This window comes from Triticum aestivum, chromosome 3A (assembly GCF_018294505.1).
Source record: "Triticum aestivum cultivar Chinese Spring chromosome 3A, IWGSC CS RefSeq v2.1, whole genome shotgun sequence".
NCBI classification, from domain to species: domain Eukaryota; kingdom Viridiplantae; phylum Streptophyta; class Magnoliopsida; order Poales; family Poaceae; genus Triticum; species Triticum aestivum.
The window spans coordinates 597,098,742-597,169,721 of NC_057800.1; the positions used below are offsets into that span (position 1 = coordinate 597,098,742).

The following is a 70,980-nucleotide window of genomic DNA, read 5'->3' on the forward strand; positions in this document are numbered from 1 at the left end:
TAAGAACACTCTTCGCTGATTCGCTGACCTCAAGCATGAGGCGCTCGGCTAGGATATCGCTAAGCCATTGAAGGCTGGATTCATACGGGAACTTGAACACTCGGAGTGGGTGGCGAATCTTGTCCCCACGAAAAATGGAACTTGGCGCACCTTGTGTGGATTACAAGGACGTTAACCAAGTGTGTCCCAAGGACCACCTTCCCTGTCCACACTACTTGAGTGTGTCTCAAGGACTCAACCATCGGGTGCGAAAGGTTGTGCTTCTTGGACGCCTATTTCAGCTATCATCAGATTAAGCTGAAAGTGTCGAATTAGTTGAAGATTGCATTCATCACACCATTCGGTGTTCTCTGCTACATCACCATGCCATTTGTCTGAATAATGCTGGAGCCACATACCAGCATACCATCTAGACTTGCTTGCATAAGCAAATAGCACGCAATGTTAATGCCTATTTTGATGACATCATTGTTAAATGGGCCAAGGGATCTGATCTCCTACTGACCTTACTGAGACGTTCACTAACCTCGGAAGGTACAACATCCGACTGAATCCTAACAAGTGCATGTTTGGAGTGCCTGCGGCAATGCTCCTTGGTTTCCCTGTCTCCACACGGGGGATTGAGGAAAACACACAGAAGATCAACACAATCCTAAATATGAATAAGCTAAAGGAATTGAAGGGTGTCCAGGAACTGATCAGGTGCTTAGCTGTGCTCAGTCGGTTCATTTCTAGACACGGGGAGAAGACCCTTCCTCTCTACCGGTTGATGAAGAAATTAGACAATTTCAACTGGACCCTAGAGGCCCAGTCAACCTTTGATGATTTGAAGCGGTCGCTATCCATGCGGCCAATACTTGCATCTCTAAGGGAGTCGGAGCCCATGCTCCTCTACCTTGCAGCCACTAACCAAGTGGTTAGTGTGATCCTCACTAGTGAAAGAGAAGAAGAAGGCAAGGCCCAAAAGGTACATTGGCATGTATACCATCTCAGCGAGGTCCTCGCCGAGTCAAAAGAAAGGTACCCACACTACTAGAAGCTAATCTGCAGAGTCTTTTTGGCAGCACGGAAGTTGGCTCATTACTTCCAAGAACATCAGATCATGGTGGTCAGTGCAGCACCACTCTCGGACATCATTAACAATCGGAATGCCATCGACCGAGTTTCCAAGTGGGAAATTGAACTGCTAGCACATGAACTCAAGTATGAGCCAAGGAGGGCAATCAAGTTACAAGAACACGCTGATTTCATATCAGAATGGATAGAATCGCAAGATCCACCTAGTCAGCAACATTTAGACCATTGCAGTACGTACTTTGATGGATAAAAATGATGGTTAGAGCAGGAGCTGGAGTCGTCCTCATTTCCCCTAAGGGTGGCAAGCTAAGTTATGTCTTGCAGATCCATTTCGTGGCATCTAACAATCCAGGAGAGTATGAAGCAATACTACATGGACTCCGAATGGCAATCTCACTCGAAATTACCGCCTGCTGGTCCGCAGCGATTCGGATCTCGTTATCCAGCAAGTGATGAAGGAGTGGGATGTCAGGAGCGAATCACTGACTGCTTACTGCGTAGACGCCCAAAAGTTGGAAGGAAAATTTGAAGGGTTGGAGCTGGTGCACATCCGGATAGCAAAAAACGAGGTGGCCGACACATTGGCCAAATTTGGTTCCACTCGAAGTCTTCCTAGAACACCTGCATGAGCCGGCTGTGGTAGGAAAACCATATGTTGACCTGGATAACCTAGAGCAGTCGGCCATGGCAGAAAACGATGAAGCAATACATATACCGGAAGCATCGACCTGATTCGGGAAGTCCTAGTGATCAATCCCGATTGGACTATCCCATTCGTAGCATACCTTTTCTGGAAGGAGCTCCCAGAAGATGAGGTAGAAGTAGAGCAAATTGTTGGAAGATCAAAGGCGCGCATAGCCATTCAAGAAGAGATGTACAAGGTCAGTCCGGCTGGCATCAAACAGTGATGCATCTTTCTTGAGGAAGGACGGAAAATCCTGGTGGGTATTCACTCAGGCACCTCCACACATTATGCCTCTTCGAAGGCCTTGGTCGCTAAGGCATTTTGAGTCGGCTTCTTCCGGCCGACTGCTCATGCCGACGCCACTAAGCTTGTTCGCAAGTGTCTCCCCTGCCACATGTATGCCCGACAGCCGCACATGCCAGGCCATTCACGACTTGGGGTTTGGATATACTTGATCATTCCAAATGGCACCCAACAGCTTCACACATTTGCTGGTGGCAGTCAACAAGTTCACCAAGTGGATCGAAGCAAAGCCGGTGACCGAACTAGACTCGTCCACTGCAATCAACTTCAGGAGAGGGATTATCTTCCAATTCGGCATACCCCATGATATCATCATCGATAATGGGACAAACTTCGCGTCATGGGAGTTTAAGGAATTCTGCTGGACCCGAGGCATCCATGTGCACTTCGCTTCCGTAGCACATTCTCAATCAAATGGGCAGGTGGAGCGTTCCAATGGCTTGATCCTCCAGGGGTTACCACTGGGGATGCAGGCGAGCATCCCGCATAAGCCCGCATAAACATGAGATTAGTTCAAACTAAGTTAAATCTGGTCGGAGAAATTATAACTAAGCTCACATATTTTGACTTGGAAGCGGGGCAGATCGGGCGTCGCTCTACATCCCTAGTTACCACCATGCTTACTTGATACACTTGAGAGAGTATCCAAAGCTTGGGTCAAAGAAATCCCCTCGATGCAATGGAGCATGCGGACGACTCCATACAGATCCACTCAGTTCACACCTTTTTTCATGGTGTATGGAGCGGAAGAAATTATGCCGGCTGATGTGCTCCATGATTCATCCTGAGTGCTAGCGTATGATGTCTACTATGCAACTTTATTCTTGTAGACACGTGTTGGGCCTCCAAGCGCAGAGTTTTGTAGGACAGTAGCAATTTTTCCTCAAATGGATGACCTAAGGTTTATCAATCCGTGGGAGGTGTAGGATGAAGATGGTCTCTCTCAAACAACCCTGCAACCACATAATAAAAAGTCTCTTGTATCCCCAACACACCAAATACAATGGTAATTTGTATAGGTGCACTAGTTCGGCGAAGAGATGGTCATAAAAGTGTAATATTGATGGTAGAAATATATTTTTATAATCTGAATAAATAAAAACAGCAAGGTAGCAAATAAAAAAAGTGAGCACAAACGGTATTGCAGTGCTTGAAAATGAGGCCTAGGGTCCGTACTTTCACTCATGCAACCCCTCAACAATGCTAATATAATTGGTTCATATAACCACCCCTCAAAGTGCGATGAAGAACCACTCCAAAGTTCTATCTAGCGAAGAACATAAGAATAAATTGTTTGTAGGGTACGAAACCACCTCAAAGCTATTCTTTCCGTTCGATCTATTCAAGAGCTCGTACTAAAATAACACAAAGCTATTCTTTCCGTTCCATCTATCCTAGAGTTCATACTAAAATAACACCAAAGCAAATTCAGATTCAAAATACTCAATCCAACACAAGGAACTTCAAAGAGTGCCCCAAGATTTCTACCAGAGAAACAAAGACAAGAACATGCATCAACCCCTATGCGTAGATTACCCCAATGTCACCTCAGGAATCTGTGAGTTGAGTGCCAAAACATATATCAAGTGACTCAATACGATACCCCATTGTCACCACGAGTATTCAATTGCGAGACATATATCAAGTGTTCTCAAATCCATAAAAGTATTCAATCCGATAACAACAAAACTCAAAGGGAAAAACTCAATTCATCACAACAAGATAGAGAGGGGAAAACACCATATGATCCGACTATATTAACAAAGCCTGTGATACATCAAGATCATGACATCTCAAGAACATGAGAGAGAGAGAGAGAGAGAGATTAAACACATAGCTACTTGTACAAACCCTCAACCCCGAGGGTAGACTACTCCCTCCTCATCGTGGTGGCCGCCGAGATGATGAAGATGGCCACCAGAGATGATTCCCCCCTCCGGCAGGGTGCCGGAAAGGGTCTAGAATGGTTTTGGTGGCTACAGAGCCTTGTGACGGTGGAACTTCTGATCTAGGTTAACCCCGAGGGTTTCTGAAATTTTTGGGAATTTATAGGGTATAGAGGGGGTGCGGGAGGCCACCGAGGTGGGCACAACCCACCTAGGCCCCTCGGGGCACCCCCCAAGTGCTTCTCTGGCCCATCCTGGGTGTTCTGGTCCATAAAAAATCTCCAAAAAGTTTCACAGTGTTTCGACTCCATTTGATATTGATTTCCTGCGATGTAAAAAACAAGCAAAAGACAACAACTGGCACTGGGCACTGGGTCAATAGGTTAGTCCCAAAAAATGATATAAAGTTGCTATAAAATGATTGTAAAACATCCAAGAATGATAAAATAACAGCATGAATACTTCATAAATTATAGATACGTTGGAGACGTATCAGCATCCCCAAGCTTATTTCCTACTCGTCCTCGAGTAGGTAAATGATAAAAGAAATAATTTATGAAGTGTGAATGCTAGAAAAGTGCATAAGTTTGATCAATGAAAATTCCAATCACTTTTTCTAGCATCATGACAACAATTCTTTCTCATAAAATTTCTCATGTTAAAGTAGCAACCAATTCACATGTTAAGGTTCAAACAATGAATTCTCCTAAAACTCAACAACATATGTTCTCAGCCACCAAGCAATTGCAGTTCAACTTATTCAACAGAGTTTAAGTAAGAGCTCCGCATACTCAACCATCATATAGTCTTCTATGATTTCTAACACTCACCGCATACACACGAGCAAAACATTTCAACCGGACACATAGAAAGATAGGGGCTTATTGTTTAGCCTCCCAACGTATTCACCTCAAGGGTGATTTCAACAATAATAACTCATGCTACCCATATCCAACTGGATATATGTGCCCAGATCTTTCCTCACCACATGATGCTTGCCAAAAGAGAAAAATAAAAAGGAATAGAGAGAAAAACTTTGACTCTTGCATGAAAGTAAATACATAAAAGTAAAAGATAGGCCCTTCGCAGAGGGAAGCAGAGGTTGCCATGTGATTATTTGTTTGTATTCTCAACTCCTTAGTGCAAAAGAACGTCAAGTTATATTGCCCCTTATGATAGCAACCTTTATTATGCAGTCTGTCGCTTTTATTCTTTGCCATCACAAGTTCATACAACGCTCAATTTTCTCTTACACTAAATGATCTAACACTTTTAGAAGCAATTTTTATTGCCTTATTGCACCGATGACAACTTACTTGAAGGATCTTGCTCAATCCTTAGGTAGGTATGGTGGACTCTTGAAAATAAGATTTGGGTTTAAGGGTTTTTGGATGCACAAGTAGTATCTCTACTTGGTGCGGAATTTTTGGCTAGCAAAGATGGGGGGCAAGCACCACATGTTGAAGGATCTATGACAATATAACTTCTATGTGAATATGAACAAACATAAACCATTACGTTGTCTTCCTTGTCCAACGTCAACAATTTTGGCATATAATATTTTGATGGGGGCTCACAATCACAAAAGATTTCCAAGATAGTGTATTTGCATGTGAAAGTTCTCTTCCTTATACTAATTATTCGTGAATTGCTTGTATGACCAATATTGTGATTGTCAAGCCTCAAAAGATTTCACTTGCTAAACCCAATGCGAAGATACCACTAGGCATTATATGATTTCAACTTCATGACATTCAATTTATTCAACAATTTACTCATAGGATATAAGTGAAGCATAAGAGTAAATGACAAGCTACTCCAAAAAGATATAAATGAAGATCATGAGCATAATATTTCTTTCTGTAAAATTAATTTAAGTGAAGCAAGAGAGAATTTCTTCAAAAATACTAAATCACACCGTGCTCAAAAAGATATAAGTGAAGCACTAGAGCAATTCCATAGAAAATAGCTTCGTTGACGGGATGTGAATGCCGCTTACCTAGCCTCCATGGCAACTATTTGAGGACTCTATTTTATTTCAAAACTTTCAGATCTAAGCATTTTATTAAAACATCAAGCAAAATAAAATAAAATGACATTCCAAGAATAGCACACATCATGTGAAGAAGCAAAAACTTAGGCTCAACCTATACTAACCGATAATTGTTGAAGAAGAAAGGTGGGATGCCTACCGGGGCATCCCCAAGCTTAGATGCTTGAGACTTATTGAAATATTATCTTGGGATGCCTTGGGAACCCCCAAGCTTGAGCTTTTGTGTCTCCTTAATTCTTCTCATATCACGGTTTTCCTAAATCCCAAAAGCTTCATCCACACAAAACTCAACAAGGACACGTGAGATAAGTTAGTATAAACCAATGCAAAAACCTTATCATTCTCTATTGTAGCAAATCACTAAAATTATTATTCAACATTGCATACTAAATGCCTCTGCATATTTAATACTCCTATCCTCAAATGGAATCATTAAACAGGAAAACATATGCAAACAATGCAAACATAACAACAATCTGCCAAAACAATACAGTCCGTAAAGAATGCAAGAGTATCAATACTTCCCTAACTCCAAAAGTTATGAAAATTTTCCACACTGTAGAAAATTTATCATATCTCATTTTGCAAAAAAATTCAACATTTTATCACATTCTAACTTTTCTAGGGAATTTTTGCAACATCGATAAACTTTCTGTTTTGAAACAGCAACATGTAGACTTGCAAAATAAGCATGGCAAAGGCTATCATTGCCACTTTTATTGAAATAAAAGATGCAAAACATTATTATAAATAGCAGCAAGAAAATCCTAACAAAATAAAATGATGCTCCAATCAAAATACATATCATTTTACAAATGAAAACATAGCTCCAAGTGAGGTTACCGATAATGTTGGAGACGAAAGAGGGGACGCCTTCCAGGGCATCCCCAAGCTTAGTTGCTTGGATATTCCTTGAATATTACCTTGGTGTGCCTTGGGCATCCCCAAGCTTAGGGTATTTTCACTCCTTATTCTCCTCATATCGACATCTCACCCAATACTTGAAAACTTCAATCACACAAAACTTAACAGAACTTTATGAGATAGGTTAGTATGATAAAGAGCAAACCATTTCACTTTGGTACTGTCAAAGAGAAGATTCATAATTGTTTCCACACAATGCTTACTGTATCATATCATTTACATAGTTTATATTGAGCAATATAAGCCATGTAAATTAGAAAACAAGCAAACTACATTGAAAACATAATCTGACAAAAAACAGAACAGTCTGTAGTAATCTGTACTCCAACCATACTTCTGCTACTTCAAAAATTCTGAAAAATAGGAAACCTGGGTAATTTGTCTACTAATCTTCTACAAAAAGAATAAGCATTTTATCATGCTTCTGTTAAAAATGAGAATTATTTTCCTGAGCGCAAAAGTTTCTATTTTTCAGCAAGATCAAATCAACTATCACCATAAACCATCTCAAAGGTCTTACTTGGCACTTTATTAAAATGAAAGAAATAAAACATGATTACTACAATAGCCTAATCATGTGAACACACAAAAATAGTAGGGGTAAATGTTGGGTTGTCTCCCAACAAGCTCTTTTCTTTAATGCCTTTTAGCTAGGCATGATGATTTCAATGATGCTTGCATAGAAGATAAGAATTGAAACATAACAAGACCATCATGAAACACATGGCAAGCACATTTAAGCCTAACCCACTTCCTATGCATAGGGATTTTGTGAACAAACAACTTATGGGAACAAGAATCAACTAGCATAGGAAGGCAAAACAAGTGCAACTTCAAAACTTTCAACATAAAGAGAGGAAACTTGATATTATTGCAATATGTAAAAGCATAAGTTCCTCTCTCATAATAATTTTCAGTAGCATCATGAATGAATTCAACAAAATAATTATCACATAAAGCATTCTTTTCATGATCCACAAGCATATAATTTTTATTACTCTTCACGTAAGCAAATTTATTCTCATCAATAATGGTGGGAGCAAACTCAACAAAATAACTATCATGTGATTGAAAATTAAAATCATGATGACAAGTTTCATGGTTATGATTATTCAATAGAGCATACATGTCATCACCATAATCATCATAGATAGCAACCTTGTTCTCATAGTCAATTGAAGCCTCATCCAAAATGGTGGATTCATCATTAAATAAATTCATGACCTCTCTGAATCCACTTTCATCATTATAATCATCATAAATAAGAGGCATGCAATCATTATAAAAAATTGCACATCAAATCTTGGGGGACTAAAAATATCATCTTCAGCAAACATAGCATCCCCAAGCTTATGGCTTTGCATATCATTAGCATCATAGATTTCAAGGAATTCATACTAACAACATTGCAATCATGCTCATCATTTATGCCAAACAATTTATAGCATTCTTCTTCTAACAATTGGGCACAATTTTCCTTTCCATCATTTTCACGAAAGACATCATAAAGATGAATAATATGATGCAACCTCAATTCCATTTTTTTAGTTTTCTTTCATAAACCAAACTAGTGATAAAACAAGAAACTAAAATATTCGATTGCAAGATCTAAAGATATACCTTCATGCACTCACCTCCCCGGCAACGGCGCCAGAAAAGAGCTTGATGTCTACTACGCAACTTTATTCTTGTAGATACGTGTTGGGCCTCCAAGCGTAGAGTTTTGTAGGACAGTAGCAATTTCCCCTCAAGTGGATGACCTAAGGTTTATCAATCCGTGGGAGGTGTAGGATGAAGATGGTCTCTCTCAAACAACCATGCACCAATTAATAAAAAGTATCTTGTATCCCCAACACACCAAATACAATTGTAATTTGTATAGGTGCACTAGTTCAGCGAAGAGATGGTGATAAAAGTGTAATATTGATGGTAGAAATATATTTTTATAATCTAAATAAATAAAAACAGCAAGGTAGAAAATAACAAAAGTGAGCACAAACGGTATTGCAATGCTTGAAAGTGAGTCCTAGGGTCTGTACTTTCACTAGTGCAACCCCTCAACAATGTTAATATAATTGGGTCATATAACCACCCCTCAAAGTGCGATGAAGAACCACTCCAGAGTTCCTATCTAGCGGAGAACATAAGAATAAATTGTTTGTAGGGTACGAAACCACCTCAAAGCTATTCTTTCCGTTCGATCTATTCAAGAGCTCGTACTAAAATAACACAAAGCTATTCTTTTCGTTCAATCTATCCTAGAGTTTGTACTAAAATAACACCAAAGCAAATTCAGATTCAAAATACTCAATCCAACACAAGGAACTTCAAAGAGTGCCCCAAGATTTCTACCGGAGAAACAAAGACAAGAAAGTGCATCAACCCCTATGCATAGATTACCCTAATGTCACCTCGGGAATCCGCGAGTTTAGTGCCAAAACATATATCAAGTGAATCAATACGATACCCCATTGTCACCATGAGTATTCAATTGCAAGACATATATCAAGTGTTCTCAAATCCATAAAAGTATTCAATCCAATAACAACGAAATCTCAAAGGGAAGAACTCAATTCATCACAACAAGATAGAGAGGGGAAAACACCATATGATCCGACTATATTAACAAAGCTCGCGATACATCAAGATTGTGACATCTCAAGAACACGAGAGAGAGATTAAACACATAGCTACTAGTACAAACCCTCAGCCCCAAGGGTGGACTACTCTCTCCTCATCATGGTGGCCGCCGGGATGATGAAGATGGCCACCGAAGATGATTCCCCCTCCGGCAGGGTGTCGGAAAGGGTCTAGATTGGTTTTCGGTGGCTACAGAGCCTTGCGGCGGTGGAACTTTTGATCTAGGTTAACCCCGAGGGTTTCTGAATTTTTGAGAATTTATAGGGTACGGAGGGGGTGCGGGAGGCCACCGAGGTGGGCACAACCCACCTGGGCACGCCTGGGCCCCCAGACGCGCCCTGGTGGGTTGTGCCCCTCTCGAGGCACCCCCCAGCTGCTTCTCTAGCCCATCCTAGGTGTTCTGATCCATAAAAAATCTCCAAAAAGTTTCGCATTGTTTGGACTCTGTTTGATATTGATTTCTTGCAATGTAAAAAACAAGCAAAAAACAACAACTTGCACCGGGCACTGGGTCAATAGGTTAGTCCTAAAAAAGATATAAAGTTGCTATAAAATAATTGCAAAACATCCAAGAATAATAAAATAACAGCATGAATACTTCATAAATTATAGATACGTTGGAGACGTATCAGTGTACACAGAAGCCAAAGCAGAGGAAGCACGCCAAGATGTGCTCGATCTTCTAGAGGAAGACCGAGAGCTTGCTCCGCTGTTTATCAACAGACGCTGCGAAGGTAACACAATCGCCATGTGCGTGGATGAACTTTTGCAGTGAGAGACCTGGTACTCCGTCTGTGACAAAAGAAATCCCACAAGCTCACTCCGCCTTGGGAAGTGTGACACCCAGATAATTAAGCTACAGTGATCCCACGCTAATGGTGCCATGTCACCACGGTTACTGCTGCTAATCTATCGTTAGAACAAAATCGGTAAAAAATTTAAATTCAAAGTTTGGTAAATAATAAAAGTTTTCAAACATTAAAATAAAAATGTTCGGTTTGTACTAAATATTACATAGATAAATATGCTGTAGTAAACACATTTTCATAAAAGGCCTAAATAATTTAAAATGATTAAAAATAGGAAATAAAATAAACAAAAGAAAAAGAAAATACAAAACTAGAAAAAACAAAACTAGGAAAAAAAGGAAAAGGAGAAAGAGAACCCCCCCCCCCCACTGGACCCCTTGGCCCAACTGGGCCATGGTCCAGCCTGCCACCCCCTTGCCTATAGGCCACCCCCACCCCGACCGAAACCCTAACCTGTCCACCCTCACTACCCACTCCTCCCCCACTCGCGCCCCCACTCCCTCTCCCCCGACCCAATCGGGATCGGGCCCGACGCCGACGCCGGCCCTCCTGGACTCCTCCGTGCCCCACCACCACATCGATGCCGCCGCCACCGGAGCGCCCTTGCTTCCATTCGCCGGGTCAGCCGCCACCTCATCGGCGCTGCCTCCCCGCTGAACTGCGTCGTCCTCATCCCCCTCCTCGAGCTCGGGCCCGCTGTCAGTTCCCCACGAACGCCGGTGAGGCTCCGGCCTCCCTCCGTCTCTCCTGTCGTTCTGCATCGCCTGCGTGCGCCCTGGCCGTGCGCCCGCGTCGGCCTAGCATCCTCTTGCTCTCCACCGCACGCACTGGCCGCGTCCCGCAAGACCGCGCGCGCTCGCGCTGGCCGCGCGCCGCCCCCTGCTCACCGCGCCCACCGTGTTTTCATGCGTGCCACCTGCAAGTCATGGCCTCGCCCCTGCTAGCCCCGCTGTCGCGTGCTGTTGCTGCGGCTGCTGCGCGTCGATTGGTGCTGCTGCAGCTGAACACGTCTCGCCCGCCGCCCCGCATGCCTCCGTTCGCCGACCGCATTGCGCATCCACCCTTCCCCGCCCGGCGCTGCTCACCGGAGCTCCCCGCCGCTTGCCCCTGCGGCCTTCTCCTCGCGCCCGCGTCGACACCCAATGCCGCGGCCAACAGGCGCCATGGCCGTCGTCCCCGCCATTGGCCTCCCGCTCCCGATGCTGGCGCCCACCACCAGCGTCCCGCCACCGTTGGCCTGGGCAAGCGCCCAAGCAGGCTGGTGCCCGCGCGCCCGAGACCCGTGCCCATTTGCCCGCTATGGCCTTTGGCCCACTAACAAAGGGGCCCTAGCCCGAGAACGTTTAATAAAAAAGATAATAAAAATAAATAAATAAATAACACTAAATATTAATTAATCAATTAGTTAACTAAATAATTAACTCTCTTTAAACCAACTAATTAGATAATTAACCTAAATAACTCTGTCTAATTAAACTGCTAACTAAACAGTCTATGACCAGTGGGACCCACACGTTAGTGACCCAGTCAATGCCTCTGTTGACTGCTGACGTCATGATGATGTCAGCATGCACTGTTCTGGATAATGTCGAATTAAATTAAATAAATAAATGTAACATCCCAATTTTATTAATTTGGATGTTAATAGAATCATTCAATGCATATCATATTTCTTTGCATTTTTGGAGTTTTTGAAATATTCAAATAATATCTTTTCCACTAGAGAAAAACAAATGAGAGGGGATAAGATGACTTCCTCAAAATATCAAAGAGTGGGAAATTTTATTTTGAATATTATTTGAAGTTTTGGAGTTTATTGGTATTTTTTTATTTGCAAAAAGTGCATTAATTGCATTAGGAAAATATTTTCAAAATGTTCTGTGCTTAAGTTAATGTTCATTAGGCTCTAAATATTACAAAGTTATTTTAGAAATTATTGTGGTGTTTTTATAAATTCATTTGAATTGTTTAGGGACATTTTAGTCTTAGGTTAAAAAGAAAAAAAACACGCACTCACCCGTCTGGACCGAAACCAGTTCGGCCCAGGGACGCGCGCGCTCAGCCAGCCGCGCTAGGCCAGCCGGCCCAGCTGGCCATTTGGCCCAAGGCCAGCGCCCCAGCGCCCGAAAACCCCCGCATCGGTCGACCGCTCGCGCTCCCCTCTCGCTCACCTCCTCTCACTGCCGCTGCTAGGCGGGCCCCACCCGTCAGGCCATCCTCAACCTCCCGCACCACGCGGGATAGACACTCGCCACCGCGCTCCCGCAACCGCCGACCGCCTCCCTCGCGGATAATGCTTATCCATCGACCCCGAGCCCTCTGCCCTCGCCTATAAAACCCCCTCGACCCCCTCTGTCGACCTCGCCGTCCCGCTTCTCCCCACGCCGCTCAGAGCCGCCGCGCTGCCCGTTCGCATCTCGCCGGAGCCATGCACCTCGCCGGAGCAATTCGTCGCCCGTAGACCTCTCCGACCCTTCCTTTTTTCTGTAAAACTTCTTAGCCCGCCGAGGCGCATCCTTTTGACACTATTTTTGCCCCTAGATTCCGTCGGAGACGCCGCACCGTTGACGCCGGAGCCGCCGGAGCACCGAAGGCCGCTGTCTTTGCCCCGCCCCATTCGGCCGCCGCCGACGCACCCCGACGCCACCATCCGGACACCCTCGACGCGCCGCACCTCCCCGTCTTCTTCCCCGTCGACGAGGACCACCGCAGCCGCCGTCCCCTCCATCACCGAGCCGCCGCCGCCGTCCTCTACTCGTCACCGGCCACCATCACCCGCTGTAAGCCGCCGCCTCCCCTCGTTCGTTATATCGAAGATCCACGGCCTAGATTAGATTAGGTTAGATGTTTTATTTTGTTGAACCGGTACGCGGTTAACCGCGGTTTTTATTTAAAAACTACCGGTCGGTTTCTTTTAGACAGTGCGGTTTTATTTAAACCGAGCGTCGGTTTTATTTAGTTAGTCGTCGCCGCTATTTTTCTTATTTAGCGGCCGTTCGCCGTATAGCCTCCGTAGCGAATGCTGCTCGGCCAGCCAGGAGCCGCCACGTGGCCAGGGACATGTCTGCGATAGTTTCCTTCACTAATTAGTCCCTGTAAATAGCAGATTAGTCCCTGATCTTAGATTAGCCATAACTTTTTAATCGTAGATCCAAACTCGATGAAACCAGCGGCAAATTCTTCGTATTGTTTAGGTCTATCCAGTAGCATTGCTTTTTCAAACTTTTATTAGATTCAAATTTGAATTTATTCAGATTCAAATTCAACCTTCAAATAGCCATATCTCCCAAACCGTAGCTCCGATTAAGTTGATTCCTTTTGCATGCTGTCACCATAACTAAGCCCTATCACCTGGACCTTTGTCACAATAATTTTTTTTCACACACTAGGTTCTGCCCTTTACTATTTTTACTAGTATGCATAGTAAGCACTCTACTTCACATCACTCCTTGAACCATAGGACTATGTTGTTTTGCACCTAGAATATTTTTCATGCTAGTTAAGTGTGATGTTTGTTCATTTGGTTTTTCTGAGACTTTTGCTTTACCTGTTTCTTCTTGTTTCTCTGAAATGTTGCTTATGTTTGTTTTCTTATTTAATAGATTGTCCGGAGTGCGAAGCAGAATATTATCAGTCTTTAGAATTCAACCAGCAGTACCAAGGCAAGTTGCATCTTGATCATGTTTCATTACCTATGTTTTTATTATGCACTTAGTTCTTTGCGGTAGGACTGCATGGTAGGAAACTGGTGCCACATGACTTTGCTTACACCCAGTAGTTCATTGAAGTAGGTCTGAACCATATAACCTTGTCGCCATCGTTTTACTTTATGTTGCTATGCTAAGTAGACGTGGATTGGGGAGTGATCATTGTGAGAGATGAGTGACAGTGTAGTAAATAAGACCTAAGTTAAATAATGAACTACCCGGGCGGAAACTTGTGGGAATGGTGGCGAAGTACAGTGGGGCACACATGGGAAATCCATGGTGGTGCACCACTAGTGGACCGTCCGCTCAGGCTCAAAGAGATTACTCGTATTCTCATGTCTAGAAGCTTACGTGTGCGGCCACATGCCAATATGGGCTCTGGCTTAACTGAGTAGTTAGTGTGCCCCCTTCCGGGATGGGCTAGCAGATGTAGAATGATGTAGGTGTACCGGCCTATCCGTGGGTTAAGGGGGAACATTTTTGAAAGGCTATGTCTCGATCTTCCGATCATGGAGGTGGTCGAGTCTTGTGGGGAAAAGTGCACAACCTCTGCAGAGTTTTCAACCTAATCGATTAGCCGTGTCCCCGGTTACGTACAACTTGAGCATCTAGTAGTGGAAATGTCGGGAGATCTCCTCACCTTTAATTAAATAGTTAGGTTTTAAATGAAACTTGGGGACGGATGGAGTTGGATTTACCAACTCATCCTATGCAAATGTGTAGTAGTAGAATAACAAGCTTTTCTAATAGGGAAAAACTAGCTTTATGCAAACAACTAAACTTAGAGCTTTCCACCAGCCAAACTGCATGTAAAAGTAGGTTCATTACACTATGATGTGACTTGCTAGTACATTCAATGTACTGACCCATTTTGGCTGCAACTTATCACGTTGCAGATATATCCGACGAGGATTAAGGTGCGATAGGTCGATGTTCTACACTCAACCTTGCTCATGGAGTTGGACTCATTTACTTCTTTGCTTCCGCAGTATTTTCTTATTGGCTTTACGCCCTATTTTGTAATAAATATATTGCTCCTAGACTATCGATGTAATAAAGAGATGTGTGTTATTTCTGTTATTTCATCGAGTATTGTGTGTGCTAGCAAGTCGATCCAGGGACTAGCACGATAAGCACAGAGACTTCGACTCTTACCGAGTCGGGTCGCTACAAGATGGTATCAGAGCACACGTTGATTGTAGGACACGACCCATAGAAATGGAGAAAAGCCATAGGATAAAAACTATAGTTTTCATTTTCCATATATATCCTTTGGTCTCGTATCTTCTCTACTTCAATATTAATTTCTTCTCTTTTTCAAAATGTAGATGTAGTCCGCCCTTGTTGAGTTCGAGCAGCCCGATGAGACCATGCCCTTTGGAAGGCAGCTGGTGAAGATCATGAAGCACCTGAAGATTGGGCTTCCCACATTCACTGGAACCTTCATCGCCACCCTGCCCGAGGAGACACGTTGGAGGATCGATGCTCATATCCCCGGACGCATCCTCGAAAACCGCACCAAGCCCATTTATTTCCATGTGGATACCGCAACATGGGGCTTGGGCAGGGGTATCGCTGCTCACATTGCTCTCAGACGCATTCGGGAGGTGTATGACGAAGACCTCAAGAGGACCTCCTTCGTGATGTACGGATGCCACGACGCAAACGGAGATGTGGTGCGTACCCTGGAGGACGAGACGATAGCATCCCATATCCAGGACATGGAGGAGCACATTCGCATGATGGAGCTGGAGCTGTCCGACAACATGGTCGTCATCAAGAACCTCATGACCTGCAAGGCCGAGCTAGAGGAGGAGCTCCAGGACGCTCGCATCAAGCACGAAGGAGAGCTGGACACACTACAGGAGAAGATAGACGACCTGAAGCTTGAGCTCGAGGAGGCCGAGGAGAAGCTGGATGAGGGGGAGAACATCCAGGAGGATCACTTGTATGGTGCCTATGTCAGCCAGGAGAGAGACCAAAATGATGAGCTCGGAGATGACGACACGGAGAGCGATGCAAGGACACCCAATGTCAACATGGTTGACTGGTCCTCATCTGATGAGAGTTAGATTTTATACCACCATGAGAGTTTAAAAATTCGATTTCGTTATCCGATTAGTTTTATTTCATTTGTAAGACCTTGTCAAATCTTGTGACATGGCTTACCTTACGTTTGATTATTTATGTGAACCTCTTTGTTTGAAATTGAATTGGAGTGATTTGAAGTTTTATTGCTATCATGTGCATATGGGTAGTGTGATTTTACTCGCTAGGCCTTGTTATATTCTAACTCCTCATCCACTCTGAAACCCATCAGATGCCTCCAAGACGTGACCCCGGATTCAACTTTCCGCCGGAGCTTACGCAATTGATCCAACAATAGAATGCTCTTATGCAGATGCTCATTCAGAACCAGAACTAGAACAACAACAACAACAACAACCCATCGCTGCCACCCCCGGTTGACAGTCTTACCCGTTTTCTGAGGCTGAACCCACCCGTGTTCTCCAGCAGCAAGGAGCCGATCGTCGCAGATGACTGGCTCCGTAAGATAGGAAGGGAGCTGGCCACGGCAAGATGCAATGATGCGGAGAAGGTGAAGTTTGATGCCCACCAGCTGGATGGACCGACAGCTGCTTGGTGGGAAAACTACACCACCCCATACCCCATGGAGAATGTGACTTGGGATCAGTTCCAGCGGGCGTTTCGCACTGCTCATCTTTCAGCTGGAGCCATGATTCTGAAGAAGAAGGAGCTCCGCAGCTTGCGCCAGGGAGGACGCACGGTATCTCAGTATGTTGATGAGTTCAGTAAGTTGGCCCGTTACGCCCCAGAAGACGTGGCCACCGATGCAGCCAAGCAGGAGAAGTTTCTGGAGGGACTGAACGATGAGTTGGGAGTTCAGTTGACTGTGTCAACATTTTCGGACTATCAGAAGCTGGTTGATAAGGCTATCATTCTTGAAGGCAAGCACCAGTAGATGGAGAATCGTAAGAGGAAGTATGGTCACGGGAAGTATAACTCAGGAGTTCAACAGAAACCCCGCTACAGCCCGTACTCAGGGAGTTCTGGATCAGGCACTAGCAAGTTTGGAGGGAATCACCATAACCATGGGGGCCACAGTCATCATGGCGGGAATGGACACAACCACCATGGTCACAAGCAGGGCAATGGTAATGGAGGAAATGGCAATCAGCAGCATTTCAATTCTTCCACGCCGATGAAGAAGGACCTGAGTCACATCACCTCCTTCAAGTGCAAGAAGACAGGTCACTACTCCAATGAGTGCCCTAAGGCGCAGAATGGAAATGGAAATGGCAATGGGAATTCTGGAGGCAAGAAGCCCAATCCTTTCACTAAGGGACATGTGAATCATGTCAATGTGGAAGAGGTTTATGAGCAGCCTGACGCAGTCATTGGTAAGTTCTTGGTTAATTCATTTCCAGCACTCATTCTTTTTGACACTGGTGCATCGCATTCATTCATATCAAGGGGATTTGTGGATAAACATAAGTTGCCTACCATAGCTCTTAAGGCACCCATTCTAGTGAGTTCCCCAGGAGCCGAGTCTATGGCTAGTCAGGGATGTCTCCAATTGCCTTTGAACATAGGGGGACATGTTTTTCCCACAGATATGATTATACTAGAATCGCAAGGGTTGGATGTAATCCTAGGGATGGATTGGATGTCCAAGTATGAGGGAAACATTGATTGTGCTAGTAGATCAATTTTTCTCACCACCCCGGAGAAGAAGAGGATCAAGTACGTATCCAGGCTTAAGCCTAAGGGGACTCAGGTGAACTCTCTTACGGGAGTTGTCCAAGAAGAAGTACCAGTGGTGAAGGATTATCCCGATGTATTTCCGGATGAGTTACTGGGTATGCTGCCAGATCGAGAGATTGAGTTTTTGACTGAGTTGCTTCCAGGCACGGGGCCTATCTCCAAGAGGCCGTATCGAATGCCTGCTAATGATTTGGAGGAAATCAAGAAACAGATTAAGGAGTTACTAGAGAAAGGGTATATTCGCCCGAGTTCATCACCTTGGGGAGCCCCAGTACTTTTAGTGGAGAAGAAGGATGGAACCTTGAGGATGTGTGTGGATTACTGCTCTTTGAATGAGGTGACCATCAAGAACAAGTATCCCCTACCGATGATCAATGACTTGTTTGACCAGCTAGAAGGAGCTAGTGTTTTCTCCAAGATCGATCTTCGATCGGGTTATCATCAGTTGAAGATTCGTGAGAAGGATATACCCAAGACAGCTTTTACCACAAGGTATGGGCTTTATGAGTACACAGTCATGTCCTTTGGTTTGAGTAATGCCCCTGCCTATTTTATGAGCATGATGAACAAAGTATTCATGGAGTTTCTGGATAAGTTTGTTGTGGTATTCATTGATGACATATTGGTTTACTCCAAGAATGAGGAGGAACACACCGAACATCTTCGTTTAGTTTTGGAGAAGCTCAGAGAACATCAACTTTATGCCAAGTTCAGCAAGTGTGAATTTTGGCTGAAGGAAGTCGGATTCGTTGGGCATGTAGTGTCAGGTGAAGGGATCGCAGTGGACCCTACCAAGGTAGAGTCAGTCACGGAATGGAATGCACCCACCACAGTTGGCGAGATTCGTAGTTTTCTTGGGCTTGCAGGATATTACCGGAGATTTATTGAAATTTTCTCCAAGATTGCTAGGCCCATGACATCATTGTTGAAAAAGGACACCAAGTTCGTTTGGACTGAAGAGTGTGAAGCCAGCTTTCAAGAGTTGAAGAAGCGTTTGGTTACAGCCCCAGTGTTAGTCCTGCCTGACGTACACAAGGACTTTCAGGTGTATTGTGATGCTTCACGTCAGGGACTTGGAGGTGTTCTTATGCAAGAGGGGAAGGTTGTAGCTTATGCTTCACGACAGCTTCGACCTCATGAGTTGAACTATGCCACGCATGATTTGGAGTTGGCAGCCGTAGTGCATGCACTCAAGACATGGAGACACTATCTTATTGGGAATCGTTATGAGGTTTACACGGATCACAAGAGTTTGAAGTATATCTTCACGCAGAAAGAGTTGAATCTCAGGCAAAGGAGATGGTTGGAACTTATAAAGGATTATGACATGAGTCTGCATTATCACCCAGGAAAAGCCAACGTTCTGGCAGATGCCTTGAGCCGTAAGAGTTATGTTAATACCCTTACAGCAGGAGGTTTACCTCAGGAGTTATGTGATGAGCTTAGAGACCTTCAATTGGAAATAGTTCCAAGAGGTTATGTTGCCGCACTCGAGGTGCAGTCCACCTTGTTGGTAAGAATCAGAGAAGCCTAGAAGTTGGACCAAGGTATTGCTGAGATCAAAGAAATGATGAGCAAAGGGAAAGCAGAAGGATTCCGTGAGGATGAACATGGAACCATATGGTTTGAGCAACGGATTTGTGTACCCAATGACCCGGAGATCAGGAAGTTGATTCTTCAGGAGGCTCACGACTCACCATATTCGATACACCCAGGCAATACCAAGATGTATTTGGACTTGAAGGAAAGTTTTTGGTGGGCCGGTATGAAGCGAGAAATTGCCGAGTATGTGGCAATATGTGATGTATGTCAGAGAGTAAAGGCAGAACATCAGAAACCAACAGGATTACTTCAGCCGTTGCCGATACCTGATTGGAAATGGGATAAACTTGGTATGAACTTTATCATGGGGTTACCCAGGACCCGTTCAGGTTATGATTCCATTTGGGTGATAGTGGATCGTTTGACCAAGGTTGCTCACTTCATTCCAGTAAAGACCACCTATACAAGTGCTAAGCTGGCAAAGATATATATGACCAGGATCGTATGTCTGCATGGAGTTCCAAGGAGCATCGTATCGGATAGAGGAACACAGTTTACCTCAAAGTTTTGGAAACAATTACACGAAACTTTGGGTACCAGGCTAGAGTTCAGTACAGCCTTCCACCCACAGAGTGATGGGCAGACAGAGAGAGTCAATAAGATTCTAGAGGACATGTTGAGAGCGTGTGCGCTAGACTATGGGTCTAGTTGGGATGATAACTTACCCTACGCAGAGTTCTCATACAACAACAGCTACCAAGCCAGTTTGCAGATGACCCCTTTCGAGGCATTGTATGGAAGGAAATGCAGGACACCTTTGATGTGGGATGGATTTGGAGATCGCAAGTTGTTTGGACCTAACTTGATCAGGGATTCTGAGGAGAAGGGCAAATTGATTCGTGGCAGACTTAAGATAGCCCAGTCAAGGCAGAAAAGTTATGTCGATGCTAAACGCAAGGAAGTGATCTATGAAGTGGGAGATAGAGCATATCTTCGAGTGTCTCCACTTCGAGGTATTAAAAGATTTGGAGTCAAAGGGAAGTTAGCACCATGATTTGTGGGACCATACAAAGTTCTGGAACGTAGAGGAGAGGTTGCATACCAGTTGGAATTACCAGAGGCTTTGTCGGGAGTTCATGATGTGTTTCATGTTTCCCAGCTGAAGAAGTGTCATGCAGAGATGGCGGACATTCCCTTTGAGAGATACAGTGCCACTCGAGGCAATTCAGTTGGAGAATGATCTGACTTATGAGGAGAAGCCTATTAAGATTCTTGAGACTGCAGAGAGAATCACTCGTACCAAGATCATCAAGTTCTGCAAGGTTCAGTGGAGTCACCACACCGAGGAGGAAGCTACTTGGGAACGAGAGGAAGATCTTAGACAGGACCATCCACAACTTTTTGCTGGCCAACCCGAATCTCGAGGACGAGATTCATCTTAAGGGGGGTAGGTTTGTAACATCCCAATTTTATTAAATTTGGATGTTAATAGAATCATTCAATGCATATCATATTTCTTTGCATTTTGGAGTTTTTGAAATATTCAAATAATATTTTTCCACTCGAGAAAAACAAATGAGAGGGGATAAGATGACTTCCTCAAAATATAAAAAAAGAGTGGGAAATTTTATTTTGAATATTACTTGAAGTTTTGGAGTCTATTGGTATTTATTTTATTTGCAAAAAGTGCATTAATTGCATTAGGGAAAATATTTTCAAAATGTTCTGTGCTTAAGTTAATGTTCATTAGGCTCTAAATATTACATAGTTATTTTAGAAATTAATTGTGGTGTTTTTATTAATTCATTTGAATTGTTATGGGCCATTTTAGTCTCCTAGGTTAAAAAAAAAACACGCACTCACCCGCCTGGACCGAAACCAGTTCGGCCCAGGGACGCGCGCGCTCAGCCAGCCGCGCCAGGCCAACCGGCCCAGCTGGCCATTTGGCCCAAGGCCAGCGCCCCAGCGCCCGAAAACCCCCACATCGGTCGACCGCTCGCGCTCCCCTCTCGCTCACCTCCTCTCACTTCCGCTGCCAGGCGGGCCCCACCCGTCAGGCCATCCTCAACCTCCCGCACCGCGCGGGATAGACACTCGCCGCCGCGCTCCCGCAACCGCCGGCCGCCTCCCTCACGGATAATGCTTATCCGTCGACCCCGAGCCCTCTGCCCACGCCTATAAAACCCCCTCGACCCCCTTTGTCGACCTCACCGTCCCGCTTCTCCCCACGCCGCTCACAGCCACCGCGCTGCCCGTTTGCATCTCGCCGGAGCCACGCACCTCGCCGGAGCAATTCGTCGCCCGTAGACCTTTCCGACCCTTCCTTTTTCTGTAAAAATTCTTAGCCCGCCGAGGCGCATCCTTTTGACACTATTTTTGCCCCTAGATTCCGTCGGAGACGCCGCACCGTCGACGCCGGAGCCGCCGGAGCACCGAAGGCCGCTGTCTTTGCCCCGCCCCGTTCGGCCGCCACCGACGCACCCCGACGCCACCATCCGGACACCCTCGACGCGCCGCACCTCCCCGTCTTCTTCCCTGTCGAGAGGACCACCGCAGCCGCCGTCCCCTCCGTCACCGAGCCGCCGCCGCCGTCCTCTACTCGTCGCCAGCCACCATCACCCGCTGTAAGCCGCCGCCTCCCCTCGTTCGTTAGATCGAAAATCCACGGCCTAGATTAGATTTGGTTAGATGTTTTATTTTGTTGAACCGGTACGCGGTTAACCGCGGTTTTTATTTAAAAACTACCGGTCGGTTTCTTTTAGACAGTGCGGTTTTATTTAAACCGAGCATCGGTTTTATTTAGTTAGTCGTCGCCGCTGTTTTTCTTATTTAGCGGCCGTTCGCCGTATAGCCTCCGCAGCGGACGCTGCTCGGCCAGCCAGGAGCCGCCACGTGGCCAGGGACCTGTCTGCGATAGTTTCCTTCACTAATTAGTCCCTGTAAATAGCAGATTAGTCCCTAATCTTAGATTAGCCATAACTTTTTAACCGTAGATCCAAACTCGATGAAACCAGCGGCAAATTCTTTGTATTGTTTAGGTCTATCCAGTAGCATAGCTTTTTCAAACTTTTGTTAGATTCAAATTTGAATTTATTCATATTCGAATTCAACCTTCAAATAGCCATATCTCCCAAACCGTAGCTCCGATTAAGTTGATTCCTTTTGCATGCTGTCACCATAACTAAGCCCTATCACCTGGACCTTTGTCACAATAATTTTTTTCACACACTAGGTTCTGCCCTTTACTATTTTTACTAGTATGCATAGTAAGCACTATACTTCACATCACTCCTTGAACCATAGGACTATGTTGTTTTGCACCTAGAATATTTTTCATGCTAGTTAAGTGTGATGTTTGTTCATTTGGTTTTTCTGAGACTTTTGCTTTACCTGGTTCTTCTTGTTTCTCTGAAATGTCGCTTATGTTTGTTTTCTTATTTGCGATAGATTGTCCGGAGTGCGAAGTAGAATATTATCAGTCTTTAGAATTCAACCAGCAGTACCAAGGCAAGTTGCATCTTGATCATGTTTCATTACCTATGTTTTTATTATGCACTTAGTTCTTTGCGGTAGGACTGCATGGTAGGAAACTGGTGCCACATGACTTTGCTTTTCACCCAGTAGTTCATTAAAGTATGTCTGAACCATATAACTTTGTCGCCATCGTTTTACTTTATATTGCTATGCTAAGTAGACGTGGATTGGGGAGTGATCATTGTGAGAGATGAGTGACAGTGTAGCAAATAAGACCTAAGTTAAATAATGAACTACCTGGGCGGAAACTTGTGGGAATGGTGGCGAAGTACAGTGGGGCACACATGGGAAATCCATGGTGGTGCACCACTAGTGGACCGTCCGCTCAGGCTCAAAGAGATCACTCGTATTCTCATGTCTAGAAGCTTACGTGTGCAGCCACATGCCAATATGGGCTCTGGCTTAGCTGAGTAGTTAGTGTGCCCCCTCCGGGATGGGCTAGCAGATGTAGAATGATGTAGGTGTACCGGCCTATCCGTGGGTTAAGGGGGAACATTTTCGAAAGGCTATGTCTCGATCTTCCGATCATGGAGGTGGTCGAGTCTTGTGGGGAAAAGTGCACAACCTCTGCAGAGTTTCAACCTAATCGATTAGCCGTGTCCCCGGTTACGGACAACTTGAGCATCTAGTAGTGGAAATGTCGGGAGATCTCCTCACCTTTAATTAAATAGTTGGTTTTTAAATGAAACTTGGGGACGGATGGAGTTGGATTTGCCAACTCATCCTATGCAAATGTGTAGTAGTAGAATAACAATCTTTTCTAATAGGGAAAACTAGCTTTATGCAAAAAACTAAACTTAGAGCTTTCCACCAGCCAAACTGCATGTAAAAGTAGGTTCATTACACTATGATGTGACTTGCCAGTACATTCAATGTACTGACCCATTTGGCTGCAACTTATCACGTTGCAGATATATCCGATGAGGATTAAGGTGCGATAGGTCGATGTTCTACACTCAACCTTGCTCGTGGAGTTGGACTCATTTACTTCTTTGCTTCCGCAGTATTTGCTTATTGGCTTTATGCCCTATTTTGTAATAAATGTATTGCTCCTGGACTATCGATGTAATAAAGAGATGTGTGTTATTTCTGTTATTTCATCGAGTACTGTGTGTGCTAGGAAGTCAATCCAGGGACTAGCACGGTAAGCACAGAGACTTCGACTCTTACCGAGTCGGGTCGCTACAATAAATTCTAAAAATGATTTAAAACTTTAGAAAATCATATAAAATAAACCGTAGCTCAGATGAAAATACTTTGTACATGAAAGTTGCTCAGAACGACAAGAGGAATCCGGATACACAGCCTATTTATCCGCCACACATCCCTAGCATAGCAAACCTGCAACATTTCACCTCCGGTTCATTTGTCTGAAAACGCGAAACACCGGGAATACTTTCCCGGATGTCCCCCCTTCGCTGGTATCACCTATCCCTGCGTTAGATCACCTCTAGCACCGCGTATTGCCATGTTATACTTTGATTGCTCTATTATTTACTATGTTCCCCTCTGTTACTTCTTTCCGGTAGACCCCGAGACTGCCGGTGACCCCCCAGTTCGACTACGGTGTTGACAACACGTCCTCCTTGCCAGAGCAACCAGGCAAGCCTCCCCCCTTGATCACCAGATATTGCCTACTCTTCTCTGTACTGCTTGCATTAGAGTAGTGTAGCATGTTACTGCTTTCCATTAATCCTATCCTGATGCATAGCCTGTCCTTGCTACTACTATTGTTACCTTTACCTGCAATCCTAATGCTTAGTATAGGATGCTAGTTTATCATCAGTGGCCCTACATTCTTGTCCATCTGCCATGCTATACTATCGGGCCGTGATCACTCGGGAGGTCATCACGGGTATATACTATCTACTTTATACATGATGCATGTGATGACTAAAGACGGGTCGGCTCGAGGAGCACCCGCGGTTGATTCACGAATTGGGGGCTGGAAGGACATACTTTCCCGACAGCCCTCTGTGTCGATATTTGTGGCGAAGCAACAGGGCAGGTTGAGACCACCTGGGAGAGAGGTGGGCCTGGCCCTGGTCGGTGTTCGCGGTTATTTCAAGATAACACGTTTAACGAGATCTTGGTATTTGATCTAAGTCTGGCCACTGGCCTATACGCACTAACCATCTACGCGGGGACAGTTATGGGCACTCGACGTCGTGGTATCAGCCAAAGCCTTCGTGACGTCAGCGACTGAGCGGCGCATGCCGGATTGGACTGGAACTCCTGCTAGGCTAGGTCTGCTTCCGGTCGCCCTCGTAACGTGCAGGTGTGCAATGGGCGATGGGCCCAGACCCCTGCGCCATAGGATTTAGACCGGCATGCTGACCTCTCTGTTGTGCCTAGGTAGGGCTGCGACGTGTTGATCTTCCGAGGCCGGGCATGTCCCAGGAAAGTGTGTCCGGCCAAATGGGATCGAGCGTGTTGGGAAATGTGGTGCACCCCTGCAGGGAAGTTAATCTATTCGAATAGCCGTGATCTTCGGTAACAAGACGACTTGGAGTTGTAACTTGACCTTATGACAACTAGAACCGGATACTTAATAAAACACACCCTTCCAAGTGCCAGATACAACCGGTGATCGCTCTCTCATAGGGCGACGAGGGGAGGATCATCGGTTAGGATTATGCTATGCGATGTTACTTGGTGAACTTACCATCTACTCTCTTCTTCTGCTGCAAGATGGAGGTTACCAGAAGCGTAGTCTTCGATAGGACTAGCTATCCCCCTCTTATTCTGGCATTCTGCAGTTCAGTCCACATATGATACCCTTATTCCATTTGATACTAATGCATACATATGTAGTGTAGCTCCTTGCTTACGAGTACTTTAGATGAGTACTCACGGTTGCTTTGCTTCCTCTTTTCCCCCTTCCTATACCCGATTGTTGCGACCAGACGATGGAGCCCAGGAGCCAGACGCCACTGTCGATGATGACTACTACTACTCGAGAGGTGCCTACTACTACGTGCAGCCCGCTGACGACGACCAGGAGTAGTTTAGGTTGATCCCAGGCAGGAGGCCTGCGCCTCTTTCGATCTGTATCCCAGTTTGTGCTAGACTTCTTAAGGCAAACTTGTTTAACTTATGTCTGTACTCAGATATTGTTGCTTCCGCTGACTCGTCTATGATCGAGATCTTGTATTCGAGCCCTCGAGAGCCCCTGGCTTGTAATATGATGCTTGTATGACTTATTTTATTTGTAGAGTTGTGTTGTGATATTTTCCCGTGAGTCCCTGATGTTGATCGTACACGTTTGCGTGTATGATTAGTGTACAATTAAATCGGGGGCGTCACAGGAAGGACCATTCATAATCTCCCAAGTGTTGAGCAACAACACTTTCCGACATTATGACATCCTCAAAAGTGAAGAGACGAAGGCTACGGGGAACACAACACTCCTACGCCGATTTTACACATGAGTTTCCCTTACTCTTGTCATTACGTTTCTTCTTAGCTTTGTAGCATAATAACATTTCTGAGTCCGACTCGATGAAATAAAATTTGCATTCCCAATAACTACTTTGAGTGTTTCCGACTGTTCTAACTTGGCAGAAAGTTGTTGGCTTCATCACACTCGGGAGCTGGCCACGCTCGGAGGCTAGGCCACTAAAAGGGCTCAACCTAGCCAACAGTCTAATTTAGAACAAAGTCCACCCTTAAGGTGCAATCCTTGGAGAGTGTCCCTCGGCGGCTCGGCATGTTCTCTTTCTATCTTAGCAAAGAAATCAAAGGTAACTCGGAAGATTGTGGTAACCTCTTGTCACCAGCTAGCCGACAGTCCATCTGTCTAGTTGGCAAGAAAAAAGCGAAGGAAAACCGAGTGACAGGACGATCAATTGCGAAAGATTCAAAGGGAAAAGAGTCAGAAAAAGCAATTTCAAGTGCAGGAAAAGTAGTTAAGATATAAAGTTAAAACTATAGCATCACCATCACCGGCCGGGCTTAGGTTTTACACTTCCACTCGGCATACCAAGGCAAATATAACTGTTTTTCAAACTCACTCCTCAGACTCAAGGTCAACATCAGTTAGCTCCAGAAAGTCATCCAAGTCGACGAAGGACGTTACCCGGCTGGCGGCACAGTGAAACCTTGGGAAGATCTCATCAAGGTTCACCTCTTCTCCTTGCTCGTCGACGGGGTGCCGTTCTTTAAAAGTTTTCTCTTTCGTTGCAACACATGAATATACGTGCTAGGAAAAGGAAGAAAAGAAGCAGGAAGAAAAAATGTGTGAACGATATCTTGGGCTAGCTGGGATATCCCCACAAGGACACGCGGCAGTTGGAGGATGCGGCCGAAGCGCAGCAGCAATCAGCAGAGTTGGTGGTTTGTTAAAGTTCCCCTTCATTTAATCATCACTGGCGGAAAAGCGCGAGAAGGAGACCCACTGATTTCAGCGGAGACCTTACTTAAATCTACTCCGACGAACACAGGATCTTCTCTCTCTCAAGCAGCGGATAGAGATCCCCTGTTCCATTAATTCCCCCCCTCTCTCTCTCCCGGTCCCCCGGCTGGCCCGCGCGGGCGCCCGCCAGGTGTCGGCCATGCGGATTCCACGTGGACGCCGCCGCCCGCCGCCGAGTCTCCACCTCCTCCTCCTCTTCGCCGCCCTCTGTTTCGCTGCCCTGAAAACCGCCGCCGCCGCTCCCAGAACAGGAGGCACCGGAGAAGGAGGAGGCGGCCTCGCCAGCGTCACCGGCAGCATCATGGTACGCCGATTTCTTTAGCACTTCCATTCGATTCAGCAGCATAGTGGCGCAGCGTGGTGATTGAGTTGAGATTGAGACCAACCAAATGGTCTCGTCGTCAATTAAAAAAGAATCAGATGGCGAGCGCCGAGCGAGCCCATTGATAGACCAGCAAGTCGCCTTTCGTGAACGATGGTGATTGCTCAGCGATTTAGCGAATTGCGTACTAGGCTGCTGGCTTGGCCTCGTACTATGCTACTGTTCATGTCGTGACCTTGCCTGTCAAGGTTGGCAGTTGGCTGATGGCACTTGGCACTTGGCACCAGCGAACTGTCCGCTTCCTGGAGTGCCCTACTGCAGTTAAGCCGTCCAGGCCGGCTGCTATTTTTTCTTTCAGGTGGTGGACTGGTGGGGGTGCCAAATTGCCGATGAAGGATGAGATTGCGCGATAAGAACTCGCTTTTGTTGTAGTGTTTTTGACATTTCGCAGCTGATTCCTGCTTATCACTGCATTATGCAGGCACTTCAGTTTTTTTTCTTTAATAATATCCGTGGTTCTGTTGGAATGTGACAATGTGGGCAATAAATATAGCTGGGCCTACTATTGGATTTCTTCATTAGTTTAGTTGGAATGGTGTGCCCAAGTTTCTGACTACAGGTGTTCTCTTGAGGATAAAAAGTGATCTGGTTTAATGGTTGTACATGCTACATGCTGCATGACACTACTACTAGACGTTGCTCCCACACAGTCACATTTTTTCCAGATTGGTATTTTTTTTCTTCTAAATGTCTGGTGTCTGACCATAAGGTCAATGATTCATATGTAATTCGCTCTTAGGAAAGCTTTCTTATGGTTTATTATATTGTGGAAACAGACGTGGGCCGCGTGGCCACCAAAATGCGCATGGTTATCCTTGCCAACGAGTGGGAAGAGTCATTCATATACCCTTGTTTCCAAATACCACAAGATTTGGAAGGCATGGACTTCTCTACTGTTAAATTTAGCAATGTTCTTCTCAATTTTTTATTACTGGGCCTATCGATTTACCTCTATATTTTCAGGACACGAAGGATGCTATTCCTGCAAAAGATATTTCGAGAAAAGAACCAGTAGGCGGTGTGATTGCCTTGAAGGAGTCCATGAAGTACTTCGATGCTGATTTTTTCAATGATTCAAAAGTAATTACGAAGGGTTCCCTTAGTTTTCATGTCCTGATGTGCTAATATTTTTTCCAATAATTATGGTGTTAACATTGTTGTTTTATCCACCTATGCTCTGCTTGGTTCTGCCAGCTACGTGAGATGGAAAACGGCGCAAAAGAATTTAATGTGCCTGCATTTAGAGAAAATCGAAGGTTGGTGGCTATTAAGGATGGTGGATTGCATGACCCTTCTCTTCTAGTCTTCCAATCATCGTGGAGTAGCAAAAGCAAAGTCAAGGAGAGTGAAACGTTCGACTATCCTCAAGCCTCTATGATACAGCGTCCTAGCAATGATGAGGATATTGCCTTTATGTCGGTCAGTTTTATTAACCATTTTATCATACATTGGTTATGGACTTCAAATGAATATCTTTTGATTCAGTAATCTCCATGTCAGATAATTGAGCTTGGTGAGCTTATTAGGACAAAGAAAATAACATCACGTGAACTTACTGATGTATTTTTAAGGAGATTAAAAAGGTTTGGCTTTTTTTTTCTTCCTCACGTTTTTCACATGGACTTATATGAGTATAACATTAGACTGAGTATTGTTTGTTAATTATGTAGCATTTGATATTTTCATTAGGTATGGTGCTGTTCTTGAATCTGTTATTACATACACTGAAGATTTAGCATACAAACAAGCAAAAGAGGCAGATGACTTGCTGGAGCAAGGAAAATACCTTGGTATGTGACTATGTGAGAAATCTTCTGGGAATTATAAGATGGCTATTTGATTTTTCCTAAATCTTTTGTTTCATCGATAACATTTTTCGGCATACATAGCTTCCTGTTAAGATTGATTCTCACTTTATTGAGGAGGAGTGGAACAAAATGATGATCAGTAGCATCTTGCGCAACCTTCTACACGTGTTTTAAAACTCCGAAGGGGGGAGTCTCTTGATTATGTGAAATTAGTTGCAAGCAAGGCCATCCAGTGTCAGTACTATGCTAATGCATAAATGTTGTACTGACAACTTCTCATACTAGGTCCCCTGCATGGCATTCCATATGGCCTGAAAGATATAATTGCAGTACCACAGTACAATACAACTTGGGGCTCAAAGACATTCAAGAATCAAGTTATTGATATGGAAGCTTTTGTATACAAAAGGTCTGTTCATCTCTCCTGCAGCATAGTGTTTAACCAATGTTTGTTTTTGAAATAAAACTGCAAGGGAGACCCCTGCCCTACAGTATGAATAGGCGCCCAAATTGACGTCCTATGGTCACTTTCTGTGTTTAAGCAGTGTTCTGAGTTCCATGTGTATCATCCTTCTACAGATTGAAGTCTGCTGGGGCAGTCCTCGTAGCGAAGCTTGTGACAGGTTCACTCGCCTATGATGATATATGGTTTGGGGGAAGAACACGAAACCCATGGAACATTGAGGAATTTTCTACTGGTTCATCAGCAGGGCCGACAGCTAGCACCAGTGCAGGTTTACTTGTAAACATATTTGCACCTGTAACCAAACGAATAATATGTATACTAAATGAAACTTCTTTTCATTCTCCTAGGAATGGTTCCCTTTGCAATTGGTTCAGAAACGGCAGGATCCATAACATATCCTGCAGCTAGATGTGGAGTAACTGCTTTGCGCCCATCATTTGGAACAATTGCACGGACCGGCGTCATGAGCCTTTCTGAGAGTCTGGTACGTCCATGCAAATTATTCATTTTCCGTTCAGATTGGATTCAGCCTTGTGAATGATGAGTTTATTATCGTAAAATGGCAGGACAAACTCGGTCCTTTCTGCAGAAGCGCAACAGACTGTGCTATTGTATTAGATGCAATCCGTGGCGCGGATGCTGGTGATCCCTCGTCTCGTGAAATTGCTTTAGAGGACCCATTTCATGTTGACATCACAAAATTCACTGTTGGATATCTTGACAGCGCTGAGATGGAGGTAACTGGGACCCTAAATGTGTTCGGCAGTCTGGTTCATGTAATGAAATTGCTCGTTCCTGGTCTGATCCTCGGACAAACTCTGTTCTTGATTTCATAATACCAGGTTGTCAAGGTCCTCTCCGCCAAGGGTGCTAAGCTTGTGCCTTTCAAGTTGAACTACACCGTCGAATCGGTTCAGTCCATTCTAAACATCACGATGGACGTCGATATGCTTGCACATTTTGACAATTGGCAACGCGAAGGACACGACGATGAGTATGAAGCTCAAGACCAGTGGCCGGTGGAGCTTCGTCGCGCACGATTGGTCCCAGCAGTCGACTATGTACAGGTGATGTACCAACCATACCAAACACATTGACAATACTTATTCACTGGATCCGGTCTTATTTTTACTATTCCGATGAACAGGCACAGAGAGCGCGAGGTAGGCTGATCAGGGAGGTCCAGGAGAGCTTCACGGTTGACGCGTTCATCGGCAATGTGACCGACTGGGAGCTCGTTTGTCTGGGAAATCTCGTGGGGTTGCCCATCGTCGTGGTGCCTACGGGCTTCAAGAGCATCGAGCACCCACCAAAAGGCAACACGAGGAGACGAACCACAGTGACGACGGGCATATATGCTCCCCCTGACCATGACCACATTGTAAGCTTTCTTCTTGTCCCAGGACATCTTACTTACCTTGAGCAACGGCACCACTAGAGTTCACAGCAGGAAACTTGTTGACATGAGGAACGGTGATGATGCTGACCATGTTTGTGTGTTTTGGATTTGATCGCAGGCTCTGGCGCTGGCGATGGCGTACCAGTCCGTCACCGATCACCACAAACAACGGCCACCGATTGACGCAAATTAGAAAATGCTACACAAGTAATTAGCCGGCTGATGAGATGGTATTGAGAAGAAAACTCCGTGTGCTGTTTCCCTTGAGATAAATAAGATATTTCTACGGCGGCAGAGGGCCATAGATTGAGTTACATTGGGGGATGCATGAATCCTCGCTGGAGCGACACGCCACAAATTCTGCCACTGATTGGAGAGAAGTGCAAACTGGAGTGGGGGCAAATCAGTGGAGTGATGGTATTTCTTGTGTAGAAGTAGATTTGAAAAATGCAAGCAAACTCTTGTGAAACTTGTAAACTTTGGTGGGGGCCCTGGCCCTTGTTGAGCTCTATGCAGATCCGTCTCTGCAAAGACCAAGTTTTTAGTCATGGCCAAAATATTGGCAGGATATCTATTAGCCACAATTCATATACCATGTGCGACTTGCGGTAAACGTCTTAGTCTTCCTGGCCGACGTGTTGCATGTTAAATAGAAGGGTTGCGAGCCCAAATACGCGTACAGGTTGTTTAGATAGATACATCTTGTAAAGGAAGAAAACTAGGGATAAGAGTAGATAAAGATACAAAAGAGTTTAGCTAACTAACTACTCCTCCGGCGGTGTTGATCTCCCTTCATGTATACGCCTTGTACAAGTCTACACGCACGCAACCATATCATCACGTTTAACACCCTCCCTTAATCAAACTTTATCAAGTTGAGATTATGTTTGAAGTCTTCAAAACTTCTTGTGGGTAGAGCTTTGGTGAAACCATTTGCAACCTGGTCTTGAGAGTGAATAAACCGAATCTCCAAGAGTTTATTTGCAACTCTTTCTCGAACAAAGTGAAAGTCTATCTCAATGTGCTTAGTTCTAGCATGAAAGACTAGATTTGCTGATAAATAGGTAGCACCTAGATTGTCACACCATAAACATGGAGATCTAGTGCTTTCATACCTAGTTTCTTTAAAATTGACTGCACCCATATGATCTCTGCTGTTGCATTGGCTAATGCTTTGTATTCTGCTTCCGTACTGGACCTTGAAACTGTAGCTTGCTTCCTTGCACTCCAAGATATCAAATTAGGTCCAAAGAATACTGCAAAACCACAAGTTGAGCGTCTGTCATCTAGACACCCAGCCCAATATGAGTCAGAGAAGGCACTGATAAGTGTAGAGGATGACTTGCTGAAATTTAGACCAATGCTCAATGTATTTTTCACATATCTTACTATACGTTTTGCAGCAGTCATGTGAACAGTGGTAGGTGCATGAAGAAATTGACATACTTTGTTAACAGCAAAGGAAATGTCTGGCCTGGTCAGTGTTAAGTACTGAAGTGCACCTACCAGACTTCTGTATTTTGTACCATTTTCTGAACTCAGGAGGTCTCCTTCAGTAAGAGACAATTTTTCTGTACTAGATAAAGGAGTGGGTGCAACCTTACAGCTTTGCAAACCAGCCTTTTTTACTAAGTATGTTGCATACTTTTCTTGAGAGAGGTGAAGACCATCCTTGTGTTGCTTGACCTCAATACCAAGAAAATAATGTAGATCTCTTAGATCCTTGAGAGCAAATTCTGCACTCAAATCCTTCAACAGTGTTGTTATTGCTTCATCAGATGAACTTGTCACAATTATATCATCAACATATATGAGAACAAATATGGATATACTTGACTTGTTATAGATAAATAATGAGGTGTTAGACTTTGAAGGAACAAAGCCAAGTGCTTGCATCTTTTTACTGAGACGAGAATACCATGCTCTTGGGGCCTAGTTTAGTCCATACAATGCCTTGTCAAGCTTGCACACATGAAGTGGTGCACGTGCATTTGCAAACCCAGGTGGTTGTTTCATGTAAACCTCTTCTTCCAAAACACCATGGAGGAACGCGTTCTGAATGTCTAGCTGACATAAACTCCATCCCCTAGACACAGCAATAGACAAAACAAGACGAATAGTAACAGCTTTCACAACTGAACTAAATGTGTCCTCATAGTCAATGCCATACCGTTGTTTAAAGCCCTTTGCAACGAGTCTGGCCTTATAACGGTCAATGGTTCCATCAGCTTTCCTTTTTATCCTAAAAAACCACTTACAGTCAATGAGATTTTTACCTCGTTGTGGAGGAACCAAATGCCATGTTCTGTTTTTCCTAAGTGCCATGATTTCATCATTCATTGCTTTTCTCCAACGTGCATCACCCAAATCATCTTCAAGAGTATTGGGTTCTCCTGGTTCACCTGTTGAACACACTAGCCCATATTTTGTAACATGCTTATAATCAACAGGTTTAATTACCCCTTGTTGAAGTCGTGTTTGGCACGGAGTAGCAACAGGAGCCTCTGCAGAACACTCCAGCACAGAGGATCCAGGGTCTGGACTGGGCTGATCCTATCCTGATCCAAAGGAAGATCCATGCAGGGCTCCAGAATCCGCAGTGTGAGCAGGTGATGCCGGGTTCGGATTTTCTGCGGTCGTGGCGCGTGGTGCAAGCGACGAGTTGGCCACAGAGGATCTGGGCCGGGGCGCATCATCATGGCCCAATGATTGCTGCCTGGACCCTGGGCTGACAGAGCCTGCCCCCGCATCCGCCGAACCAGTAGTGGCGTGCCGCTTGTAGACGCCTAATTGGCCGTCCTGCTGGACCCGGCCCAGACTAGAGCCAGCCTGCCACCTGTCAGGCGATGGTTCACGCGCGCGAGAGGGGGCATTGCGGCCCGCCAGGCTCTGTTGCGTGGCTGACGCGGACTCGCCTGTATGTCCGCCTAAGGCGTCCGCACGCCCGCCTGCGTCTGTCGGGACTGACGCGGCAGATTCGCTGCCAGGCGCGGATCCCGGGGAAGATCGGCTGCGCGTCTGCAGCTCTTGCTCCGATCCCGAGGAGGATCTGTCCCCTGAACCAGGACACATGAAATAAGGACCAGTTGGTCCGTTTTCGTCACCATTTTCTGCGATTTTTGCACCACTATTTTCTGCATCATCACAAGGCTCATGGAGACTATTAGTAGGGTTAGTCAACATATGATCATCACAATTTGTAATACCCCCTTGATCATAGCCAGAAAGATGAGAAGGTAGGAGCAAAATTTCTTTGCGGAGGAGTGTGCCGGCGTTAGGGTGTAGATCCGCAAAGGGGAACTTGGTCTCATCAAAGACAACATCGCGAGAGATGTAAACCCTACCAGTGGAGATGTCAAGACACTTTACACCTTTGTGTTGGGCACTATAACCAAGGAAAGCACACTGTTTTGATCTAAACATGAGCTTGCGTTTGTTATAACCGAAGATTTGGCCAACAAGCATAGCCAAAAACACGGAGAGAGGTGTAGTCTGGTTTTGTGTGGAGGAGACGTTCCATGGGTGTTTCATTGTTAATAACACGGCTAGGTAACATGTTGATAATATGAACAGCTGTCAGAAAAGCCTCATCCCAGAACTTAAGGGGCATGGATGCTCCGGCTAGGAGGGGCAAGCTAACCTCAACAATGTGCCTATGCTTGCGTTCGGCCGACCCGTTTTGTCGGTGAGCGTGCGGGCATGATACATGGTGAGATATGCCTATGCTTTGGAAGAAAGAATTGAGTTTCTCGTATTCCCCTCCCCAATCAGACTGGACAACAAGAATCTTACTGTCAAACTTTCTTTCAACAAGTGCTTGAAAGTTGTGAAAAACTTGGAATACATCTGATCTTCTCTTGAGGAGATAGATCCATGAAAATTTGCTATAGTCATTGATGAAACTCACATAATACGTGTGTCTACCAACAGAGGAGGGGGCAGGCCCCCACACATCAGAAAAGATCAACTGCAAAGGTTTGGTGGAGACACTAGTAGATATAGGGTACGGTAACTGATGACTTTTAGCACACTGACATGAATTACAAATAGTTTCAATGTTTCGCCCACCAACAAACGGGAGCTTATTTTTCCTAAGTAATTTTTCAACCAAAGAGAAAGAGGCATGCCCTAAACGATCGTGCCATCGTGTGGACGAAAGCTTGATAGCACCACAAGCTTGTTTATTGAATCTTCTAAACTCCGGAATCAACGGGTAGTGCCCTCGAACACATCTACCGCGATAGAGAACTTTCCTCGTGGCCTGATCCGTGATCAAAAAGAAATAAGGATGAAACTCGAGAAAAAACATGATTGTCAATGGCAATTCTATGAACGGAGAGAAGATTTTTGTGGGCACTAGGAACATGCAAGATTCTTTTGAGATGAATTTTACAACTAGGGGTATTAAAAATTGAATGGCCAATGTGACGTATGCCCATACCTTCACCATTGGTCGTGTGAATTTGATCCTTTCCACGATACTTCTCCTTCATGGTGACTTTCTTGAGCTCGTAGGTGATGTGGTTGGTGGCGCCGATGTCAACGTACCAGTTTGTGTCAACTCCATAGGAGCCATCGGCTGCAGCGACAACTTTCTCTTCATCTTGCGAGGAGTCACCATCATCTTCTTCGTAGCGGTACCAACAATCCTTTGCCATATGTCCTGGCTTGCCACAGATTTGGCAGCGAGGCAAATCTGGGCGGGATCTGTTGGAGCCACCACTGCCACCACCGCGACGCCCTTTGGAGTTTCCGGAGCGGCCGCCACCGCGCGAGTTGTTGGAGTAGCCACCACTGCTGGAGCCAAACCTCCCCTTGCCACGGGGAGATGGGCGTGAGCGAGAGCCACCACCGCGGCCTCTGAATGCAGAGTTGGCCGACGATTTGAAGCCACCACCGGAGCCTTGGTACTGCGCCATGCGTTGATCAAAGTTACTGAGCATGGCAAAAAGTTCATCAAGAATTACCGGGGTGACGCGAGCATCTAGTGCGGAGACAAGGGGCTGATAGTCTTGGTCCAGCCCGTGGATGATGTAGGACATGAGCTCGTCATCTTGGATGGGTTTGCCCGCCGCGGCGAGTTCATCGGCGAGACCTCTCATGGCGGCGAAGAAGGAGGCCACCGATTGATTTCCCTTCTGCGCATTGATCAGCGTTGTACGGATGTTGTTGACGCGGCTGGGTGACTGTGACGAGAACATGCTCGCCAGTGCCACCCAGAGTTCGTGCGCCGTGGTGATCGTGGTCACCGTGACGAGCACCTCCTTGGAGAGGTTATGGAGCAGGTATCCTAGGACCTGCTGGCCCTCCTTCACCCAAAGTGGATGAAGGGGATTCGGCTCGGTGGTCTCCTTGCCAGCGGCGTCCTTGCTGGTGAGGTCCTTGGCCGGCTCTCTCGCTGTGTCGTCGACGTAGTGGAAGACGCCGGCGCCCCGCAGCTGCGGCGTGATCTGGGTCCGCCACAGAACATAGTTGGTGCGGGAGAGCTTCTTCGGGACTCCACCGCTGAGCGGCGACTGGAAGGAGGCGGAGGAGGAAGACATGGCTGCGCACTTGATGGAGATGGATTAGCTAGGGTTTTGGGTGGAAGAAGAAGGCTCTGTATACCATGTGCGACTTGCGGTAAACGTCTTAGCCTTCCTGGCCGACGTGTTGCATGTTAAATAGAAGGGTTGCGAGCCCAAATACGCGTACAGGTTGTTGAGATAGATATATCTTGTAAAGGAAGAAAACTAGGGATAAGAGGAGATAAAGATATAAAAGAGTTTAGCTAACTAACTATTCCTCCGGCGGTGTTGATCTCCCTTCCTGTATACGCCTTGTACAAGTCTACACGCACGCAACCATATCATCACGTTTAACATACCACACTATGAATTGATTTCTGAGCATTTGCTTGGGCCGATTGTTGGTTAATCAGCTGGGCCTGAGAGCATTTTACTTGACAGAATAAGCTGGCTGAAAGGGCAATGTGTGACTTTTAGATGGTGGAGCATCGCTTGCACGACTGGCGACACATGTTAGTGGCGTACTTAGCCTACTTAACATGCCTGATCTAAGGCCTAATCTAAGGAATGCCAGCTATATTGATCTAATGGTGACAGGATCTTGACTTGACTAACATAATGCTAATACCCGGAGTGCTCTAAGAGACTCAGATTGAGTTGACTTGCAATTTCTCTCAAGTGACAGCTGCTCATTCGCAATTTCACATGGACTCTGTACGGCAAACATGTGCAAGAACTTTTCGCTTTAATTAATGCAAAGTTCTGTGCAACTGAGAATTTGAATTACAACATTCAAAATTTTCTACTTGAATACCGAACTGAAAATAATGGTGTTGCAATCTATGAAGTGTTGTGTGATTTAGCCCTTGAATTAAATTTATGAGTTCTATCCTTGTTATCCCCAAATGTTCTAGGTACGTGTGTATTACGTCCTCCGTGGTGCATTACGTACAAGTTTATCCTGCATTGTCAGATTGTTGACGTTGATCGAGTCCATATGCACTCATTAGTCATGACATGGAAAAGAGGTTTATGGCACCGGTGTTAGTGAATTGGCCCCCCATAATGTATCTACAGCACCGGGGTTGAGGTGCATCAGACACTGGCTGTGCTCTCTAGAATTTTTTGGAACATACAAAACACATAAACAATACGTATTTAGCATACCACATAATTTGCCGAAATTCCAAGGGCAGCTCAAGAACAAAATAAATCACAGTGTAGATAATTGACACTAGGACCACCAGTTAACAACCCAAATTAGATTAGCTTGTATTCTCAACTGGAATTTCCCTTCTTCTTTTTCTGTTATTGGAGATATGTTTTGAGTTTTGGATTTGAAATTTTCAGTTTAATTTGGATTAGCCACTATTCGCAACAAGATTTATCATTTTGAGTTTCTCAAGTAGCGGTTTAAACTTCAGTTTTTTTTCTTGTGTGTAGTGAGGTACATAAATGTTACTTCTATATCCTTTTTTTTTCTTATTAGAACTTCTCTAAGCATTTCGGACAATAATTGGGGTTGGATACCTTTTTCCGCTTCCCTTTCCTTTCGTGTAGTATCCGATTCATGTTGATACTTATCAAGTTATCATTTCCTTCAATAGTTCCTCGGCAATGGGGAGATCTTAAGTCGATTTGCCGACAATAAGCATTGTAATCCAAATAGATAACCTACCTTGCCCTGCCACTTTGGTTGTGTTCCTTTCACTATGGATTTTGTCGAAAACCCCGCATACACCGAGTTCAATGTCCCAAGTGGAGTTTACTGCTTGCAGCAGGTGACTAATATAAAGATGAAATCATTGAATCACACATCGTCTTCTGTTTTGAACGAGAGGAAATACTCCATGTTATGAAAGATTTTTGTAGAAACTTGAGTCGACTCAACCATATCTTTGTTTTTGGTGATAGCACACACCATGAAAGATTTTCCCAGAAAAATTCAATCAGCTCAGCTAAATATCTCTGTACATGTTGGGGGGCTTACAATAATTTTTTCCTCTCATCTCCGATCTAAGAACCACTGAACCCTCTGTACATCACTGTACATACATGTGTCAGGGCATTGAGAACTGGAAATACGTTCTCCATCGTGGTATTCACATCGGAAGACAGAGAGGAAGCAAGAATAATAGGAGGAGGGGGTGAAGAAAGATGAGAGAACTCTTCGAGCCCTCTACTCCGAGGCCTCCTCCACAATGCTCTCGAGCTCCGGCCGCCACACGCCGACCCTGCAGCCGCTCCGCCGCCTCCGGTGGGCGCCCGACGCGGTCTTCTCGGACAGCAGCTCCGTCAGGTAGTTATCCTGCTCCGCGGTGCTCGCGGCGCCGCCGCCGCTCTTGCCCCGGCTGCTCGGCCGCCTGCTCTTCTTGTTGGAGCCCGGGCGGCTCTTCTTCCTCCTGTCAACCGCCGGCACCGTCGCGGACGGGATGAGGAAGTAGATGCGGCCGCGCTTGAGCTCGGTGTCCGGCGACACGATGACGAGCTTCTTGGTGGGGCACCCGACGCCGGCGGAGGACCACGCCGTGGCGATGGTGTGGTTGGGGTGCTCGGCGAGGACGGCGCCGCCCGTGATCGGGCAGCTGAACTCGTCGACGCGGCCGCTGAGGTGGACGATGCGGACCACGTCGAAGGAGCCGCAGGGGAGCATGCAGGTCAGGCAGCACCGCAGGCTGTTGCCCATGCTGTCGTCGTCGCCGGCGATGGAGCTCGAGTCGACGGCGATGAGATCGATCGATCGATCGCTAGCCTGGCTTGTTTAATTGGCTGCTGCTTGTTTGCTTGTGGGTTGTGATGGCAGTGGCAACTGGCAAAAGGGGTTTATATAGCGCGCCAAGTGGAGTTTGCGGGGTGCCAGCTCAAGTCATAACTATCTTTGGTGGCTATTAAAATGTGTAGAGCTACGGCCACACCTAGGTATGACCCATCCATTTCCTTTTTAGGCCATATTTGGTTGCTTTAAGATAAAATTTTAACTACCAATTGATTTTACTTTAAAATATGAATTTAATAAATTTATTTATATGTTATAAGAGTGCACAATAATAGAGTAATTGTTGATCGGAATCTTTTTTAATCGATTAAAGTACACTTTACATAGCGTTATCAGTAGAATACACGGTTTGGATGGATTGGTTTACATATTCATAAGAAAGTTGTTATACGTAATTTTACAAATAAAATTTCAAAATTTGATATGCCAGGGCTGTATCAAGGTGCTAAGCTATTTCCATGGCTAATCCTTCATAGCAGAATTCTCTCAGTGGACCTTTCATCAATCTGTTACTAGCCTCATAAACTCATTTATTAGCTCTGCCTCAACAACCCTGGAGAATGTCGTCCACCTCTGTAGTAGACTGTCATTTCAGTCCCGCGGTTTGGGGCCTTCTTGAGGATTGGCTAGGGATCCTTCCAACTCCCTCATGCACGATCACCAATCGGTCAACACAGGGTTGAATGTGATCATAGGCACCACATCCAAGAAAACACACAATTCGTAGTAGTCGTCTACTATATGCATTGTGGAGCGGGTGAAAATAACGGGACAAGGTACATATCTGAAGTGCATCTCGAAGTATCCCACATACCATTTCAGGATATCCAATGCATCGTCGGCGTCCATTTGCCACACGAGTCTAGCAATGACACTGAGGAGTAGTAGTCCTCATGTAGTTTGTACATATTTTTTTTAAAATACTTTGTTTTTCTCTCGTTCTCAATTAATAGAGGGTGTCCTGGGCAGGATTTTTCGAAAAAAAAAACTATATCTGTTTTAGAGTTTAAATGAAACTCAATTTTAAAGTTTTCTCCAAAGATTTGTTGTCGAGAAACATTGGGGGAGGCCCTTATCATATGTTTACCAGTAATTAAAAGGTTATTTACATGATATGTTCGAAAGGATCCAATTCTCCTTAACCAATAGTATTACACGTGTTCAACGCCAATCAAGGAGGTTTCATGAGAATGGAAATCTTGTGTGTAGAACATATGAACTTGAAAATTCTTGCAGTGCAGAATTGATAATTTTAAGCTATTTTTATGTGATAATCGGTAGTTGGAATGCACACAAGAATGTTTTTGTCCTAAAATCTAAAATAGAAATTGAATTGGGAATGGGAATGGGCCAGTACCTATTGTTAGGTAGGTTGTTTAGCCTTGTACCCCACTACATATCTGAGTCTTAAATTGACTCTAGCTCCTTGTAGCCTTATTTAGCGAATCCTATAGTTTGAAAAATAAATATCTCGACTTGCACCTTTTCTTGTGAAAGTTTGACTTACAACTTTGTCTAGCTGACTACATATAACTTTTTTCAACGCAAATTCGAATGACAATAGAGTTCATGGACGCAGAATTCTCCGCGGGAGCGTCCCTTTCTCCCTGGCTATTCCCATGAAAGTGTGTCCCCAGCATTATTGATGGAATGAAATACGGCCAGCCTTTCTATACCAACTATATCTAGACATACTCCACACAAGAAAACGATATCTAGGCTGTAGGACAAGGAAAGGCACCGTGCACCATGTTCCCGGGGCCATGCAAGTTCGTTCAAGGCTTGCATTTTAAAAATGATTTGCCCCACTGGATACGTGTTCTCTGCCTTCCCATAGATTCCTTTTGGAGGCATCCCCATTAGTTTTTCACTAGCATCCAAAAACCGAGATGGCAGCTAGATTACTATTATGATTAGGCCAATAGTTTGAGACTGTTATGGTATAAGGATGGTGGTCATGGCGTAGCTAGCCAGCTTGTGTTCTTGGGCAGAAGTTGCCACGAAGGAGCCGATCGCATGCAATGATTAGGGGGGATCTTACCTGCATTATCTGTTGTGATTCTCACGGGGAACATTCCTAAACCCTAATGGCTAATGCCGTAGTAGAGTAGAGGGGTGGCTAAGGCGGCCTAAAATGCACAATGGAACCAGATGCTCTTGTGATAAACATGCTGATTTGGCCTTTAAACTTGACACTTAGTATGGAGCTTCCACACATATATGCTAGTAGGATTTACTTTGCAAAGATTGTTCCATCTTAAAATATCTGGAAAATTTAGCTACACGTTTTTGCCAATGTACGCTCTTGGTGAGGATGCTTTTAATTAAGAAGAAGAAAGATCTCCACTGCCACACTTGAAAAGATCAGATAAATCTTCTTTTTACAAATTGACTTTGTATATTGTAAAAAAAAATGGGCTTGAAAGTGTTTGTTAAGTTCAGCTTATGAGCGAATTTAAGCTTAACTCGCGTCACTTAGGAAGCCACTAACTAGCCACACCTGTCGTATGCTAAACGAGCAAATCTTGATTAGCAGAGATCCGGAAATCTCATGCACCAACCAGATCGTTGAATGCACGCCCCTTGGTACGTAGTACGAAGTACGGATCACATTGCGAAAGTAGACTGAACATGTCTTGTACTACTAGAGTATTTGGATGCCGTTAGGTTCTTGTCTTATACTAGTGTGTTATTAATTTTGATAACGTCTACTAGCATCACCCATGCCCAGCCTTTTACGGGAGAACAAAAATGGAGATGAGTAAACATGATTCTGATTTAGTAATGTTTATTATCACTCGAGTACACGGAAGAATAATCTTGTCACGAGTGGCGAAGGAACCTACGATGAAAAAGATGTTACCACCATGAGAATGACATTTCCCATGCTATGGGAAGCCACCGCGCGAGGTGCGATCGATCCGAGGGAGGCTCGTAAAAAACGATGGGCGTCCGGTCCGGAAGCTGCCAGGCGCGAGCGATTCACACGGCACGGTGACCAAATGAGGCGCACCCAACATTCCAAATCCCCTCGTCGAACCGCCCAAATCCAAATCCGCCGCCGCCCGGGAGCCGAGGCCGCTGCACTCCGGCGCTCCAACCCCAGCGGAGCAAGTTGGCGCCGCTGCCGGGGCCGTCCTGGACCGGGCGCGGGAACTCTGCGCCGCTGCACGGTCGCGTCGGGCGTACGTCGCAGGCCTCGCGGGACCGAGGAAGATCGCGGGCGCGCCGGCGGGGAGCAGCGGATCTATGGGGAGCGGGGCCTGTTGTTTCTTCCCCGTACGTGTTGGGCCGCACGTCTCCCCCGCGACGTCGTGCGTCGCACGACGACGGACCGCTGCCCGTGCGTGTAGCCTCCATGTTCCAAACAATATAGAAATCACACGGGTTGCCGACGGACCTTCCTGGTTGCCGTCCACTGCTGATCCACCAACGGTACGATGCGCTGTGCGGTCAGTGGTTCAGGATGTAAGTGGCGCTGGGTCCCATTAGTCCCACATATGCCATCCACCAAAAAAACGTTATGTGGCATTCGTGGACACCCAGAAAAATTAAACGGCGCAAGTGGATAGCCCAGAAAAGCCCATCAAGCCAGCGGCAGTCCACAACCCCCTTCGCGTCCTTCCCCAGTCACGTCATGCTCTAGGGTTGGGTATTGTCTTGACAATAGTGGTCCACTGAGGATAGATACCGTCACCCAGGTAGTATCTTTTGTCGTAGTTGTGGCCGTTGACAGTAAAGTTCACCGGTGGCCTGTTACCTTCGGCAAGCCTAGCAAACACCAGCGAGAGCTGAAGCACGTTGATATCATTGTGTGATCCAGCCATGCCAAAGAAAGAGTGCCAGATCCAGAGATCTTGAGACGCTACGGCCTCTAGTATGACAGTGCAAGCCCTGGCATGGCCCTTATACTGCCCTTGCCAAGCAGAAGGGTAGTTCTTCCACTCCCAGTGCATGCAGTCTATGATGTCAAGCATCCCTGAGAAGCCCCTGCTGGCATTCATCGCCAACAAACGGACTATATCTTCAACAGCCGGCTCTCTCAAGTACTCATAGCCAAACACAACAATAACAGTCTTGCAGAACTTATATAGGGACTCTAGGCATGTAGACTCGCTCATACGGACGTACTCGTCAATGAGATCACCGAGCACTCTGTATGCAAGCATTCGGATGGCGGCAGTGCATTTTTGATAAGAGGAGAAACCAATCTTGCCAACAACATCCTCCTTGGACTCAAAATAGTCATCATAGCCGACCACCTCCTCTCTAATACGGTTGAAAAGATGCCTACTCATACAGAAACGGCGGCGAAATTTTTGATGTTTGAACAACGGGTTTGTTGTATCAAAGTAGTCCTTCCAAAGAAGGAAATGCCCGCTCGCTCGGCTGCGATTCAACGCCGGAAGGTGGCCCGGAATGGAGCCACGGAACAACGCCCGCTGGCTGTTGAGGTGGTGATGGACCAACACGGCAGCCAATATCTCCTCCTCGTTATTGGACGACGAATCATCGGAGTCGCAAAGAAAATTGTGGAAAAAGAACTCGTCGGTGGAGTCCATTTTGTACCTTGACAAACTGTCGAACAGCTTGCGGGCATCGACAAAAAAGACGGCCGGCAAAGGGAGTCGCGGCGCGCACGGACCTGCTAGCTGTCCGACGAGTGAGCCGGCGTCCGGCGAGCGTGCCGGTGAGGATTTGGCCGGGCGGCGAGGCGGCTTCTTGGTCGCAGGCGGCTGTGTGGTGGGGGCGGGGGGGGGGGGGGCGAAGCAGTCGGCCCCCCGACGGCAAGACGGTGGTGGGCGGGCGACGTGAGAGTGGGTGGCGTTGCTAGGCTAATGTGGAGGCGCCGGCAGCTGGCAGAGTCGCTGGCAAAAATAGTCTGCGGCATCGGCAACGAAGGAGGCAGGCGAGAGTTGCTGTTGGATGGGAGGAGGCCAATGTGCCACCGACCAGCGGGCCCGGAGAAGGAGAAGACGAGCGAGGGAGCGTCTGTCGCGTGTCCGCGTCAATGCAAATCTAGCTAAAAAATGAACCGGAAATGGGTCACCCGCCGACGAAAAGCGGGCGCGTGTTCATTTGAATCGGCCTGTTAGAGGAACTCCAATGGGGCGACCCATTTCATCCGCGGCCGTCCGTTTGGGTCGGCGCAGACAAAAAAGCCCGCCCAACGCACCGATCCAAAGGGACGCGTGTGTGCTTTCGTCCGCCTGCCGACCCATTCCCGGCCCATTTTTAGCCTGATTTGCGTTGGCACGGACACAAGACGTACGCACGCGCGCTCGCCATCTTTCCTCACCGGGTCCGCTGGTCGGTGGCACATTGGATTCACACCCTCACCCGCCTGCTACGTCGCCGACGCCGCCGGCCATTCTTTGAGATAAAAATGAATACATAGATAATTCTAGCGTACACAGATAAAAAAAAGACCACTACTCGTCGATTTCTGACTCCGACTCGGTAATGTCCTTCTCCGATGTCTGAATGTAGGCGTCAGCATACGCCTCGTCTTCAAAATCCTAACCCGCCGTTTCTCATAGCTTCAGTTTCAATTGAGCTGTCTGCTTCCGCGAACGCTTGTCCTCTCGATAGGCAGCTCGCTCCCTCCTCCTCGCGTCCCTCTCCGATCTCAATTGCTTGTAGAACTGGTGCTCGTCGACGATGTCCTGCGGGAAGCCTCCGCGTCACACCACCAAGGCTTTCACGTCCTTCTCTACGATGGCGAGGCGACGCTGCCGCCTTCGGTGGACACGACGATCCTCGTCGGTGAAAAGCCGCGGGAGAGGCGCCAGATCCTGCGTCCGCTGGCTCGACACATTGGGAAAATTCATATCCCGACGAGGCCTCAGGAGGCGCCACGCCGCCGCGTCGTGCGCGTGGGCCGCCTCCTCTGCGGTGTCGAAGGTGCCGAGGACGAGACGTTTCTCGCGAAATCAGATCTCGGCGGAGAAGGCGCCGGAGCGGCGCTCGCGAACTCCGCGAAAATCTGAAGCGCCCAGGCGGCGGATCGACATGATGGCGCAGAGGCGGCGAGAGTGGGCGGCCGACAGAGTGTGGAGGGAGCGCCTTCTTTATAGCGAGCGCCGGCCGCGGCGCGCGCGCGAACCTTTCCCGCGCGTTGGAGCGCCAAAACCAGGGCGACGACATAATGTTAAACGCGCGCGGTCATGAAATGGATCGACCCGTTGGACGCACTGCCGACCCAAAACTAAAAAAGGGCGGACGGCGGGCGGACGATCGACCCAAACGAACAAAAACGTCGTCCGTTTGGATCAACCCGTTGAAGTTACTCTTAGACCGTCTTTTGTGTTCGCGCCGATTCAAACGAACACCAGCGGACCAAATGGGCCCATTGGAGTTGCTCTTAAATATGCCACCGGGGCAGTGCGCAGTTCGTCGTCGCTTGGATTTTCTGCCTGTCAGGCGAGCGCGTGAGCGACAGATGGGCGCGCAGGCGCGCACGTGCGCGCAGCGGTGGTTCAGCTCAGCTCCTCGTAGCTGGAGCCCTGGAGAGGCGAGGAAGGAAGGAAGGAGCGGCGAAGCTTCGTGGGGGTATACTCTATCCGGCCGCGCCGTACCGTACCTGCAGTCCTGCACCGACCGCCAAGATACTCCCATTCAGGCCACCATTCCCGGAGTGAGCTGCTCGGGCCGCGCCGCTCCATGTGGCGGCCGCACGCGGCCAACCTGGCAAGCCAGATGCCAGGCCCGGAAGCATGCGCCGGCGTCTGACCCCGTCTGCTGCCCTCTGGCCGCGCCGTGCCATGTCACGTGACGCGAGTATCTGCCGTATGTATGCACACTCTGGGCAGAAATCGACGAAATCAATTTACAAACTGAACTGTTTTGAAAAAAAAATCACCTAACTGATCTTTTTGTGTGGCGCCTGATAGTTAGGCGCCACACTACACTGTGCAGCGCCTAACATACAGACGCTACACATCTGGACAGCATGCCACCCTCGAGCCAGGCCTGGCCCCACCCTTGATGGTGCCGCGCCTAGACGAAAGGCGCTACACTATCATGTGCAGCGCCTAAACGAAAGGCGCTACACATGCACTTACTAACCGCCTCGAAGGCAATAGAGAGCAAGACTAAAAATTGTTAAGTCAATGTGCAGCGCCTGACTTCTGGGCGCTGCATGATTGATCCACCACGCGTGGCCTGACCGGCGAGCTTAAACGCATAGGGCGCGGCGTGACGTGACATGCCATGACATGCACAGTCAGAATTTGAGTTACTACCTGCTGTGGTCGATCTGCAGGTTGGTTGGCTCACAGGCAGGGGCTGGCTGCTGGTCACGTATTTGTAACCCATGCTCCTGCGGTTTAAAGCAAGCAAGCACGGACCCTTGGACGGTCACTGCGGATCTTCTCCATCCCTGTTGTGTGTCGGCCACTATGCAATCAGATCAAATGATCTTCGTAGAAAGAAAAAAAAAAGAGTCCGGGGTATGATCAGAACCAGCATATGTGCATGGATCGATTAAATAAAAGGAATATGTAGCCAAAGATCAACAAGAGTGAGTGCGCGCGGGAGAGAGTAGTATATTTCCGTTTAGTTTCGCCAGATTTTGTCTCTCCTTCAGTAATGACCAGTCATTGAGCAGTGGAGTACAACTAGCCAGAGACGGAGGCAGGGGGGTGCGAGCAGGGGTCAGACACCCCCCATGGCTTCGCCCCCCCTGTGAGTTTCCGTTACCAGGGAGTACTAGTACACATCAGTACGAAAACGTAAAGTGCAGACCACTTGTAGACTTATGTTGAAAGCTAATGGCCTAGCAGGACACCTTTCCAGCCCAAAGCCCAACGTGAGAAAGCATCGCTAGTTGTACACATCAGAAAGAAAAGAATTACGTGCATCCGTAATATCAGGCAATCAGTTTCCTATCTACCCTGTAATTTCGTTCGTGGGCATCGTGGCTTCTAGGTCTGCTGGCACCGCAAGGCCCTACGCCGCCGTCTCTCGACTCTCGCTGCTTCCACCGCCGTCTCTCGGCTCTCGCTACTTCCGCCGCTGCGTCACAGGGTAGAGGGCACTCCACTGTCCACTCCGGTGACTGAGTCCACGATGGGGACCATGCTGGTTTGTCTGCTGCACCGGCATCACGCACCACAAGATCTGTTTCAATGAAACAAAGGTACATTACTGGCAAATAATAATCTTTTTGAATTAATACAATTCCGTTGAAGGCAGTGGTTTATAATTTACTAATTAGATACAGTAGAATTACAATTTAAGAATCTAATTTTACTGCTCGTTTATTTCAATCACTGAATGATGAAGAGAGAATACAACTAAATATATTTGGTTTTCAAGCCCGTTGCTTCTAGCTCAGACTGTCATGGCAAATGCAAATCTTTCTACATAATAATTCGAACCCAAGTCCAGTTGATGTGCAACTCACGGATATGTAGTTTTCTTTTATATATTTCTTCCTCCGCCCCAAAATAAATGTCTCAACTTTACTGGGACAAAGAGAGTACTGGACGTATGTTGCAATACAATGAAGTTACATTTTTGAGACTATATTATTGTGTTGTGTCTCTCGAACAATTATTATCTTCCTCGCCCCCCTCATGTCTGAATCCTGGCTCCGCCCCTGCAACTAGCATCTAGCCAGTGTAGTTAATCAAGAACAGTGTCGGCCGGCCTATGGTGGTAACAGTAAAACGGAAGCACAGAGCTGTCGCTACTAGCCACTGCAGGGCAGTACGTACGTAAACAGTAAATGCGCAACAGAACTTACCAGCAGTAGGGATAGATTCATCGCATGGCATATCTACCTACAGCGAGCAAGGCAGGACAAGTGCAGGTAGTAACTCAAATTTTGACCGTGCATGTCATGTCACGCCACGCCCTATGCGTTTACAGCTCAGTCGGTCAGGCCACACGCGGTGGATCAATCTTGCAGCGCCTAGATGTTAGGTGCTACACTGTATCGTGTAACGTCTAGCTCTCAGGCGCTGCATACTGACTTAGCAATTTTCAGTTTTGCTCTCTGTTGCCCCGAGGCGGTTAGTAAATGCATGTGTAGCGCCTTTCGTCTAGGCGCTGCACATGATAGTGTAGCGCCTTTCGCCTAGGCGCTGCACAATCAGGGGTGGGGCCAGGCCTGGCTCCGGGGTGCCACGCTGTTCAGATGTGTAGCGCCTGTGTGTTAGGCGCTGCACAGTATAGTGTGACGCCTAACTGTCGGGCGCCATACAAAAAGGTCAGTTGAGTGATTTTTTTTTCCAGGACAGTTCAGTTTGTGAATTGATTTCGTCCTTAGGTCAAAACAGTGATTTCTGCCCACACTCTGTACTTGCACTGCACCTGGAATTATTAATAAGGGTTTTGAAATCTAAGACTGGATGAGCACTCGTAATGAATATGGTCCGTCAAATTCCACCACCTGAGGCCCGTCCTCTGGGGACTGAAAAATGTTTTTCAGCGTCAGAGATCCCAACCAGAGGTGCAACTCTGCATTGCCAATTTGCCACAGCCGTGAACAGAATCCGGATCCGGTCCTTCGCACTTCAGGCTTGCCCCTCATAATAGTACCAGTTGCTAGACTTTGGATATGTTCGTTCCTCGATGGTCCGGGGATCGGTCGGTGAGGACGCATATTTGGGTCCTTGGAAAAGAAGATGAATATTGCCGCGTTGGATGGCCGTGACTTGGAACTGGATTCCTCTGGCAATAGCAACAGCGGGCTAGATTTGTTCGATTAATTGTGCGATTACGACATATCGAAAGGACAGGAGCCCTACGTATCCCTGCAGTGCATTTGGATTACGACATATCGAAAGGACATCTCTCACTAGTCACTGGCATAAACAAGTATGGACAGTTCCAGATGGCACCAAACACAAAAAATGGAGATACAGTCATACAGTCCAATTTCTACCACTTCCAGTTATATATTTATTTTTCGAAACGAAGGCAAAATATTTGCTTCATCGATCAATTAAGAAGAGAATTGCCCAGTTAATATATGAAAAATCGGGTGAAAACCGATACAGACAACCCAAAAGCTGGTTACTCACGAAGCACAAAAGTTGTGCTTGAATTCAACTCATTTGATCAAATACAACTCATGGCTGCCAAACAAGGTGGGAAAAAAATTTCTCATGGAAACTCAACTTGTGTTGCCAATCCAAGATGATATCAAGAGTCTAGATGGTGTGTGTGTGTGTGTTTCAAAATCTGACTGCTTCCTGTTGATGTACATATGGTATATTTACTCCAGAGATGTGTAGAAGAAGCTCCTTCTAGCCGCAAGAAAAGAATGCTCAAATAAAAACTCTGCTCTTCAAAATTTCATGTTTTCCTTCCCGAAAAACAATGCAATGTGGTTGGGATTCAGTCTTGCTGTACGAAGACCTTGTGTCTATATGCCTGTACTGTATGCGATGTAACATAAGATGGAGACTGTTCCTTTGAGTTGGATGCCCACAGCCAATAGCCTTTTGGCTATGTCTGCTCACCTGATTGGTTCTTATTAATATCGTCTGTACTTGGTACTTCTGCCGTGCCACATTCTAACACTGGTATTTCTGATGAGATGGGAGTGTCAGGAGAAGGTGGCTCTTCCTCACTAGTTTGGATGCCTGTAGATCGCGCAAGATCAATCCATTGCTGCATCAAACATAGCTGTCAGTAACGACTAGAGAAACCTGGAATGCAAGTATTATCATGCATAATATATGTATGAAGCTGAGTAGTAGACTGCAGAAATAAATCCTTCCGCGTTGTAGGATTCTTATTTCTGTCCCTGGAGATATTTAGCATCGGTTCAATCTTCTACCAGAGACAAACTTAGGGGTTGGGGTGGATCATTTCATCCAATGGATGAGCAATCTGCACCGCAAATAGTGGTTGAATGGGCTAGTGGCTCGGTCCAAAAGAATCAGTGTATCCAATTGTGCATTAATAGCTAATCCTATGGGTCAAATGATCCGCACTGTTGTGCATTCAGTTGCATCTAAATTGTGCGGAGCATTTGACCCGTAGGATGAAGTGGATCGGCCGTATTAGATGCAATTGGCTTTGTGTGCATGCACTAATATGCTCTTCATGCACATATATTCAGACATTCATCAATGCAACAATGTGCGTGTTGACGGATGAACCTTTGATTCTAGTGATGGATATTGATTATTTGATTATTTAGGTAAAATTCCTAGGATTGACATGGCGCGCCCTATTAAAACGGAGTGACACACGTGCACCGTTAAGTGTGACCAGTGGAGCCTCCAATATTTTCTTAGCACATGTACAGGACACACATGTATGTGCGAGATGACATTTGTTGAATACTGAGTTTGTACTGAATGTGTACGTGTGGGTTATAACTTACAAGTTAGATTTATGGATCTTGTAGTAATGTAATATGGTGCTACAAAGTGTGTGGCTAGGGCATGCTGTTAGTGTTGGAGTCGTACACTTGTATCCCAGGTCTGCTTTGTATGGAGAGAGGAGACCACATGTTGTAACCATAGCCTTAAGAGGTCTCCCATATCATGCTAATTGAAAAAGATTAAATTAGCCCCTATTCATCAATAGCTAACCTGCTCTCTGAATCACACGGTTTTTTTTTCTTTGGATGGAAATCCCAATATTTGTTTGTTTAGTTCAATCAGCTTGATGGAACACCTTAACCAGAAAAAAAACTTAATAACAGAAGTACAAAATGCAGAAGTCGCAAACCTGTGTTCCAAAGTATGAATTGATTATCCGTGCAACAAAGGACAGCACGTTAGCAAGAATTGGCTGATTATAGTATGACACAAGATACTCTCCAAGCCGGTGCTCCACTAGACCAGCAATGACCTTAACATATTTGTCGGGGAAATGTTAGATATTGCAGAATAAGTCAAAAATGGAAGGAGAAATTGTAAGTTGTCTTATATGATCGTAAATCACTGGACAGGCTGCTTGATAGCATACCAGTTACAGCTGCAAGGCCTCAGTCTGCCTTTAGACTAACTCATTAATCCACAGTATGTTATATTACAGATCATTTTAACCATTGCTAAATTTCCTATCATGTGCCCTCATATGTGCAACTCGACAGACAAAACATATCTACATAATCAGCCAGAATCACTTGTGAGCAATTTATTAGAATTAGAACTTCATCAAATATATATATATCTAAATTCTCGACCCTTCATTTGAAACTAGAAAGAGGATAATATGGAAGTACCTGATACCGCAGATTTGCTGATGTTCCAAGGAAGCCACTATACACAGAAGCTGCTTTCCAAATGGGAGCTCTTGGGCGTTCTGCCTCTATACTTGTAGGACTCAAAACTCGACGAGCAGCATACAAAACATCCGAAGCAACTCCAGCTCCAATACTGGAAACAAATCCAACACCAGCAAGTTTCAGACCACCCACTAGTACCGATGCAAATCTCTGGTTCATGTCCCAATTCTGGCCCACGATACCCTTTTGAAATGCATTATCTGGCAGTGACCCTAACAATCCTCTGACAAGCTCCAAGCTCTCACCAGAACCATTGTCAGCAATAGATAAGAGCGAAATAGTAGGAGCAGGAAGCCAGACTGTAAAAAAGTCAACAACAGAACCTCTAATTGTATCAGTAAGGACATAGTCGATCTCTTCAAAAAACCGTCCTTTCCGTTTTTCATATTGTGCTAAGACAGCTGTAGTTATTGATATACCCTCTTCGATAGCTAATCTATTCAAGAATTGGGGATCTGCCAGTAACCTTTCACGGAAACCCTGCACAAAATGATCATTTTCAATATCATCAACATGCAGTAAGTTCTCCTAGCTATAAAGAAGCAGAATCAATTAGACCGCTCAAGGCCTGGCCCAGCCCTTGTAAACCCAGCCTTGAACTTTCAGTTTCCCAAAATATTTTTCACATCTTTCACATAATATCACTAGTAAATATTGATTATTTCTGGCAGTTCTTTCCTTTCGGGATGCCAGGCGGGGCTGATCCTGGATGAAATCTGACAGGGCTGAGCCGTCCATAAACAGTTCTGATAGAATTTTTTTTCAAATATAATCAAGGAAGGAATATACTATTCAAGCACTAGTATGCATCTGTATGGTCAAGCACCAACCCATAAATAGATAACTACTCCCTCCGTTCCTAAATACTTGTCTTTCTAGGCATTTCAACAAATGACTACATACGGAGCAAAATGAGTGAATCTACACTCTAAAATATGTCTACATACATCCGCATGTAGTAGTCATTTGAAATGTCTAGAAAGACAAGTATTTAGGAACGGAGGGAGTACAAGGGAAAAGAGTGAAAGAGTAAAGCAGGTGCCTACTTGGAATCGGTGAATCAATTCATCCACGACAGGGTATTTCTCAAGGTCAAAAAAGTTCTGCAATATCTCAGGAGAAACTACACCAAGATCTATTCCTTTCTGAATATCCTGTAATGAAATAAATGCAAAAATTTACATTAGCTCAAACATAAGAAAATGCGATGTTATTAGAAATCATAACTGCCTGACATAGCAAGTTTTTAGCTGCGTTAACTTTTTAAAGAGCTCATTACTGGTTTTCTAGAGTAACATCATTTACGGCATGTTACAGTTAGTAAGAAATATAATGCAAAGGAGTGCCAAAGATATGCTGATAGAGCAAGTGATAACCTGGGGCAGAGCTTCACGCCTCCTACCAGCTGCATTCATAACTCTAGCGATTTCAGCACGGTCAAAGCAATTTCGACTGCATGGCTTGGCAGCAGAATACCACAATAAATCCGCTACTGGGATTTCACCTTCTCGCCTTATACCTTGCCTCTCAGGATCAAGAAGGATCACAACTTGCTTTTTCTTTTGCATCTTTTTAGATATTCTGGCAGGAACACCAATTCCTCGTGACCCATACATAACATGGCTTGCACCAGTTACAACAACGAGCATCCCTGAAGGATCTCCAGTACTAATTTCCTTCACTATTATTTGGGACATGGTATAATCATCAACTACTCTTGCCTGTGCAGATAGATATGAGCTAGGGCCAAAAGGAGAGACACGAGAGGATGAAGTCTTGTCTATCAATGATCGGCCTGAGATGGATGTAAAGCCAGAAATGAAGCCTGAGCCAGCTGGAGGAGCATACAACTTCCTCTGCTCTTTTGAAAGGCCTTTGATTCCTTCTGCTTGGACAGTTCTTACCACCTAGTCAAGAAATGTATTAAGTACTTTTCACCACAGAGAAAACTAAGCTATCTTATTTGGTATGCTCCATATAAGAATACTTCTCAGACAAGGGCCAATGTAGAATAGGTGCTTACGCGTCGAGTAAAAGCACTTGATGGCGCAAGGCAGGAAAAAGCTTGCCAGCTGGAATAATGTAAAATCAATACTGAATAACTACAACTATCAAGTCTACAGCCTTAGAAAGTCAGAAGTACCAATGAACAAGGTCATGATGATAAAAATACGCATAAATAAACACATGCAGATGCAGTTTTGCTGGGTGATGTGTGTGAGAATGATGAATTACCTCAAGTGGAGTTCCACATGCAATAAGCTTGATTCCATTATCACGGCAGTAGTTTAAAAGAGGTTCATACTCCTGCCAGCGCTCCGGTGCCCAGTGAGATGTGTACAGCCTTAAGCTGTTGCCGTCAATTCTGAATTAAGACAGGCCTGTTAGAAGTTCGTCGAGGAAGTATTGCAAGGCTGATAAATCACAATCGCTCTCACAGAAATACACTATTTCCCCATAAAGGTGAACAGGGATTAAAAATTTCAACATATTCTCTTAAATTCGGTGGGTCCTGAAATGTTTTTTATCGCAAAATTTCAGACGAGATTCAAATTAATTCAAATCAAATTTGAACTGGGTCTAATTCAGTGAGTTTTGATTGAAATAATTTCAACTTTTTTTGGAAATTCCAAATATTTCCACGAGGTCCTAAAATTTTCCGTTATCGATATTCTAAATCCTGAGTCGAAACTACTCCTAACTTCCGAGTAATATACTGTACATCTATCTGAATGAAACCACAAAATGTATTTTGAACGAAAAAGCTCCGGGCACATAGAAAATTCTACCCAGTACTGTATGTATCTCGGTTAGAATTATGAACTCTTGCAACTAGGAACAGGTAAAATCCATTCAATCAACAGAAAAAGCAGTAACAACCTCCCGTCCATGAACTGGTTGAGCTGCTCCTGGAGGTCGCAGGGGAAGGCCTCGAGCGAGAGCGAGAGGGTCCTCCCGGCGTCGGCGCAGCGAGCGGCCAGCTTCCGGACGATCTCGAGCTCGAGCAGCCGGTCGTCGCGGTCGGGCACGAGCTCGGCCTCCCCGAGGTAGACGACCCGCGCGGCCATGAGCTTCTCCCACACCCTCCCGCGCGCGTCCTTGCCCACGGCCTGCGGCTCGCCGATGACCGTGGCGTCGTACATCCTCGACAGGGCCGCCTCCCCGTTGGGCTCCTCCGCTGGGGCCGGGGCCGGAGCGGGCGGTGGTGGCGGGGCCGGCTTCTCGTCGTCCGCGGCGGAGGCCGCGAGGGGGAGGTACTGGAGGGCCGTGGACGCCGCGGCCAGGGACGGGACGAGCAGGAGGAAGTCGCGGCGTGAGGCGGCGGCGGCGCAGAGGCTCCCGCGGGACGACGGGGAGGACGCGGGAGAGAGGGGCGGTTTGGCGGGGACGAGGGGTTTGAACTTGGCGGTGCCAGGGTAACGGGACGGCGCGTGCGGCAGCATTCTGCCCGGGCGGAGACGTCGCCGGAGGCGCGCCGGCGGCCAGAGGAAAGTGGAGCGAGGCAACAAAGAGATGGAGTAGCCCGTGGCCGTTGGCTAACTATCCCTTGCTGGTACTACAGCACGGCAGTACGCCTCCTCTCCTCTGTAATAAAAGTAAAAATCACGAAATTTTGGAAACGTTTCTCGTCGATCGTACTACGCGATTTGAAGTGTTTGAAGCTAGTCGACATTGCGTGCAAGTAGCGGACAAAGAGGCACCACGCCGCAGATCGTACCATAATTGTTTGGCAGAGGGGGAGAAGACACAGACAGCAGTGGATTTTTGGGCGGAATTCGTCCGGGTGGAAAAAAAATTCATGGCAGGTAGCTCTCATTCTTCGGGTTTTGTGGCGGGAACTTGAGCATGCATACGCGGCGTCTCAGGGAGCTCGCATAGGCCTGGTGCCTGATTGCGTGATAGGAATGGCTACTAGCTGCCGACCATACCACTGGCTCGCGTCTCCGCGAGCATATCTCAACCAGTCAGCCTCGTCGGAGACAAGTGAGTGGCTCACCTTCCGCACAAACCTGTTGATGCGCAGCATAATACTCCTATCAAATAGCAAATGCAAGCCTGCAACTCTTCTCAACGACTGAAAATAATCTTTTCTCATGTATTACCTCCTCCCAAAATTCTTGTCTTGTTTGTCTATATGGATGTATCTAATACTAAAACGTGACTAGATACATCCATATGTAGACAAATACTAGTATAAGACAAGAATTTTGGGAGGAGGGAGTATATGGTTCTTTCAGGAAGCAGGGAACTCGCTAGTGCCGCGTAATTGTACAGAGAAAACTCAGCATTACAGCTAGACCCAGGGTGGGGAAAAACTGGGGGAAAAGAAGGTGTATCGGTTTTAGGATTTGTTCTTTCTTTCCTGAGGAATTTTCAGGTGCACACCTGGCCGGAGATAGCTACTCCCTCCGTCCGAAAATACTTGTCATCAAAATGGACAAAAAGAGATGTATCTAGAACTAAAATACATCTAGATACATCTCCTTTTATTCATTTTGATGACAAGTATTTACGGACGGAGGGAGTACATCCAAGAAAATCCTTGACACGGCGCCCCTTGGGGAGTGGAAACTGTATCTGCACATATCGCCGAAATCACCGAGCAGTGGTGACATGAATCTCAATGCGGTAACACCAATGTTGATGCTGCATATGACTGGCTCAAAATTCACACCTATATTTACATCCTACTTCAGCTGCGCCTTTCTGCGTATCCTTTTGTGTCTTCTGCTAACTTTGCCCATATACTAGCAATATTATCTGACTGTTCAACCTGCACATTGACAAAATGCAAGGACGTCAATTTAGTTTGCTTTGGTAATGATCAGATTATTGGTACTGTGAAATGCAATGTTTATTTTCAAAGAGTTGTAGAGAGCTCGTAGGTGTTCAAAACAAGACGGTGTTCCACCAGTAAGCTGCATGCACCTGCTGGTATTATATAATTTTGAGTTTCATACAATGCCATCTAGGTTGCCTGATGTGAACTTTAGAAATTTATTTATTCACGGTGTTGCAAAGCTAAAATAGTTCCCATGCGCGATGAACTTTTCTTGGCCAAAAAGGCGACAGACATAGACTGCCAATGCGCTACAGTGGACCAAAATACATTTCAGATGTTATCTATACTATCCAATCAAACACTACTTTGCTATCCATACATACAGAACAAATTATGTCTTCCAAAACGATATCATACACAGTGTACATTTTCACATCACCACCAAATTACCATGAAGCATAAATGTTTGACATATGGACATTGGTTTGCTCCTCTTAATCAGAGCTTATCATTTCCTTTTGCTATAGAGAAATAAACACAACAAATAACAATATACCATATCATTTATATTTTATAGTCGACATGATGTACTCCTACAAACTAATAACACTACAGGGGCTTTGCTGGTTTGAGATAGTTGCAATTGGACACCCCTACCAGTCACTAGGTCGACATGGTTTCTACTTTCTGCAAGCCTTGGAAATGTTTCTTTATGTGTTGCTCAAGCTCTAGGTAACCAACCAGCAGAAACATGAAAAAGGAACATGCTTCACATGCTCTTAGGTCGATATAAAGATGCAAGATAAGAAAGGTGAGACTGCAAACATCAAGTGGACCGACAACTCACTTCTGCTTCATGCATACAAATATACTCCCTCCGTTCCTCAATATAAGTCTTTTTAGAGATTCCACTACAAACTACATACGGATGTATATAGACATATTTTAGAGTATAGATTCACTCATTTTGCTCCGTATGTAGTCCATAGTGTAATCTATAGAAAGACTTATATTTAGGAACGGAGGGAGTACAATCCAAAGTTGTGCAGTGGAAAATTCATACAGCCATGGTCACCACATACCAATTTCCAAGTGTTCATTTTGCACTTTTGCAGAAAAGCGAGCAATTGTGCAGTAGCCACAGTGGGCATCATTACTAACTTCTGGTTTCAAACTGGGCAATACTATGCAATGGTATTGGGTAACATTTTGGGTTAATATGGGATACTGAATTTAAAAATAATGGGGCTATGAAGATATATTTACAGCAAATTGCAATAGGTAATATGGTAGACAGATACTCAACTGATGTATTTATCTTTTGATTTTGCATTACAAAAATTCAAAGGGTCATACAACCGGCAACCAAAAGAATGATTCAGAATTGAAGTTTGAAATTAATACCTGACTTGTTACAAAGCCTTTCATCATCTCCACCAAATCCTGGCGTATCTCTTTATTAAATCTCTTAATTTCATTCATGTTGTTTTCCTGCATTAGAGAAGCTTATTTCAGAGAAACCCCAAATAGTCCATGCCAAACAACAAAATGAGAACTTAAAATCAACAGCATAGTCATGTCCCAAGTATTACCAAAATTCTAACATGTGGTTTGATAACCTACAGGCTACAGAGGGATGTGGCACTTCCCACACCAAGAAAAGAAAAAAGAAAAGAGAAATATGATAGGCACTTTATTTGACTTGAAAGAGACTGTTTTATTACATAGACGTGCCTCGTAATATTTCTCAGTCAACTCAAATAGATGCTATCTGGGTTGAATGACAGGCTTAAAGACTCTCTAATATTGTCGACACAAACAAATCCCACAGGACAAATACAGCCTACACATTCAAGTTTATGTACTGACTTACTGAGAAAAACAGGTCCCAGTAGGTCAACGTAGTATATCTCAGTCATACCTGGCATTGTCATCATTTAAATAGTAGGAATCTGTCTTGAAAACTAATGGCCAATCCGTATATACTACATATAGAGACTTCAGTTACTTCACTGACAATTAATGTAGTCGGAATACTTTCCACAACTCATATAACCATACTGAACTAATGATCTTGACTCGTGAATTTTTAGCAAAACGAATATCCGCCTGCTGCAGCAATTGAAGCTACAAGTTCGTTCCAACTTCTGAGAGCTTAACTCGGACATAATTTTTTAGTGTGCATAACACTGTGTTTGCTAATAGTACACCTCAGACATCACTATGGTAAAGGTAAATTAATAACATTAGTTCAGACTGACTGACAAAGTCAAACGATGCATATATACAGAGTTCATTATAGTGTTCATGACATTTAACTAGTGCCAGGCAACGTTTTGAAGCTCGGTGTCGAAACCAAGATCAAATGCATTTTATTTTGATTTTGGCTGATAGTTTTCGATAAATGTAAACTGCAGTATGAAGCTATTGCTCTCCCCAAATACTTAATTGTGCTTGTGTAACCATTGCAAGAATATTAACCATAAACTAGGAAATGTTGTCATCTGACCTTATGGCATAACAACTTTGAATTGTGCAATTTAAAAATAAATAGCAATTCATATCTCAGAAGGCCACTATCAAGTACAATACGCACATTGTACTCTTAATTCAAAAGTTTAGGTGATTTACCTTGATAAGTTCATACTCTTTGCGTGCATGACTTTTCGCGTCTTCTGATGTTCTTATTGTTTCTTTCAGTTCTTCAACCTTCTGATACCTCGTCCTCTCCTGATCTATTCCTCTTGATGACACAGATTCAAGTTTCGCCACCCGGTTGTGCAAAGCAAATAAGTCTGATGATAGACTTTGGATATGAAGCAAAGCATTAGAGCGATCAGTAAATGCATTGTGAACAGAAGTCATCGTCTCCAGGTATTTATGGATAGTGTCCTGTAAAAAAGCATAAACACCGTTACAGATCAAGGAACAAAAATAATCAAGAAGATCTGTATCCAAGATAATGTTACTCTCACTCCAACTTCCCACATACCAGATGTTTCACAATTTCAGCATCCAGTTTTGTCTGAGACCTGCTGACTTTGACAACAGCATTTGCAAAATTGTTAATATTAACAGCTCGAGTTCTGTGAGAACTGCATGCAGATTGGTCCTTTTCAAATTTCGCCAGCTTAACGAATGTCATTCCCAAGTGAGCTGTAGTTGTTCTAAAATCCTCATGAGCTTTAGCAAACGCCTCTGCCTACAAATTATGTAGAAGAATAGACTTAGCTGGTGTTCTTTTGTACACTGCCGCATGGTACCGGAAACCTGATATGATATTAATTTCTTGATCAAGTTGCAAAATGCAAATGTAGTACATGTACTTAACAAGCACGCACAATTTAATTCCTCCATTCGGGTACATGTTAATGTAGTACATGTTGCTTCTGTCAAAACTACACTAATTATGCATAAGAAATTAAGAGTAACCATCAGAATGAGAGTAACATGAGTGATCTAATAAACCAGACAACAACACACACAAACACACACAGCTACCTGCTGAGATGTCGCTGCGAGTTGCTGCTCCAGTTGCTCGAGCTTGGCCTTGTGGAAGAGGAACTTTGCGTCAGTCTCCTCCTCCACTGGAGGCGGCCTCACCGCCATCAACCCATTCGCGACCGTCTGCTTCAGGTCCTTGAACATACCAAAAAAGTCTCGCCCGCCCTTTGTAGGCGTCGTTGGTGTGGTAACAGCCGTCGGCGAGGCAGCAGTGATCGCGGGGTTGAACCTGGGAGACTCACCCTCTGAGGTCGGGATACCGCTAGGATCAGTGAGGAAGGTACGGAAGTCATCGCTCCGGCTGACAGTGGGGTGCGCGGCGATGCGGCAGAGGTAGCGCTGGACCGCGACGCAGCGCTGGTTCACGAATTCATGCCGCTGCATGACCTGCCCTTCCACGATGCTCTTGTCGGGGCGCGCCGGGACGAAGAGGCCGCGGTGGGTGGCCGCGAGGCGGTCGGCAAGGGCCACCACGTCGCGGAAGCGCCGCCGCACGCGGAACTCGCTGCCGTCGGCGGTCCGGGTGGTGACGAGGTAGGAGAAGTAGCTGCCGGAGCCCGGGATGACGCCCGCCGCTCCGGTGGCGGCCTCGTCGTGCTTCTTCGGGTCGGTGACGGTGATCTGGTAGGACTCCGGTGACGGCTCGCGGGAAACGACCGGGGCGTCGGGGGTGGGGAGGATCGGCGAGGAGTCGTCCTCGCCGTTCTCTTCGACGAACGGGTCGCCGTTCGCGGCTGCGGCGGGAGCGGAGGGGGGCGAAGGGGAGGGAGGGGGGTGGAGCAGTGGGTCGGTAGAGGCAGCGGCCGATGCGGCAGATGAGGAATCGAGGGCGAGGGTCTCGAGGTGTTGGTCGGCGGGGTGGTTCGCCGTCGCCGGGGACTCGGCGGCCATCATGGCGGCCGCCGGCGGTTAGGTGGGGGTTGGGGGGAAAGCGAGATCTGGCGGGGAAAGCCGGCGACGAGTCAAGTCGGGTGAGGGAGCCAGGGAGAAAGGCGAGCGCCGTGATACGTGTAAGGCAAGCCTACCTCCCTTTCGTACCCTACGCCCGCTGCCATGTGGGTCCAGCGCGCGCATCTACCCCTTTTCTTTGACTTCCATTTTTCCATACTGCAGTGTCAGTTGCGACGGGACTGCAGGTATATATCCTAGAGAAAGACAGGACCGTTAATTAATTAAAACGAGAAAAGATTTTCTCTTCCAAAAACACTCAGATTTATTAATCATCAGACGTGTAAACACCCCGGAAAAGTAAATAAGTTACGTCAAAGTCCTTGGATAAGGTCACACGGAATACACAAGGAGATATATCATGTTGTATGCTTTTCACGGATGATGTGGTCTAGTCGATGATAGTCGGATGAGGCTAATACAAAGTTAGAGATATATAGACTAATCTTGGAATCGAAATGTTTTAGTCTTAGTAAAACTAACATCGAGTATAATGTTGGGGAACATAGTAATTTCAAAAAAAATCCTACGCACACGCAAGATCATGGTAATGCATAGCAACAAGAGGGGAGAGTGTTGTCTACGTACCCTCGTAGACCGTTCGCGGAAGCGTTATATCAACGCGGTTGATGTAGTCGTATGTCTTCACGTCCGACCGATCCAAGTACCGAAAGCACGGCACCTCCGAGTTCTGCACACGTTCGGCTCGGTGACGTCCTCGCCTTCTCGATCCAGCAAGAGGGGCGAAGTAGTAGATGAGTTCCGGCAGCACGACGGCGTGGTGACGGTGTTGGTGAAGAACAATCTCCGCAGGGCTTCGCCTAAGCACTACGAAAACTATGATGGAGGATAAACTAGAGGGGACGGGGTTGCCGGCACACGGCTTGGTGTTTCTTGATGTCTTTTGGGTGCTAGCCCTACCCGTCTATTTATATGTTGAGCCTTGGGGTCGAAACTTGGAGTAAAAGTCTCCTCAAAGTCGGTTTCACCCAAAAGGCAAGAGTCCTTCTCGGACTCCAGGGCTAGACGCCAGGGTTCCCGGCGTCTACCCCCTAGACGCCAGGGTTCCTGGCGTCTAGCCTCTGGTCTCTGCAAAACTTCCTTTTGCACTTTCCCAAAGCCTCGTGGGCTTTCCCCTTTTACCCAGATAAAGTGTTCTCGTGCCCAAACATTTCGGGAAAACATCCGGAACCCTTCCGGAGATCAAACACTACTATCCCATATATCAAACTTTATCTCCGGACCATTCCGGAGTTCCTCGTCATGTCCGTGATCTCATCTCGGACTCCAAACAACATTCGGTCATCAACATACATAACTCATATAGTACTATATCGTCAACGAACATTAAGCGTGCGGACCCTACGGGTTCGAGAACTATGTAGACATGACCGAGACACCTCTCTGGTCAATAACCAATAGCGGGACCTGGATGCCCATATTGGCTCCTACATATTCTACGAAGATCTTTATTGGTCAGACCGCATAACAACATACGTTGTTCCCTTTGTCATCGGTATGTTACTTGCCCGAGATTCGATCGTCGGTATCTCAATACCTAGTTCAATCTCGTTACCGGCAAGTCTCTTTACTCGTTCCGTAATACATCATCCCGCAACTAACTCATTAGTTGCAATGCTTGCAAGGCTTATAGTGATGTGCATTACCGAGTGGGCCTAGAGATATCTCTCCGACAATCGGAGTGACAAATCCTAATCTCGAAATACGCCAACCCAACAAGTACCTTTGGAGACACCTGTGGAGCACCTTTATAATCACCCAGTTACGTTGTGACGTTTGGTGACACACAAAGTGTTCCTCCGGTAAACGGGAGTTGCATAATCTCATAGTCATAGGAACATGTATAAGTCATGAAGAAAGCAATAGCAACAAACTAAACGATCAAGTGCTAAGCTAACGGAATGGGTCAAGTCAATCACATCATTCTTCTAATGATGTGATCCCGTTAATCAAATGACAACTCATGTATATGGTTAGGAAACTTAACCATCTTTGATCAACGAGCTAGTCAAGTAGAGACATACTAGTGACACTCTGTTTGTTTATGTATTCACACATGTATTATATTTCCGGTTAATACAATTCTAGCATGAATAATAAACATTTATCATGAAATAAGAAAATAAATAATAACTTTATTATTGCCTCTAGGGCATATTTCCTTCAGTCTCCCACTTGTACTAGAGTCAATAATCTAGATTACACAGTAATGATTCTAATACCCATGGAGCCTTGGTGCTGATCATGTTTTGCTCGTGGAAGAGGCTTAGTCAACCGGTCTGCAACATTCAGATCCGTATGTATCTTGTAAATTTCTATGTCTCCCACCTGGACTAAATCCCGGATGGAATTGAAGCGTCTCTTGATGTGCTTGGTTCTCTTGTGAAATCTGGATTCCTTTGCCAAGGCAATTGCACCAGTATTGTCACAAAAGATTTTCATTGGACCCGATGCACTAGGTATGACACCTAGATCGGATATGAACGCCTTCATCCAGACTCCTTCATTTGCTGCTTCCGAAGCAGCTATGTACTCCGCTTCACACGTAGATCCCGCCACGACGCTTTGTTTAGAACTGCACCAACTGACAGCTCCATTGTTTAATATAAACACGTATCCGGTTTGTGATTTAGAATCGTTCAGATCAGTGTCAAAGCTTGCGTCAACGTAACCATTTACGATGAGCTCTTTGTCACCTCCATAAACGAGAAACATATCCTTAGTCCTTTTCAGGTATTTCAGGATGTTCTTGACCGCTGTCCAGTGATCCACTCCTGGATTACTTTGGTACCTCCCTGCTAGACTTATAGCAAGGCACACATCAGGTCTGGTACACAGCATTGCATACATGATAGAGCCTATGGCTGAAGCATAGGGAACATCTTTCATCTTCTCTCTATCTTCTGCAGTGGTCGGGCATTGAGTCTTACTCAACTTCACACCTTGTAACACAGGCAAGAACCCTTTCTTTGCTTGATCCATTTTGAACCTTTTCAAAACTTTGTCAAGGTATGTGCTTTGTGAAAGTCCAATTAAGCGTCTTGATCTATCTCTATAGATCTTGATGCCCAATATGTAAGCAGCTTCACCGAGGTCTTTCATAGAAAAACTTTATTCAAGTATCCCTTTATGCTATCCAGAAATTCTATATCATTTCCAATTAGTAATATGTCATCCACATATAATATCAGAAATGCTACAGAGCTCCCACTCACTTTCTTGTAAATACAGGCTTCTCCAAAAGTCTGTACAAAACCAAATGCTTTGATCACACTATCAAAGCGTTTATTCAACTCCGAGAGGCTTGCACCAGTCCATAAATGGATCGCTGGAGCTTGCACACTTTGTTAGCTCCCTTTGGATCGACAAAACCTTCCGGTTGCATCATATACAACTCTTCTTCCAGAAATCCATTCAGGAATGCAGTTTTGACATCCATCTGCCAAATTTCATAATCATGAAATGCGGCAATCGCTAACATGATTCGGACAGACTTAAGCATCGCTACGGGTGAGAAGGTCTCATCGTAGTCAATCCCTTGAACTTGTCGAAAACCTTTTGCAACAAGTCGAGCTTTGTAGACAGTAACATTACCGTCAGCGTCGGTCTTCTTCTTGAAGATCCATTTATTCTCAATTGCTTGCCGATCAACGGGCAAGTCAACCAAAGTCCACACTTTGTTCTCATACATGGATCCCATCTCAGATTTCATGGCTTCTAGCCATTTTGCGGAATCTGGGCTCACCATCGCTTCTTCATAGTTCGTAGGTTCATCATGATCTAGTAGCATGACTTCCAGAACAGGATTACCGTACCACTCTGGTGCGGATCTTACTCTGGTTGATCTACGAGGTTCAGTAATAACTTGATCTGAAGTTCCATGATCATCATCATTAACTTCCTCACTAATTGGTGTAGGTGTCACAGAAACCGGTTTCTGTGATGAACTACTTCCAATAAGGGAGCAGGTACAGTTACCTCATCAAGTTCTACTTTCCTCCCACTCACTTCTTTCGAGAGAAACTCCTTCTCTAGAAAGGATCCATTCTTGGCAACGAATGTCTTGCCTTCGGATCTGTGATAGAAGGTGTACCCAACAGTCTCCTTTGGGTATCCTATGAAGACACATTTCTCCGATTTGGGTTCGAGCTTATCAGGTTGAAGCTTTTTCACATAAGCATCGCAGCCCCAAACTTTAAGAAACGACAACTTTGGTTTCTTGCCAAACCACAGTTCATAAGGCGTCGTCTCAACGGATTTCGATGGTGCCCTATTTAACGTGAATGCGGCCGTCTCTAAAGCATAACCCCAAAACAATAGCGGTAAATCAGTAAGAGACATCATAGATCGCACCATATCTAGTAAGGTACGATTATGACATTCGGACACACCATTACGCTATGGTGTTCCGGGTGGCGTGAGTTGCGAAACTATTCCGCTTTGTTTCAAATGTAGACCAAACTCATAACTCAAACATTCTCCTCCACGATCAGATCGTAGAAATTTTATTTTCTTGTTACGATGATTTTCAACTTCACTCTGAAATTCTTTAAACTTTTCAAATGTTTCAGATTTATGTTTCATTAAGTAGATATACCCATATCTTCTTAAATCATCTGTGAAGGTGAGAAAATAACGATATCCGCCATGAGCCTCAACATTCATCGGACCACATACATCTGTATGTCTGATTTCCAACAAATCCGTTGCTCTCTCCATAGTACCGGAGAACGGCGTTTTGGTCATCTTGCCCATGAGGCACGGTTCGCAAGTACCAAGTGATTCATAATCAAGTGATTCCAAAAGTCCATCAGTATGGAGTTTCTTCATGCGCTTTACATCGATATGACCTAAACGGCAGTGCCACAAATAATTTGCACTATCATTATCAACTCTGCAACTTTTGGCTTCAACATTATGAATATGTGTATCACTACTATCGAGATTCATCAAAAATAGACCACTCTTCAAGGGTGCATGACCATAAAAGATATTACTCATATAAATAGAACAACCATTATTCTCTGATTTAAATGAATAACCGTCTCGCATCAAACAAGATCCAGATATAATGTTCATGCTCAACGCTGGCACCAAATAACAATTATTTAGGTCTAAAACTAATCCCGAAGGTAGATGTAGAGGTAGCGTGCCGACCGCGATCACATCGACTTTGGAACCATTTCCCACGCGCATCGTCACATCGTCCTTTTCCAGTGTTCGCTTAATTCGTAGTCCCTGTTTCGAGTTGCAAATATTAGCAACAGAACTAGTATCAAATACCTAGGTGCTACTGTGAGCTCTAGTAAGGTACACGTCAATAACATGTATATCACATATACCTTTGTTCACCTTGCCATCCTTCTTATCCGCCAAATACTTGGGGCAGTTCCGCTTCCAGTGTCCAGTCTGCTTGCAGTAAAAGCACTCAGTTTCAGGCTTAGGTCCAGATTTGGGTTTCTTCTCCTGAGCAGCAACTTGTTTGCTGTTCTTCTTAAAGTTCCCCTTCTTCTTCCCTTTGCGCTTTTTCTTGAAACTAGCGGTCTTATTGACCATCAACACTTGATGCTCCTTCTTGATTTCTACCTCCGTAGCCTTTAGCATTGCGAAGAGCTCGGGAATCGTCTTATCCATCCCTTGCATGTTATAGTTCATCACGAAGCTCTTGTAGCTTGGTGGCAGTGATTGAAGAACTCTGTCAATGACACTATCAACAGGAAGATTAACTCCCAGTTGAGTCAAGTGATTATGATACCCAGACATTTTGAGTATATGTTCACTGATAGAACTATTCTCCCCCATCTTGCAGCTATAGAACTTATTGGAGACTTCATATCTCTCAATCCGGGCATTTGCTTAAAATATTAAGTTCAACTCCTGAAACATCTCATATGCTCCATCACGTTCAACACATCGTTGAAGACCCGGTTCTAAGCCGTAAAGCATGGCACACTGAACTATCGAGTAGTCATCAGCTTTACTCTGCCAGACGTTCATAACATCTGGTGTTGCTCCTGCAACAGGCTTGGCACTTAGCGGTGCTTTCAGGACGTAATTCTTCTGTGCAGCAATGAGGATAATCCTCAAGTTACGGACCCAGTCCGTGTAATTGCTACCATCATCTTTCAACTTTGCTTTCTCAAGGAACGCATTAAAATTCAACAGAACAACAACACGGGCCATCTATCTACAATCAACATAGACAAGCAAAATACTATCAGGTACTAAGTTCATGATAAATTTAAGTTCAATTAATCATATTACTTAAGAACTCCCACTTAGAAAGACATCCCTCTAATCTTCTAAGTGATCACGTGATCCAAATCAACTAAACCATAACCGATCATCACGTGAAATGGAGTAGCTTTCAATGGTGAACATCAATATGTTGATCATATCTACTATATGATTCACTGTAACACCCCGGATGTGATTTACCCAATATGTACTGCAACTCTTGCCGTTTCCGGCGTTAAGTTATTTTATTTTCTCGGGTTCGGGTTTTTGTCTCCGTGTGTTGTTATCATTTTCATGCATATCATATCATGTCACCATGTGCATTGCATTTGCATACATGTTCATCTCATGCATCCGAGCATTTTCCCCGTTGTCCGTTTTGCATTCCGGCGCTTCGTTCTCCTCCGATGGTCTTTTCTACCTTTCTTTCGTGTGTGGGGATTAAACATTTCCGGATTGGACCGAGACTTTCCAAGCGGCCTTGGTTTACTACCGGTAGACCGCCTGTCAAGTTTCGTACCATTTGGTCTTCGTTTGATGCTCCAACGGTTAACCGAGGGACCGAAAAGGCCTCGTGTGTGTTGCAGCCCAACATCCCTCCAATTTGGCCCAAAACCCACCAAAACCTTCTCCATCATCTAGAGCGTTCGATCACGATCGCGTGGCCGAAAACCGCACCTCATTTGGACTCTCCTAGCTCCCTCTACCTATAAATATGTGATCCCCTCCGAAAATTCCGCAGTCCAAACCCTAGCCCCCCTCCATCCGCGCGCCGGACATGTCCGGGCCGCGCCGGACATTTCGCGCCGCCGCCCCGCAGCCACTGGCGTCGCGCCACGTGTCCCGCCGGCCGCCTCCCGCACCGCGTCCCGCCTGGGCCCGAGGAGGGCCCCCCGCGGCCCATCCCGCCGCCGCACGGGCGCCGCCTGCCCGTGGTCGCTGCCTCGCAGTCGCCGGGCCGCTCGCCGCGCCGCCACCTCGACGTCGCCAACGCCGCCGCGCCAAGGCGCCGTCTCCGCCGCCGCCTCACCGTGGTCGACCGCCGCCACCGCCGGCTCCGGCCTCGCCTCCCCGCCCGGATCCGGTCGCCTCTCCAACCCCGGCGAATGGGAACTCCTCCGGCGACCTTCCTCTCAGGCAAACCTCGATCCGCGCACCGGGATCTCAGATCTGGATTCAAACCCTAGGGTTTGACCTTTTTTCCCCAAGTCCCAGAATTATTTGCTCATATTCATCGCATCGTAACTTTGCATCCGTAGCTCCATTTTGGGCATATAGCATATCAAAATGTTCATCTCAGAGAGCACATCATTTCATCTCATTGCATTGTTTTCATTTGAGTTCATCTTGATGCCCGAAATGCTGTTGGAAGAGTGCTATTTGGGATAATTGTCAGATCTGCTGCTCCAATTAGATATTTGTCATTTTTGCCATGATTATTGTGTGCATGATATGCCCCTGAGCTCTTCATGAGTTTTGTTATATGTTTTGTCATCTATCCAGAGGTGTAACCCATGTATTTTTGTGATGTGTGTGGTGACTAGCACAAGCTTGAAAAGTGAGGCATTCGTTAATGCTGATTTCAGGGACTTAGCATTTCCACTAAGTCCTTGACCTGTTTATCTCATATGGCCATATGTTCATGTTGTTTTCCTAGTGATCTGTGCCTCTTTTGAGGATGATCAGTAAGGATGTTTTGTTAATCTTGTAGTGCTCTATCCATCCATGTCTTTGTTTGCAATTATGGAGCACCCTAGCTTGAGTCAATCGAGCTTTACTTTTGTCATTTCGTGAATCTGGGCAGATTGTCTACTTGTTAGCGATTTTGCCGAGGATGTTGTAGTTGATCCGTGCATGCTATGCTATTGTTCTTGCCATATCTAGCTTGCATTTTGTGTATTCTTAATGGGTGTATGCTTAGCTTGTCATGACATGCTCTGTAGTGAGTGCATCGAGCTCGTAAACATGCCTACTTGATATCTGTTTTCAGCATGCTCCAGTTTTCACTAAGTCTGAGAACTGATTATGTTTTTGCCATGTTCACATGCTTGCAATTGTATTTTCTGATCCCTTTTGGCTCAAGGTCACTAAGGGACTTTTGTTAAGCTCTTTAAGTAGCTCCATGACATGTTTTACTTTGCCATGTTCAGGTCCTGTAGCATGTAGTTTTGTTGCTCCGAAGTGTGCTATCTGATCTGAAATTCCAGACAAGTGTTAATTTCACTAAGTCTGAGATCTGTTTGCCAAATGCATTTTTGCCATGCTTGTTTGAACCTGTTAATGGATGAATTGGCCGTAGCTCAGTGCTAGACTTTCGTTAAGCATCATGAATGGATCCCTGCCATGTATTTTGGTGCCATGTTTGGGTGCTGTAACATGTTCATCTTGTTGCATTTAGATGGCTACTTGCTGTAAATCGCAGACCGGTGCCATATTTGAATCGCTTGCCATTTCCAAACCATAACTCCGATTCCGGTGATATTTATATCGTTTTCAAGCGATTTCATCTCATCTTTCCAGTGGCACACTTGGTTTTCCAAGTTGAGGCCAGGTTCATGCATTCCTTGTCAAATCTTGCATATGCATCACATATCGCATCCCGCATAGCATACCATGTTTGCATCATACTGTTTGATCCTTGCACATGGTTGATTGTGTCCTTGTTGCTTGTTTGTCTTGTTTGGGTAGAGCTGGGAGACGAGTTCGCTAACAAGGAGCCCGTTGAGTTTGCTTTCGAGGATCCAGTCAACTCTGACAACTTTGCAGGCAAGATGATCATACCCTCGAAATCACTACTATCTTTGCTTTGCTAGATGCTCGCTCTTTTGCTATGCCATGCTACGATGCCTACCACTTGCTTATCATGCCTCCCAAATTGCCATGTCAAACCTCTAACCCACCATGTCCTAGCAAACCGTTGATTGGCTATGTTACCGCTTTGCTCAGCCCCTCTTATAGCATTGCTAGTTGTAGGTGAAGATTGGAGACCGTTCCTTGTTGGAACATTATTTACTTGTTGGGGTATCATTATATTGCCATGTTATCTTAATGCATCTATATACTTGGTAAAGGATGGAAGGCTCGGCCTCTCGCCTAGTGTTTTGTTCCACTCTTGCCGCCCTAGTTTCCGTCATATCGGCGTTATGTTCCCGGATTTTGCGTTCCTTACGCGGTTGGGTTATAATGGGAACCCCTTGATAGTTCGCCTTGATTAAAGCTTTTCCAGCAATGCCCAACCTTGGTTTTACCATTTGCCACCTAGCCTCTTTTCCCCTTGGGTTTCCGAAGCCCGAGGGTCATCTTATTTAAACCCCCCCGGGCCAGTGCTCCTCTGAGTGTTGGTCCGACCGAGCAGACTGCGGGGCCACCTCAGGGCAACTTGAGGGTTGGTTTTACTCGTAGGATGTCTCATCTGAGTGTGCCCTGAGAACGAGATATGTGCAGCTCCTATCGGGATTTGTCGGCACATTCGGGCGGTGTTGCTGGTTTTGTTTTAACCTGTCGAAGTGTCTTGAAGAACCGGGATACCGAGT

The 70,980-nt window shown here is 45.6% G+C and overlaps 4 protein-coding genes across 8 annotated transcripts; 1 reads left to right on the forward strand and 3 right to left on the reverse strand.

Annotated features, from left to right (window-relative positions):
* Positions 1–27,317: 27,317 nt before the first annotated feature.
* Positions 27,318–32,007, forward strand: LOC123062467 (glutamyl-tRNA(Gln) amidotransferase subunit A). 3 transcript variants are annotated; one of them, XM_044485997.1, is made up of 13 exons: positions 27,318–27,664; positions 28,519–28,620; positions 28,706–28,822; positions 28,937–29,161; positions 29,243–29,325; positions 29,432–29,532; positions 29,836–29,959; positions 30,130–30,284; positions 30,364–30,500; positions 30,583–30,753; positions 30,859–31,083; positions 31,164–31,397; positions 31,534–32,007. In XM_044485997.1, exons 1-13 carry the CDS (start codon positions 27,500–27,502, stop codon positions 31,606–31,608), a joined length of 1,914 nt encoding a protein of 637 aa, XP_044341932.1. In that variant the 5' UTR covers positions 27,318–27,499; the 3' UTR covers positions 31,609–32,007. The 3 variants fall into 3 exon arrangements, with proteins under 3 accessions (XP_044341932.1, XP_044341933.1, XP_044341934.1); XM_044485998.1 differs by having other exon boundaries at positions 28,715–28,822; XM_044485999.1 differs by lacking the exon at positions 28,519–28,620 and having other exon boundaries at positions 27,319–27,664.
* Positions 32,008–38,860: 6,853 nt separating this feature from the next.
* On the reverse strand, positions 38,861–39,706 carry LOC123058736 (uncharacterized). Its single transcript, XM_044481428.1, has one exon. It carries the CDS (start codon positions 39,606–39,608, stop codon positions 39,102–39,104), a length of 507 nt encoding a protein of 168 aa, XP_044337363.1. The 5' UTR covers positions 39,609–39,706; the 3' UTR covers positions 38,861–39,101.
* Positions 39,707–49,578: 9,872 nt separating this feature from the next.
* On the reverse strand, positions 49,579–55,765 carry LOC123062468 (protein RETICULATA-RELATED 6, chloroplastic). Of its 2 annotated transcripts, XM_044486000.1 has the most exons (7): positions 54,835–55,755; positions 54,190–54,319; positions 53,331–53,861; positions 53,001–53,108; positions 51,892–52,434; positions 51,393–51,515; positions 49,579–50,321 (listed from the first exon to the last, which is right to left on the reverse strand). In XM_044486000.1, exons 1-7 carry the CDS (start codon positions 55,395–55,397, stop codon positions 50,157–50,159), a joined length of 2,163 nt encoding a protein of 720 aa, XP_044341935.1. In that variant the 5' UTR covers positions 55,398–55,755; the 3' UTR covers positions 49,579–50,156. The 2 variants fall into 2 exon arrangements, with proteins under 2 accessions (XP_044341935.1, XP_044341936.1); XM_044486001.1 differs by lacking the exons at positions 49,579–50,321; positions 51,393–51,515 and adding an exon at positions 51,536–51,770 and having other exon boundaries at positions 54,835–55,765.
* Positions 55,766–56,193: 428 nt separating this feature from the next.
* LOC123062469 (sorting nexin 2A) lies at positions 56,194–61,344 on the reverse strand. Of its 2 annotated transcripts, XR_006429691.1 has the most exons (6): positions 60,239–61,344; positions 59,730–59,939; positions 59,369–59,629; positions 58,142–58,228; positions 56,497–56,728; positions 56,194–56,376 (listed from the first exon to the last, which is right to left on the reverse strand). XR_006429691.1 is itself a non-coding variant. In XM_044486002.1 (5 exons), the coding sequence occupies exons 1-5, from the start codon at positions 61,133–61,135 to the stop codon at positions 56,648–56,650; spliced, it is 1,536 nt and encodes a 511-aa protein (XP_044341937.1). In that variant the 5' UTR covers positions 61,136–61,344; the 3' UTR covers positions 56,194–56,647. The 2 variants fall into 2 exon arrangements, 1 of the variants encoding a protein (XP_044341937.1); XM_044486002.1 differs by having other exon boundaries at positions 56,194–56,728.
* Positions 61,345–70,980: the final 9,636 nt, after the last annotated feature.

What these genes read in the sequence shown, in the direction of transcription:
- LOC123062467 (XM_044485997.1), top strand. Translation starts at nt 27,500, where the DNA reads ATGCGGATTCCACGTGGACGCCGCCGCCCGCCGCCGAGTCTCCACCTC. An exon ending in ATTTTTTCAATGATTCAAAA is followed by an intron (nt 28,823 to 28,936) that starts GTAATTACGAAG and finishes TGGTTCTGCCAG; the next exon opens with CTACGTGAGATGGAAAACGG. An exon ending in TTTTTAAGGAGATTAAAAAG is followed by an intron (nt 29,326 to 29,431) that starts GTTTGGCTTTTT and finishes TATTTTCATTAG; the next exon opens with GTATGGTGCTGTTCTTGAAT.
- LOC123058736 (XM_044481428.1), bottom strand. Translation starts at nt 39,608, where the DNA reads ATGGGCAACAGCCTGCGGTGCTGCCTGACCTGCATGCTCCCCTGCGGC.
- LOC123062468 (XM_044486000.1), bottom strand. Translation starts at nt 55,397, where the DNA reads ATGCTGCCGCACGCGCCGTCCCGTTACCCTGGCACCGCCAAGTTCAAA. An exon ending in AACCAGTTCATGGACGGGAG is followed by an intron (nt 54,320 to 54,834) that starts GTTGTTACTGCT and finishes GTCTTAATTCAG; the next exon opens with AATTGACGGCAACAGCTTAA. An exon ending in AATTGATTCACCGATTCCAA is followed by an intron (nt 52,435 to 53,000) that starts GTAGGCACCTGC and finishes CATTTTGTGCAG; the next exon opens with GGTTTCCGTGAAAGGTTACT.
- LOC123062469 (XM_044486002.1), bottom strand. Translation starts at nt 61,135, where the DNA reads ATGATGGCCGCCGAGTCCCCGGCGACGGCGAACCACCCCGCCGACCAA. An exon ending in TCGCAGCGACATCTCAGCAG is followed by an intron (nt 59,940 to 60,238) that starts GTAGCTGTGTGT and finishes CATAATTTGTAG; the next exon opens with GCAGAGGCGTTTGCTAAAGC. An exon ending in AAGGCTTTGTAACAAGTCAG is followed by an intron (nt 56,729 to 58,141) that starts GTATTAATTTCA and finishes GTCAATGTGCAG; the next exon opens with GTTGAACAGTCAGATAATAT.